The following is a 72,089-nucleotide window of genomic DNA, read 5'->3' as shown; positions in this document are numbered from 1 at the left end:
AATCTCGTCATAACTCAAGCACCTATATTAGGACTTAGATAAAAAGATCTCATGGCCAGCCAACTGACATCATACCCTTCTCTCTGCAATTCTTATAGGTTATGGTACACCACTAGTAATTAAGTGAGCTGATAAGTTGAGGGAGGAAGTTTCATGCTACAGTTATTGGGAATATTGAAAACTATGAATAACAGATTCTAACATCTTCATTTTAGCACATCCCTATCAGCTAACCCTATAGAGAAGGCAAGAATATTATGATCAACCACACCTTCAAAAAAATGTATAAGCCTCAAATAATGCCAGAGTTTCTTTCATCTCAACATCTCAGTCTTCATCTGGGTGTCCTGTCTACCCTGCTACCCATTTCAATACGATGATAAATAGATCCCATTGCTTGCTAGGCAATTGATTGGCCCTCATGTCAGATGACATCCTCCTGTAGCTTTATCATGTTAGGGCACCACCTGACCAATCGCTCTGGGGGACTATTACACAAGAGGACGAGACATCAGCAATTACTCACTGGGTAATTCTCTGTAATTAACAATGCAAGAAAGTAGGCGGTGTAAGGGGAATGTACTTTGTACCATTGCAACCATCGGGCTCCTTTTCAACGTTGGCTGGAGTTACAAGAACAGACTATTCTAAATAGTAATACATCTTGAGTATCAGAGTCCCACAAACAGAGTGCAGGGAAACCGGTTAAATGAGCTTTCTTTCATGTCAAAGTCAATCACTCTAACTTAAGAAAACTCATTCCAGCCTCAAAGAGTAATTTCCTCTGAGGGAATATTGCTAGCAAAAGTATCTAAAGAAAGATTTGTCAGCCTTGTAGACGGCCAAAGTCTTTGATAAACTATCAAGACACTCATAGCATCATACACATTGCTACCGTCTTGACAAATTATATTGACGCGTAAGACCCCACTAAAAGGTACGGGGAGATGTCAGATGCTATGAACTTCTTTTAATGAGAAGCAAAATGATTAAATGCGAGTTGGACTTACCATATAAATGGATGAAGTGCAGCAGGCTCATGAATTTTTTTTTTGGTTCTCTCAGCATCGTAGAGAAATTCTCTTCTGCAACACTGCCTCTGTTGGTCAATTCAATGTATCCTGCAGATGAAAGGCTGATGAACTTTTTTTTTTTGACCGCAGACAAATTCTCCTCCGCAACACTTACTCTGCTGGTCATTAAATATATTCTTCAGATGAAAGGCTGATTAAAGTGTTTTTTTTGTCTCAGCAAAGGAGAGAAATTCTCTTCTGCAACACTGCCTCTGTTGGTCATTCAATATATTCTGCAGATGAAAGGCTGATGAACTTTTTTTTTTGTCTCAGCAACGCAGAGAAATTCTCTTCTGCAACACTGCCTCTGTTGGTCAATTCAATGTATCCTGCAGATGAAAGGCTGATGAACGTTTTTTTTTTTGGAACGCAGACAAATTCTCCTCTGCAACACTTTCTCTGCTGGTCATTCAATATATTCTTCAGATGAAAGGCTGATTAAAATGTTTTTTTTGTCTCGGCAAAGGAGAGAAAATCTCTTCTGCAACACTGCCTCTGTTGATCATTCAATATATTCTGCAGATGAAAGGCTGATTAAAATGTTTTTTTTGTCTCGGCAAAGGAGAGAAAATCTCTTCTGCAACACTGCCTCTGTTGGTCATTCAATATATTCTGCAGATGAAAGGCTGATTAAAATGTTTTTTTTGTCTCAGCAACGCAGAAAAATTATATTCCGCAACACTGCCTCTGCTGGTCATTCAGTATATTCTGCAGATGGAAAAGTCCACTGTTAGTACATTATAAGAACTTGAATATTTCCAAAATAATGCAACAAAATAAAAAACTTATTTTTACCAAGCATTATTAATTAGGACTATGGAGTCTATAATATTGTGAAAGTTTACAGCTCAAAAAAAATTCAAATCTCAATTTTTTTTCAACCTAGCATACTTCTCTCAATCCGGTCTTATTTGCTACCAATCTCGACACAACTCAAGCACCTATATTAGGACTTAGATAAAAAGATCTCATGGCCAGCAAACTGACATCATACCCTTCTCTCTGCAATTCTTATAGGTTATGGTACACCACTAGCAATTAAGTAAGCTGAAAAGTTGAGGGAGGAAGTTTCATGCTACAGTTATTGGGAATATTGAAAACTATGAATAACAGATTCTAACATCTTCATATTAGCACATCCCTATCAGCTAACCCTATAGAGAAGGCAAGAATATTATGATCAACCACACCTTCAAAAAAATGTATAAGCCTCAAATAATGCCAGAGTTTCTTTCATCTCAACATCTCAGTCTTCATCTGGGTGTCCTGTCTACCCTGCTACCCATTTCAATACGATGATAAATAGATCCCATTGCTTGCTAGGCAATTGATTGGCCCTCATGTCAGATGACATCCTCCTGTAGCTTTATCATGTTAGGGCACCACCTGACCAATCGCTCTGGGGAACTATTACACAAGAGGACGAGACATCAGCAATTACTCACTGGGTAATTCTCTGTAATTAACAATGCAAGAAAGTAGGCGGTGTAAGGGGAATGTACTTTGTACCATTGCAACCATCGGGCTCCTTTTCAACGTTGGCTGGAGTTACAAGAACAGACTATTCTAAATAGTAATACATCTTGAGTATCAGAGTCCCACAAACAGAGTGCAGGGAAACCGGTTAAATGAGCTTTCTTTCATGTCAAAGTCAATCACTCTAACTTAAGAAAACTCATTCCAGCCTCAAAGAGTAATTTCCTCTGAGGGAATATTGCTAGCAAAAGTATCTAAAGAAAGATTTGTCAGCCTTGTAGACGGCCAAAGTCTTTGATAAACTATCAAGACACTCATAGCATCATACACATTGCTACCGTCTTGACAAATTATATTGACGCGTAAGACCCCACTAAAAGGTACGGGGAGATGTCAGATGCTATGAACTTCTTTTAATGAGAAGCAAAATGATTAAATGCGAGTTGGACTTACCATATAAATGGATGAAGTGCAGCAGGCTCATGAATTTTTTTTTTGTTTCTCTCAGCATCGTAGAGAAATTCTCTTCTGCAACACTGCCTCTGTTGGTCAATTCAATGTATCCTGCAGATGAAAGGCTGATGAACTTTTTTTTTTTTGAACGCAGACAAATTCTCCTCCGCAACACTTACTCTGCTGGTCATTCAATATATTCTTCAGATGAAAGGCTGATTAAAGAACAAGTTACTAACCTTCGGTAACGATGTATCTGTAAGAAACATTAGTTAGTTAGATTCCTCACCTTAGAATATCCCCAGGCGTCAGGCTGGATCCGGAAGATTTTTCGTCAGCAATACCCCTTGCGCGTCGCTAGGCGTCGTCTGCGGCTCCGCGTCCGTCGTCGGCGTCGTGCGCCGGGATGACGTCGTCGGAGTACTTAGACGCCGCCCTCGCGCGCTGACGTCAGTTCTTGTACATAGCCTTCCGCGCCAGGAACGCAGAGCCATGCAAAGACCGACACTGGTGCCAAAAATAAAATCTAGGGGCCTGAAAGGACAACCTTAACCCTAGATGTCAGTTCGCAGAACGGGGAGGATGGGTGGGTCGGTGAGGAATCTAACTAACTAATGTTTCTTACAGATACATCGTTACCGAAGGTTAGTAACTTGTTCATCTGAAAGAAACACGTTAGTTAGATTCCTCACCTTAGAATAGATACCCAAGCAATACCATCCCCGGTGGTGGGTCTGCGAACCAAGATCACACCAGAAAGTCCTGGAGGACAGAACGGCCAAAGAAGCCATCCCTCCGGACTTGGCTGTCAAGGCAATAATGCCTGGCAAACGTGTGTAGAGAAGCCCACGTCGCCGCCTGACAGATGTCCTGCAAAGGGACTCCCCGTCCCAAGGCAGTAGTAGCCGCCGTGGCCCGAGTAGAATGGGCGCGCAGCCCAACAGGAGGGTCCTTTTTAGCCAAGGAATAGCAGATTTTTATACACAAAACGACCCACCGAGAGATGGTTCGTTTGTGCACAGCTTTCCCCTTCTTAGCGCCCACGTACCCAACAAAAAGCTGGTCGTCCACCCGGAACTGTTTTGTGCGGTCCAGATAGAAGGAGAGCGCACGCTTTGGGTCCAGACGGTGGAGCCTCTCTTCCTCTTTGGAAGGATGCGGAGGCGGAAAGAAGGTGGGCAAGGTGACAGACTGCCCAAGGTGAAATGGAGTCACCACTTTAGGAAGAAAAGAGGGACGAGGCCGAAGGACAACCTTGTCCGGATGAACAGATAGAAAAGGAGGCTTTGAAGATAAAGCCTGGAGCTCACTCACCCGTCTAGCCGAGGTGATGGCTACCAGAAAAGCAGTCTTTAGAGTTAGAAGACGAAGAGGGCAATTGTGAAGAGGCTCGAAGGGAGCGCACATCAGGAATGTCAAAACCAGATTCAAGTCCCACTGAGGCATTACAAAAGGGACAGGAGGGAACGTGTGTGTAATGCCTTTGAGAAAGCGTGTAACCACAGGGGACTTGAAAAGAGAAGGCTGATCAGGAAGCCGCAAGAAGGCGGAGATGGCAGCAAGATAACCTTTCAGGGTGCCCAGGGCAGAGCCCTGCCGGGCCAGAGAAAGAAGGAAGAGGAGAACCTCAGAAAGAGGGGCGGAAAGGGGATCCACAGCCTTTGCTGTGCACCATGCCACAAATTTGTTCCACCGGCAGGCGTATACCGACTTTGTGGAGGGACGCCTGGCTGCCAGAATGATATCACAGACTTCAGGAGGCAAGTCAAATGGCATCAACTGCCGCCGCTCAATCTCCACGCATGGAGGTGGAGGCTGGACAGGTTCGGGTGGAGGACCGTCCCCTGCTGCTGCGACAGAAGATCCTCCCGAAGGGGCAGACGTATCGGGGGATCGGTCAACAGACTGAGTAGCTCGGGATACCAGTATCTTCGTGCCCAATCCGGAGCCACCAAGATGACTTGGGCCCGGTCGCGCCTGATCTTCTTCAGCACTCTGGGCAGAAGTGGTATAGGCGGAAAGGCGTACAACAGACCGCAACTCCACTCGTGACGAAAAGCGTCGCCGAGCGAGTGCCGCCTTGGAAATTCCAACGCGCAGAACTGCTGACATTGCGCGTTCTCTTCGGTGGCGAATAGATCTAACCAAGGCTCTCCCCACTGCTGAAAGAGGCCTTGCACCACTTCGGAGTTCAGACGCCATTCGTGATCCATCATGCACCGGCGGCTGAGTTCGTCTGCTCTGGCGTTCAGAGAGCCCGCCAGATGTTGAACCACCAGGGTGACGCCCTGGTGTTCCAGCCATGTCCAGAGGCGCAGAGCCTCCTGACAAAGGGTCCACGACCCCACCCCGCCCTGTTTGTTGCAGTACCACATGGCGGTGGTGTTGTCCGTGAACACCTGCACGACACTTCCCCTGACAGAGGGAAGGAAGGCTTTCAGTGCAAGCCGGATCGCTCTCAACTCCAACAGGTTGATGTGGAGACGAGACTCCGCCGGAGACCAGAGGCCTCTGATCTCCGCCTCTCCCATATGGCCACCCCAACCCAGGAGGGACGCATCCGTCACTACGACATGCTCCGGTTGGGGAAGGGAGAGGCTCTTGCCCTTGACCCACTCGCGGTCCGTGAGCCACCACTGCAACTGCTGTGCAGTGCCCTCCGAGATCAAGACATGGTCGGACAGGTTGCCGTGATGCTGGGCCCACTGAAACTTCAGGTCCCACTGCAGAGCCCGCATGCGCCGCCTGGCGTGATGCACTAGTAGGATGCAGGAGGCCATCAGCCCCAGAAGCCGCAACACTAGCCTGACCGAAACCCGGGATAGAGGCCGAAAGATGGGAATCAGGGCCTGTATATCCCGGACCCGCTGTTCCGGTGGATGGACCCGGAACTGCGCCGAATCGAGAACCGCTCCGATGAAGAGGAGCTTCTGAGAGGGACTCAAGAGTGACTTCGGCACGTTGATGGAAAACCCCAGCAAATGCAGGAGATCCGCCGTAGTCTGGAGGTGGGAGACGACTGCCTGGGGCGAGCCCGCCTTCAACAACCAGTCGTCGAGATAGGGGAAGACTGGGACCCCTGATCTGCGCAGATGAGCTGCGACCACCGCCATCACTTTCGTGAACACCCGAGGGGCACTGGTGAGGCCGAAGGGGAGCACGGTAAACTGAAAGTGCTCTTGGCCCACCGTGAACCGCAGGTAACGCCGGTGGGCCGGCAGGACGGGGATGTGGAAATATGCGTCCTGTAAGTCCAACGCTACCATCCAGTCTCCAGGGTCTAGGGCAGCTAAAACCTGAGCCAACGTTAGCATCTTGAACCTTTCCTTTCGGAGGAAGGCATTGACGTTCCGGAGGTCCAAGATAGGGCGCAGGCCCCCCTTGCCCTTCTTGGGAACCAGAAAGTAGTGGGAATAACAACCACGACCTACTTCTGGACTCGGAACGCGCTCGACGGCCCCCTTGGCCAAGAGAGCCGAAACTTCCTCGCGGAGAAGATCCAAATGATCCCCCGAGATACGGTGGTGCTGTGGTGGCATGGCTGGAGGGGTCGTCTCGAAGGGGAGGGAGTAGCCCCTTCGGACGATTTGCAGCACCCACCTGTCCGATGTTATGGACCGCCAGTGGAGCAGGTGATGGCGAACTCTGCCGCCCACTGGCGTGGTATGGGCCTGAAAGCTCGGACTAGGAAGGCTTTGAGGCGGATGCTGCCGGGGTGGATGTGGGCTGACCACGTCGGCCTCCATTTCCGCCACGGCGGAAGCCACGTCCGCGACCGCGCGCAGGTTGGTTCTGCGGCTGGTGGCTCTGCGGACGTGAGGAGGCGCCCCTTCCTTGGCCACGAAAGGGGCGAAAAGCGGAGGTGTGCGCCCGCGGAGCCGAGAGGCCCAAGGACTTGGCCGTAGCCCGGGAGTCCTTAAAGCGGTTCAGCGCACTGTCCGCCTTCTCACCAAACAGGCGAGTGCCATCAAAGGGCATGTCCATGAGGGTGTTCTGGACATCCCCGGAAAATGACGTGGACCGCATCCAGGCGTGGCGGCGGAGCGCCACCGTGGTGGAAATCGCCCGACCTAGCGAGTCCGTGGTGTCAAGCCCACATCTTATGGCGTGCCGTGCTGCATCCCTCCCATCGGCCAGAGCCTGGGAAAGACGTGGCCGGACCTCCTCCGGACACAGGGGCAGCACGTCCTCCACCGTATCCCACAGGGAATGGGAATAACGGTCCAAGAGACAGGCGGTATTTAAGGACCGCAGGCCCAAACTAAGGGACGAGAACAGTTTCTTGCCAAACTGCTCGAGTCTCTTGGAATCCCGGTCCGGCGGAGCGGTCAGGAAGGAGGATTGGGAAGTAGAGGCCTGGATAACCAGACTCTCGGGGGTGGGGTGTTGGGACAGGAAGCTGGGGTCGCCCGGAGCAGGGCGGTGGCGCCTGGCAACGTTCCTATCCACAGGAGGAACTGTGGAGGGCTTGGACCAGGTGCCCTGCAGAACGTCAGTGAGGGCCTCGTTAAACGGCAGCAGAGGCTCAGTGGAGCTTGCTGAGGTTTGAAGCACCTCAGTGAGGATGTTGGTCCTCACAGCCACGGCAGGCAACTCGAGCCCAAGGGCCTCAGCCGCCTTGCGCAGCACCACAGAAAATGCTGCACCCTCCTCCGAAGCCACGGTCGGAGGAGAAGTGAATCCAGCGTCTGGCGAGGTGTCCAGCCCGCTGGCCTCCCCCAGTTCATCTGCCCAGTCCTGAGAAAGCTGTGACTGAACAGCCAGAGGGTCCTCGAACCCCTCCCAGTCGCCCCCTTCTTCCGATTCCTGATAAACAGGAGGAATGATCGGAACCGGACTGTAGAGATGGTAGGTCTCTAGCGGCGTCGGATGCGGCGTCGGCGGACGCCGTGCCGGCGTCGGGTCCGGATGAGGGCTAAACTGGGGCGTCGGCGTCACAGGCGTCGGCGTCGGCGGCGCCGGTGACGGCGTCGGTGGTTCAGGCGTCGGCGCCGGTGGAGGAGTGACAAGGTCAACCGGCGTCGACTGGGGCCCAGGCATGGGCCCCGCGGGGACCTGCGGCGTCGAGACCGGAGTCGTCGACGGCGCCGGGGCCGGAGCCGCCGGCACGCGAGGTCGCCCAGTCGAGCCCGCGGGGCCCGAAGGCGCGCCAGCGGGCGTCGACGGCGGGGCCAGGCTCCTCATGGCCGAGAGGAAGGCGCTGATCTCCGCCGGCGCCGCGTCAGCCCCAGGGACCGGAAGGTATGGGGGCGGACGCGGCACCTGCGGCTCCGCCGGAGCCGCGGGGGTGGAACCACTTGGACCCTCGGCCGAGTCGCGCGACCGGCGAGGGGAGTCCGAAGAGCGATGTCGCCTCTTGGACTTCTTTGAGTGCTTGGACTTACCCGACGACTTGGAGCCCGACGAGCGATGGTGGCGTCGGCTAGGGCTCCGCGAGCGATCCTTGGACCTCCTCCTGGACCGGGATCGCGCACGACGCGGAGCCGAGTGGCGAAGCTCGAGAAGCTTGCGGGACCGCTCCCGCCTAGCCTTCGAAGTCAGGGCCTGGCAGTCGTTGCACGACTCCGCGTCGTGGTCGAGGCCTAAGCAATAGAGGCACCGGCGGTGGTGATCGGTCACCGACATCAGTCGATGACAGTCTTCACAAGCCTTGAACCCAGGCATCCTACCGGCACCAGATGTCGACAGACAGGGATCAAAAATGATCAAAAAGAGTTAGTCAAAAAAGACTAAAAGGGGTAGCTCTCCCGGATCTGCGCTTACTGGCGCGGAAAAAAGAAGAACTGACGTCAGCGCGCGAGGGCGGCGTCTAAGTACTCCGACGACGTCATCCCGGCGCACGACGCCGACGACGGACGCGGAGCCGCAGACGACGCCTAGCGACGCGCAAGGGGTATTGCTGACGAAAAATCTTCCGGATCCAGCCTGACGCCTGGGGATATTCTAAGGTGAGGAATCTAACTAACGTGTTTCTTTCAGATGTGTTTTTTTTGTCTCAGCAAAGGAGAGAAATTCTCTTCTGCAACACTGCCTCTGTTGGTTATTCAATATATTCTGCAGATGAAAGGCTGATGAACTTTTTTTTTTGTCTCAGCAACGCAGTGAAATTCTCTTCTGCAACACTGCCTCTGTTGGTCAATTCAATGTATCCTGCAGATGAAAGGCTGATGAACGGTTTTTTTTTTGGAACGCAGACAAATTCTCCTCTGCAACACTTTCTCTGCTGGTCATTCAATATATTCTTCAGATGAAAGGCTGATTAAAATGTTTTTTTTGTCTCGGCAAAGGAGAGAAAATCTCTTCTGCAACACTGCCTCTGTTGATCATTCAATATATTCTGCAGATGAAAGGCTGATTAAAATGTTTTTTTTGTCTCGGCAAAGGAGAGAAAATCTCTTCTGCAACACTGCCTCTGTTGGTCATTCAATATATTCTGCAGATGAAAGGCTGATTAAAATGTTTTTTTTGTCTCAGCAAAGGAGAGAAATTCTCTTCTGCAACACTGCCTCTGTTGGTCATTCAATATATTCTGCAGATGAAAGGCTGATGAACTTTTTTTTTTTGTCTCAGCAACGCAGAAAAATTCTATTCCGCAACACTGCCTCTGCTGGTCATTCAGTATATTCTGCAGATGGAAAAGTCCACAGTACATTATAAGAACTTGAATATTTCCAAAATAATGCAACAAAACAAAAAACTTATTTTTACCAAGCATTATTAATTAGGACTATGGAGTCTATAATATTGTGAAAATTCACAGCTGAATAAAAATTCAAATCTCAATTTTTTTTCAACCTAGCATACTTCTCTCAATCCGGTCTTATTTGCTTCCAATCTCGACACAACTCAAGCACCTATATTAGGACTTAGATAAAAAGATCTCATGGCCAGCCAACTGACATCATACCCATCTCTCTGCAATTCTTTTAGGTTATGGTACACCACTAGCAATTAAGTGAGCTGATAAGTTGAGGGAGGAAGGTTCATGCTACAGTTACTGGGAATATTGAAAACTATGAATAACAGATTCTAACATCTTCATTTTAGCACATCCCTATCAGCTAACCCTATAGAGAAGGCAAGAATATTATGATCAACCACACCTTCAAAAAAATGTATAAGCCTCAAATAATGCCAGAGTTTCTTTCATCTCAACATCTCAGTCTTCATCTGGGTGTCCTGTCTACCCTGCTACCCATTTCAATACGATGATAAATAGATCCCATTGCTTGCTAGGCAATTGATTGGCCCTCATGTCAGATGACATCCTCCTGTAGCTTTATCATGTTAGGGCACCACCTGACCAATCGCTCTGGGGGACTATTACACAAGAGGACGAGACATCAGCAATTACTCACTGGGTAATTCTCTGTAATTAACAATGCAAGAAAGTAGGCGGTGTAAGGGGAATGTACTTTGTACCATTGCAACCATCGGGCTCCTTTTCAACGTTGGCTGGAGTTACAAGAACAGACTATTCTAAATAGTAATACATCTTGAGTATCAGAGTCCCACAAACAGAGTGCAGGGAAACCGGTTAAATGAGCTTTCTTTCATGTCAAAGTCAATCACTCTAACTTAAGAAAACTCATTCCAGCCTCAAAGAGTAATTTCCTCTGAGGGAATATTGCTAGCAAAAGTATCTAAAGAAAGATTTGTCAGCCTTGTAGACGGCCAAAGTCTTTGATAAACTATCAAGACACTCATAGCATCATACACATTGCTACCGTCTTGACAAATTATATTGACGCGTAAGACCCCACTAAAAGGTACGGGGAGATGTCAGATGCTATGAACTTCTTTTAATGAGAAGCAAAATGATTAAATGCGAGTTGGACTTACCATATAAATGGATGAAGTGCAGCAGGCTCATGAATTTTTTTTTTTGTTTCTCTCAGCATCGTAGAGAAATTCTCTTCTGCAACACTGCCTCTGTTGGTCAATTCAATGTATCCTGCAGATGAAAGGCTGATGAACTTTTTTTTTTTTGAACGCAGACAAATTCTCCTCCGCAACACTTACTCTGCTGGTCATTCAATATATTCTTCAGATGAAAGGCTGATTAAAGTGTTTTTTTTGTCTCAGCAAAGGAGAGAAATTCTCTTCTGCAACACTGCCTCTGTTGGTCATTCAATATATTCTGCAGATGAAAGGCTGATGAACTTTTTTTTTTGTCTCAGCAACGCAGAGAAATTCTCTTCTGCAACACTGCCTCTGTTGGTCAATTCAATGTATCCTGCAGATGAAAGGCTGATGAACGGTTTTTTTTTTGGAACGCAGACAAATTCTCCTCTGTAACACTTTCTCTGCTGGTCATTCAATATATTCTTCAGATGAAAGGCTGATTAAAATGTTTTTTTTGTCTCGGCAAAGGAGAGAAAATCTCTTCTGCAACACTGCCTCTGTTGATCATTCAATATATTCTGCAGATGAAAGGCTGATTAAAATGTTTTTTTTGTCTCGGCAAAGGAGAGAAAATCTCTTCTGCAACACTGCCTCTGTTGGTCATTCAATATATTCTGCAGATGAAAGGCTGATTAAAATGTTTTTTTTGTCTCAGCAACGCAGAAAAATTCTATTCCGCAACACTGCCTCTGCTGGTCATTCAGTATATTCTGCAGATGGAAAAGTCCACTGTTAGTACATTATAAGAACTTGAATATTTCCAAAATAATGCAACAAAATAAAAAACTTATTTTTACCAAGCATTATTAATTAGGACTATGGAGTCTATAATATTGTGAAAGTTTACAGCTCAAAAAAAATTTAAATCTCATTTTTTTTTCAACCTAGCATACTTCTCTCAATCCGGTCTTATTTGCTACCAATCTCGTCATAACTCAAGCACCTATATTAGGACTTAGATAAAAAGATCTCATGGCCAGCCAACTGACATCATACCCTTCTCTCTGCAATTCTTATAGGTTATGGTACACCACTAGTAATTATGTGAGCTGATAAGTTGAGGGAGGAAGTTTCATGCTACAGTTATTGGGAATATTGAAAACTATGAATAACAGATTCTAACATCTTCATTTTAGCACATCCCTATCAGCTAACCCTATAGAGAAGGCAAGAATATTATGATCAACCACACCTTCAAAAAAATGTATAAGCCTCAAATAATGCCAGAGTTTCTTTCATCTCAACATCTCAGTCTTCATCTGGGTGTCCTGTCTACCCTGCTACCCATTTCAATACGATGATAAATAGATCCCATTGCTTGCTAGGCAATTGATTGGCCCTCATGTCAGATGACATCCTCCTGTAGCTTTATCATGTTAGGGCACCACCTGACCAATCGCTCTGGGGGATTATTACACAAGAGGACGAGACATCAGCAATTACTCACTGGGTAATTCTCTGTAATTAACAATGCAAGAAAGTAGGCGGTGTAAGGGGAATGTACTTTGTACCATTGCAACCATCGGGCTGCTTTTCAACGTTGGCTGGAGTTACAAGAACAGACTATTCTAAATAGTAATACATCTTGAGTATCAGAGTCCCACAAACAGAGTGCAGGGAAACCGGTTAAATGAGCTTTCTTTCATGTCAAAGTCAATCACTCTAACTTAAGAAAACTCATTCCAGCCTCAAAGAGTAATTTCCTCTGAGGGAATATTGCTAGCAAAAGTATCTAAAGAAAGATTTGTCAGCCTTGTAGACGGCCAAAGTCTTTGATAAACTATCAAGACACTCATAGCATCATACACATTGCTACCATCTTGACAAATTATATTGACGCGTAAGACCCCACTAAAAGGTACGGGGAGATGTCAGATGCTATGAACTTCTTTTAATGAGAAGCAAAATGATTAAATGCGAGTTGGACTTACCATATAAATGGATGAAGTGCAGCAGGCTCATGAATTTTTTTTTTTGTTTCTCTCAGCATCGTAGAGAAATTCTCTTCTGCAACACTGCCTCTGTTGGTCAATTCAATGTATCCTGCAGATGAAAGGCTGATGAACTTTTTTTTTTTTTTTTTTTTGAACGCAGACAAATTCTCCTCCGCAACACTTACTCTGCTGGTCATTCAATATATTCTTCAGATGAAAGGCTGATTAAAGTGTTTTTTTTGTCTCAGCAAAGGAGAGAAATTCTCTTCTGCAACACTGCCTCTGTTGGTCATTCAATATATTCTGCAGATGAAAGGCTGATGAACTTTTTTTTTTTGTCTCAGCAACGCAGAGAAATTCTCTTCTGCAACACTGCCTCTGTTGGTCAATTTAATGTATCCTGCAGATGAAAGGCTGATGAACTTTTTTTTTTTGAACGCAGACAAATTCTCCTCCGCAACACTTACTCTGCTGGTCATTCAATATATTCTTCAGATGAAAGGCTGATTAAAGTGTTTTTTTTGTCTCAGCAAAGGAGAGAAATTCTCTTCTGCAACACTGCCTCTGTTGGTCATTCAATATATTCTGCAGATGAAAGGCTGATGAACTTTTTTTTTTGTCTCAGCAACGCAGAGAAATTCTCTTCTGCAACACTGCCTCTGTTGGTCAATTCAATGTATCCTGCAGATGAAAGGCTGATGAACGGTTTTTTTTTTGGAACGCAGACAAATTCTCCTCTGCAACACTTTCTCTGCTGGTCATTCCATATATTCTTCAGATGAAAGGCTGATTAAAATGTTTTTTTTGTCTCGGCAAAGGAGAGAAAATCTCTTCTGCAACACTGCCTCTGTTGATCATTCAATATATTCTGCAGATGAAAGGCTGATTAAAATGTTTTTTTTGTCTCGGCAAAGGAGAGAAAATCTCTTCTGCAACACTGCCTCTGTTGGTCATTCAATATATTCTGCAGATGAAAGGCTGATTAAAATGTTTTTTTTGTCTCAGCAACGCAGAAAAATTCTCTTCCGCAACACTGCCTCTGCTGGTCATTCAGTATATTCTGCAGACGGAAAAGTCCACTGTTAGTACATTATAAGAACTTGAATATTTCCAAAATAATGCAACAAAATAAAAAACTTATTTTTACCAAGCATTATTAATTAGGACTATGGAGTCTATAATATTGTGAAAGTTTACAGCTCAAAAAAAATTCAAATCTCAATTTTTTTTCAACCTAGCATACTTCTCTCAATCCGGTCTTATTTGCTACCAATCTCGACACAACTCAAGCACCTATATTAGGACTTAGATAAAAATATCTCATGGCCAGCCAACTGACATCATACCCTTCTCTCTGCAATTCTTATAGGTTATGGTACACCACTAGCAATTAAGTAAGCTGAAAAGTTGAGGGAGGAAGTTTCATGCTACAGTTATTGGGAATATTGAAAACTATGAATAACAGATTCTAACATCTTCATTTTAGCACATCCCTATCAGCTAACCCTATAGAGAAGGCAAGAATATTATGATCAACCACACCTTCAAAAAAATGTATAAGCCTCAAATAATGCCAGAGTTTCTTTCATCTCAACATCTCAGTCTTCATCTGGGTGTCCTGTCTACCCTGCTACCCATTTCAATACGATGATAAATAGATCCCATTGCTTGCTAGGCAATTGATTGGCCCTCATGTCAGATGACATCCTCCTGTAGCTTTATCATGTTAGGGCACCACCTGACCAATCGCTCTGGGGGACTATTACACAAGAGGACGAGACATCAGCAATTACTCACTGGGTAATTCTCTGTAATTAACAATGCAAGAAAGTAGGCGGTGTAAGGGGAATGTACTTTGTACCATTGCAACCATCGGGCTCCTTTTCAACGTTGGCTGGAGTTACAAGAACAGACTATTCTAAATAGTAATACATCTTGAGTATCAGAGTCCCACAAACAGAGTGCAGGGAAACCGGTTAAATGAGCTTTCTTTCATGTCAAAGTCAATCACTCTAACTTAAGAAAACTCATTCCAGCCTCAAAGAGTAATTTCCTCTGAGGGAATATTGCTAGCAAAAGTATCTAAAGAAAGATTTGTCAGCCTTGTAGACGGCCAAAGTCTTTGATAAACTATCAAGACACTCATAGCATCATACACATTGCTACCATCTTGACAAATTATATTGACGCGTAAGACCCCACTAAAAGGTACGGGGAGATGTCAGATGCTATGAACTTCTTTTAATGAGAAGCAAAATGATTAAATGCGAGTTGGACTTACCATATAAATGGATGAAGTGCAGCAGGCTCATGAATTTTTTTTTTTGTTTCTCTCAGCATCGTAGAGAAATTCTCTTCTGCAACACTGCCTCTGTTGGTCAATTCAATGTAACCTGCAGATGAAAGGCTGATGAACTTTTTTTTTTTTTTTTTTTTTTTTTGAACGCAGACAAATTCTCCTCCGCAACACTTACTCTGCTGGTCATTCAATATATTCTTCAGATGAAAGGCTGATTAAAGTGTTTTTTTTTGTCTCAGCAAAGGAGAGAAATTCTCTTCTGCAACACTGCCTCTGTTGGTCATTCAATATATTCTGCAGATGAAAGGCTGATGAACTTTTTTTTTTGTCTCAGCAACGCAGAGAAATTCTCTTCTGCAACACTGCCTCTGTTGGTCAATTTAATGTATCCTGCAGATGAAAGGCTGATGAACTTTTTTTTTTTGAACGCAGACAAATTCTCCTCCGCAACACTTACTCTGCTGGTCATTCAATATATTCTTCAGATGAAAGGCTGATTAAAGTGTTTTTTTTGTCTCAGCAAAGGAGAGAAATTCTCTTCTGCAACACTGCCTCTGTTGGTCATTCAATATATTCTGCAGATGAAAGGCTGATGAAAGTTTTTTTTTTTTTTGGACCGTAGACAAATTCTCCTCTGCAACACTTTCTCTGCTGGTCATTCAATATATTCTTCAGATGAAAGGCTGATTAAAGTGGTTTTTTTGTCTCAGCAAAGGAGAGAAATTCTCTTCTGCAACACTGCCTCTGTTGGTCATTCAATATATTCTGCAGATGAAAGGCTGATGAACTTTTTTTTTTGTCTCAGCAACGCAGAAAAATTCTATTCCGCAACACTGCCTCTGCTGGTCATTCAGTATATTCTGCAGATGGAAAAGTCCACTGTTAGTACATTATAAGAACTTGAATATTTCCAAAATAATGCAACAAAATAAAAAACGTATTTTTACCAAGCATTATTAATTAGGACTATGGAGTCTATAATATTGTTAAAGTTTACAGCTCAAAAAAAATTCAAATCTCATTTTTTTTTCAACCTAGCATACTTCTCTCAATCCGGTCTTATTTGCTACCAATCTCGACACAACTCAAGCACCTATATTAGGACTTAGATAAAAAGATCTCATGGCCAGCCAACTGACATCATACCCTTCTCTCTGCAATTCTTATAGGTTATGGTACACCACTAGCAATTAAGTAAGCTGAAAAGTTGAGGGAGGAAGTTTCATGCTACAGTTATTGGGAATATTGAAAACTATGAATAACAGATTCTAACATCTTCATTTTAGCACATCCCTATCAGCTAACCCTATAGAGAAGGCAAGAATATTATGATCAACCACACCTTCAAAAAAATGTATAAGCCTCAAATAATGCCAGAGTTTCTTTCATCTCAACATCTCAGTCTTCATCTGGGTGTCCTGTCTACCCTGCTACCCATTTCAATACGATGATAAATAGATCCCATTGCTTGCTAGGCAATTGATTGGCCCTCATGTCAGATGACATCCTCCTGTAGCTTTATCATGTTAGGGCACCACCTGACCAATCGCTCTGGGGGACCTATTACACAAGAGGACGAGACATCAGCAATTACTCACTGGGTAATTCTCTGTAATTAACAATGCAAGAAAGTAGGCGGTGTAAGGGGAATGTACTTTGTACCATTGCAACCATCGGGCTCCTTTTCAACGTTGGCTGGAGTTACAAGAACAGACTATTCTAAATAGTAATACATCTTGAGTATCAGAGTCCCACAAACAGAGTGCAGGGAAACCGGTTAAATGAGCTTTCTTTCATGTCAAAGTCAATCACTCTAACTTAAGAAAACTCATTCCAGCCTCAAAGAGTAATTTCCTCTGAGGGAATATTGCTAGCAAAAGTATCTAAAGAAAGATTTGTCAGCCTTGTAGACGGCCAAAGTCTTTGATAAACTATCAAGACACTCATAGCATCATACACATTGCTACCATCTTGACAAATTATATTGACGCGTAAGACCCCACTAAAAGGTACGGGGAGATGTCAGATGCTATGAACTTCTTTTAATGAGAAGCAAAATGATTAAATGCGAGTTGGACTTACCATATAAATGGATGAAGTGCAGCAGGCTCATGAATTTTTTTTTTGTTTCTCTCAGCATCGTAGAGAAATTCTCTTCTGCAACACTGCCTCTGTTGGTCAATTCAATGTATCCTGCAGATGAAAGGCTGATGAACTTTTTTTTTTTTTTTTTTTGAACGCAGACAAATTCTCCTCCGCAACACTTACTCTGCTGGTCATTCAATATATTCTTCAGATGAAAGGCTGTTAAAGTGTTTTTTTTGTCTCAGCAAAGGAGAGAAATTCTCTTCTGCAACACTGCCTCTGTTGGTCATTCAATATATTCTGCAGATGAAAGGCTGATGAACTTTTTTTTTTTGTCTCAGCAACGCAGAGAAATTCTCTTCTGCAACACTGCCTCTGTTGGTCAATTTAATGTATCCTGCAGATGAAAGGCTGATGAACTTTTTTTTTTTGAACGCAGACAAATTCTCCTCCGCAACACTTACTCTGCTGGTCATTCAATATATTCTTCAGATGAAAGGCTGATTAAAGTGTTTTTTTTGTCTCAGCAAAGGAGAGAAATTCTGTTCTGCAACACTGCCTCTGTTGGTCATTCAATATATTCTGCAGATGAAAGGCTGATGAACTTTTTTTTTTGTCTCAGCAATGCAGAGAAATTCTCTTCTGCAACACTGCCTCTGTTGGTCAATTCAATGTATCCTGCAGATGAAAGGCTGATGAACGGTTTTTTTTTTGGAACGCAGACAAATTCTCCTCTGCAACACTTTCTCTGCTGGTCATTCCATATATTCTTCAGATGAAAGGCTGATTAAAATGTTTTTTTTGTCTCGGCAAAGGAGAGAAAATCTCTTCTGCAACACTGCCTCTGTTGATCATTCAATATATTCTGCAGATGAAAGGCTGATTAAAATGTTTTTTTTGTCTCGGCAAAGGAGAGAAAATCTCTTCTGCAACACTGCCTCTGTTGGTCATTCAATATATTCTGCAGATGAAAGGCTGATTAAAATGTTTTTTTTGTCTCAGCAACGCAGAAAAATTCTATTCCGCAACACTGCCTCTGCTGGTCATTCAGTATATTCTGCAGATGGAAAAGTCCACTGTTAGTACATTATAAGAACTTGAATATTTCCAAAATAATGCAACAAAATAAAAAACTTATTTTTACCAAGCATTATTAATTAGGACTATGGAGTCTATAATATTGTGAAAGTTTACAGCTCAAAAAAAATTCAAATCTCATTTTTTTTTCAACCTAGCATACTTCTCTCAATCCGGTCTTATTTGCTACCAATCTCGACACAACTCAAGCACCTATATTAGGACTTAGATAAAAAGATCTCATGGCCAGCCAACTGACATCATACCCTTCTCTCTGCAATTCTTATAGGTTATGGTACACCACTAGCAATTAAGTAAGCTGAAAAGTTGAGGGAGGAAGTTTCATGCTACAGTTATTGGGAATATTGAAAACTATGAATAACAGATTCTAACATCTTCATTTTAGCACATCCCTATCAGCTAACCCTATAGAGAAGGCAAGAATATTATGATCAACCACACCTTCAAAAAAATGTATAAGCCTCAAATAATGCCAGAGTTTCTTTCATCTCAACATCTCAGTCTTCATCTGGGTGTCCTGTCTACCCTGCTACCCATTTCAATACGATGATAAATAGATCCCATTGCTTGCTAGGCAATTGATTGTCCCTCATGTCAGATGACATCCTCCTGTAGCTTTATCATGTTAGGGCACCACCTGACCAATCGCTCTGGGGGACTATTACACAAGAGGACAAGACATCAGCAATTACTCACTGGTAATTCTCTGTAATTAACAATGCAAGAAAGTAGGCGGTGTAAGGGGAATGTACTTTGTACCATTGCAACCATCGGGCTCCTTTTCAACGTTGGCTGGAGTTACAAGAACAGACTATTCTAAATAGTAATACATCTTGAGTATCAGAGTCCCACAAACAGAGTGCAGGGAAACCGGTTAAATTAGCTTTCTTTCATGTCAAAGTCAATCACTCTAACTTAAGAAAACTCATTCCAGCCTCAAAGAGTAATTTCCTCTGAGGGAATATTGCTAGCAAAAGTATCTAAAGAAAGATTTGTCAGCCTTGTAGACGGCCAAAGTCTTTGATAAACTATCAAGACACTCATAGCATCATACACATTGCTACCATCTTGACAAATTATATTGACGCGTAAGACCCCACTAAAAGGTACGGGGAGATGTCAGATGCTATGAACTTCTTTTAATGAGAAGCAAAATGATTAAATGCAAGTTGGACTTACCATATAAATGGATGAAGTGCAGCAGGCTCATGAATTTTTTTTTTTGTTTCTCTCAGCATCGTAGAGAAATTCTCTTCTGCAACACTGCCTCTGTTGGTCAATTCAATGTATCCTGCAGATGAAAGGCTGATGAACTTTTTTTTTTTTTTTTTTGGAACGCAGACAAATTCTCCTCCGCAACACTTACTCTGCTGGTCATTCAATATATTCTTCAGATGAAAGGCTGATTAAAGTGTTTTTTTTGTCTCAGCAAAGGAGAGAAATTCTCTTCTGCAACACTGCCTCTGTTGGTCATTCAATATATTCTGCAGATGAAAGGCTGATGAACTTTTTTTTTTTGTCTCAGCAACGCAGAGAAATTCTCTTCTGCAACACTGCCTCTGTTGGTCAATTCAATGTATCCTGCAGATGAAAGGCTGATGAACTTTTTTTTTTTGAACGCAGACAAATTCTCCTCTGCAACACTTTCTCTGCTGGTCATTCAATATATTCTTCAGATGAAAGGCTGATTAAAGTGTTTTTTTTGTCTCAGCAAAGGAGAGAAATTCTCTTCTGCAACACTGCCTCTGTTGGTCATTCAATATATTCTGCAGATGAAAGGCTGATGAACTTTTTTTTTTGTCTCAGCAACACAGAGAAATTCTCTTCTGCAACACTGCCTCTGTTGGTCAATTCAATGTATCCTGCAGATGAAAGGCTGATGAATGTTTTTTTTTTTGGAACGCAGACAAATTCTCCTCTGCAACACTTTCTCTGCTGGTCATTCAATATATTCTTCAGATGAAAGGCTGATTAAAATGTTTTTTTTGTCTCGGCAAAGGAGAGAAAATCTCTTCTGCAACACTGCCTCTGTTGATCATTCAATATATTCTGCAGATGAAAGGCTGATTAAAATGTTATTTTTGTCTCGGCAAAGGAGAGAAAATCTCTTCTGCAACACTGCCTCTGTTGGTCATTCAATATATTCTGCAGATGAAAGGCTGATTAAAATGTTTTTTTTGTCTCAGCAACGCAGAAAAATTCTCTTCCGCAACACTGCCTCTGCTGGTCATTCAGTATATTCTGCAGATGGAAAAGTCCACTGTTAGTACATTATAAGAACTTGAATATTTCCAAAATAATGCAACAATAAAAAAAACTTATTTTTACCAAGCATTATTAATTAGGACTATGGAGTCTATAATATTGTGAAAATTCACAGCTCAATAAAAATTCAAATCTCAATTTTTTTTCAACCTAGCATACTTCTCTCAATCCGGTTTTATTTGCTACCAATCTCGACACAACTCAAGCACCTATATTAGGACTTAGATAAAAAGATCTCATGGCCAGCCAACTGACATCATACCCGTCTCTCTGCAATTCTTATAGGTTATGGTACACCACTAGTAATTAAGTGAGCTGATAAGTTGAGGGAGGAAGTTTCATGCTACAGTTATTGGGAATATTGAAAACTATAAATAACAGATTCTAACATCTTCATTTTAGCACATCCCTATCAGCTAACCCTATAGAGAAGGCAAGAATATTATGATCAACCACACCTTCAAAAAAATGTATAATCCTCAAATAATGCCAGAGTTTCTTTCATCTCAACATCTCAGTCTTCATCTGGGTGTCCTGTCTACCCTGCTACCCATTTCAATACGATGATAAATAGATCCCATTGCTTGCTAGGCAATTGATTGGCCCTCATGTCAGATGACATCCTCCTGTAGCTTTATCATGTTAGGGCACCACCTGACCAATCGCTCTGGGGGACTATTACACAAGAGGACGAGACATCAGCAATTACTCACTGGGTAATTCTCTGTAATTAACAATGCAAGAAAGTAGGCGGTGTAAGGGGAATGTACTTTGTACCATTGCAACCATCGGGCTCCTTTTCAACGTTGGCTGGAGTTACAAAAACAGACTATTCTAAATAGTAATACATCTTGAGTATCAGAGTCCCACAAACAGAGTGCAGGGAAACCGGTTAAATGAGCTTCCTTTCATGTCAAAGTCAATCACTCTAACTTAAGAAAACTCATTCCAGCCTCAAAGAGTAATTTCCTCTGAGGGAATATTGCTAGCAAAAGTATCTAAAGAAAGATTTGTCAGCCTTGTAGACGGCCAAAGTCTTTGATAAACTATCAAGACACTCATAGCATCATACACATTGCTACCGTCTTGACAAATTATATTGACGCGTAAGACCCCACTAAAAGGTACGGGGAGATGTCAGATGCTATGAACTTCTTTGAATGAGAAGCAAAATGATTAAATGCGAGTTGGACTTACCATATAAATGGATGAAGTGCAGCAGGCTCATGAAATTTTTTTTTTGTTTCTCTCAGCATCGTAGAGAAATTCTCTTCTGCAACACTGCCTCTGTTGGTCAATTCAATGTATCCTGCAGATGAAAGGCTGATGAACTTTTTTTTTTTCGAACACAGACAAATTCTCCTCCGCAACACTTCCTCTGCTGGTCATTCAATATATTCCTCAGATGAAAGGCTGATTAAAGTGGGTTTTTTGTCTCAGCAAAGGAGAGAAATTCTCTTCTGCAACACTGCCTCTGTTGGTCATTCAATATATTCTGCAGATGAAAGGCTGATTAATGTTTTTTTTTTGTCTCAGCAACGCAGAGAAATACTCTTCCGCAAAACTGCCTCTGTTGGTCAATTCAATGTATCCTGCAGATGAAAGGCTGATGAACGTTTTTTTTTTTTTTTTGGAACGCAGACAAATTCTCCTCTGCAACACTTTCTCTGCTGGTCATTCAATATATTCTTCAGATGAAAGGCTGATTAAAATGTTTTTTTTGTCTCAGCAAAGGAGAGAAAATCTCTTCTGCAACACTGCCTCTGTTGATGATTCAATATATTCTGCAGATGAAAGGCTGATTAAAATGTTTTTTTTGTCTCAGCAACGCAGAAAAATTCTCTTCCGCAACACTGCCTCTGCTGGTCATTCAGTATATTCTGCAGACGGAAAAGTCCACTGTTAGTACATTATAAGAACTTGAATATTTCCAAAATAATGCAACAATAAAAAAAACTTATTTTTACCAAGCATTATTAATTAGGACTATGGAGTCTATAATATTGTGAAAGTTTACAGCTCAAAAAAAATTCAAATCTCAATTTTTTTTCAACCTAGCATACTTCTCTCAATCCGGTCTTATTTGCTACCAATCTCGTCATAACTCAAGCACCTATATTAGGACTTAGATAAAAAGATCTCATGGCCAGCCAACTGACATCATACCCGTCTCTCTGCAATTCTTATAGGTTATGGTACACCACTAGTAATTAAGTGAGCTGATAAGTTGAGGGAGGAAGTTTCATGCTACAGTTATTGGGAATATTGAAAACTATAAATAACAGATTCTAACATCTTCATTTTAGCACATCCCTATCAGCTAACCCTATAGAGAAGGCAAGAATATTATGATCAACCACAACTTCAAAAAAATGTATAAGCCTCAAATAATGCCAGAGTTTCTTTCATCTCAACATCTCAGTCTTCATCTGGGTGTCCTGTCTACCCTGCTACCCATTTCAATACGATGATAAATAGATCCCATTGCTTGCTAGGCAATTGATTGGCCCTCATGTCAGATGACATCCTCCTGTAGCTTTATCATGTTAGGGCACCACCTGACCAATCGCTCTGGGGGACTATTACACAAGAGGACGAGACATCAGCAATTACTCACTGGGTAATTCTCTGTAATTAACAATGCAAGAAAGTAGGCGGTGTAAGGGGAATGTACTTTGTACCATTGCAACCATCGGGCTCCTTTTCAACGTTGGCTGGAGTTACAAAAACAGACTATTCTAAATAGTAATACATCTTGAGTATCAGAGTCCCACAACCAGAGTGCAGGGAAACCGGTTAAATGAGCTTTCTTTCATGTCAAAGTCAATCACTCTAACTTAAGAAAACTCATTCCAGCCTCAAAGAGTAATTTCCTCTGAGGGAATATTGCTAGCAAAAGTATCTAAAGAAAGATTTGTCAGCCTTGTAGACGGCCAAAGTCTTTGATAAACTATCAAGACACTCATAGCATCATACACATTGCTACCGTCTTGACAAATTATATTGACGCGTAAGACCCCACTAAAAGGTACGGGGAGATGTCAGATGCTATGAACTTCTTTTAATGAGAAGCAAAATGATTAAATGCGAGTTGGACTTACCATATAAATGGATGAAGTGCAGCAGGCTCATGAAATTTTTTTTTTGTTTCTCTCAGCATCGTAGAAAAATTCTCTTCTGCAACACTGCCTCTGTTGGTCAATTCAATGTATCCTGCAGATGAAAGGCTGATGAACTTTTTTTTTTTCGAACACAGACAAATTCTCCTCCGCAACACTTCCTCTGCTGGTCATTCAATATATTCCTCAGATGAAAGGCTGATTAAAGTGGGTTTTTTGTCTCAGCAAAGGAGAGAAATTCTCTTCTGCAACACTGCCTCTGTTGGTCATTCAATATATTCTGCAGATGAAAGGCTGATTAATGTTTTTTTTTTGTCTCAGCAATGCAGAGAAATACTCTTCCTCAAAACTGCCTCTGTTGGTCAATTCAATGTATCCTGCAGATGAAAGGCTGATGAACGTTTTTTTTTTTTTTTTGGAACGCAGACAAATTCTCCTCTGCAACACTTTCTCTGCTGGTCATTCAATATATTCTTCAGATGAAAGGCTGATTAAAATGTTTTTTTTGTCTCAGCAAAGGAGAGAAAATCTCTTCTGCAACACTGCCTCTGTTGATGATTCAATATATTCTGCAGATGAAAGGCTGATTAAAATGTTTTTTTTTGTCTCAGCAACGCAGAAAAATTCTCTTCCGCAACACTGCCTCTGCTGGTCATTCAGTATATTCTGCAGACGGAAAAGTCCACTGTTAGTACATTATAAGAACTTGAATATTTCCAAAATAATGCAACAATAAAAAAAACTTATTTTTACCAAGCATTATTAATTAGGACTATGGAGTCTATAATATTGTGAAAGTTTACAGCTCAAAAAAAATTCAAATCTCAATTTTTTTTCAACCTAGCATACTTCTCTTAATCCGGTCTTATTTGCTACCAATCTCGTCATAACTCAAGCACCTATATTAGGACTTAGATAAAAAGATCTCATGGCCAGCCAACTGACATCATACCCTTCTCTCTGCAATTCTTATAGGTTATGGTACACCACTAGTAATTAAGTGAGCTGATAAGTTGAGGGAGGAAGTTTCATGCTACAGTTATTGGGAATATTGAAAACTATGAATAACAGATTCTAACATCTTCATTTTAGCACATCCCTATCAGCTAACCCTATAGAGAAGGCAAGAATATTATGATCAACCACACCTTCAAAAAAATGTATAAGCCTCAAATAATGCCAGAGTTTCTTTCATCTCAACATCTCAGTCTTCATCTGGGTGTCCTGTCTACCCTGCTACCCATTTCAATACGATGATAAATAGATCCCTTTGCTTGCTAGGCAATTGATTGGCCCTCATGTCAGATGACATCCTCCTGTAGCTTTATCATGTTAGGGCACCACCTGACCAATCGCTCTGGGGGACTATTACACAAGAGGACGAGACATCAGCAATTACTCACTGGGTAATTCTCTGTAATTAACAATGCAAGAAAGTAGGCGGTGTAAGGGGAATGTACTTTGTACCATTGCAACCATCGGGCTCCTTTTCAACGTTGGCTGGAGTTACAAGAACAGACTATTCTAAATAGTAATACATCTTGAGTATCAGAGTCCCACAAACAGAGTGCAGGGAAACCGGTTAAATGAGCTTTCTTTCATGTCAAAGTCAATCACTCTAACTTAAGAAAACTCATTCCAGCCTCAAAGAGTAATTTCCTCTGAGGGAATATTGCTAGCAAAAGTATCTAAAGAAAGATTTGTCAGCCTTGTAGACGGCCAAAGTCTTTGATAAACTATCAAGACACTCATAGCATCATACACATTGCTACCGTCTTGACAAATTATATTGACGCGTAAGACCCCACTAAAAGGTACGGGGAGATGTCAGATGCTATGAACTTCTTTTAATGAGAAGCAAAATGATTAAATGCGAGTTGGACTTACCATATAAATGGATGAAGTGCAGCAGGCTCATGAATTTTTTTTTTGGTTCTCTCAGCATCGTAGAGAAATTCTCTTCTGCAACACTGCCTCTGTTGGTCAATTCAATGTATCCTGCAGATGAAAGGCTGATGAACTTTTTTTTTTTGAACGCAGACAAATTCTCCTCCGCAACACTTACTCTGCTGGTCATTCAATATATTCTTCAGATGAAAGGCTGATTAAAGTGTTTTTTTTGTCTCAGCAAAGGAGAGAAATTCTCTTCTGCAACACTGCCTCTGTTGGTCATTCAATATATTCTGCAGATGAAAGGCTGATGAACTTTTTTTTTTGTCTCAGCAACGCAGAGAAATTCTCTTCTGCAACACTGCCTCTGTTGGTCAATTCAATGTATCCTGCAGATGAAAGGCTGATGAACGGTTTTTTTTTTGGAACGCAGACAAATTCTCCTCTGCAACACTTTCTCTGCTGGTCATTCAATATATTCTTCAGATGAAAGGCTGATTAAAATGTTTTTTTTGTCTCGGCAAAGGAGAGAAAATCTCTTCTGCAACACTGCCTCTGTTGATCATTCAATATATTCTGCAGATGAAAGGCTGATTAAAATGTTTTTTTTGTCTCGGCAAAGGAGAGAAAATCTCTTCTGCAACACTGCCTCTGTTGGTCATTCAATATATTCTGCAGATGAAAGGCTGATTAAAATGTTTTTTTTGTCTCAGCAACGCAGAAAAATTCTATTCCGCAACACTGCCTCTGCTGGTCATTCAGTATATTCTGCAGATGGAAAAGTCCACTGTTAGTACATTATAAGAACTTGAATATTTCCAAAATAATGCAACAAAATAAAAAACTTATTTTTACCAAGCATTATTAATTAGGACTATGGAGTCTATAATATTGTGAAAGTTTACAGCTCAAAAAAAATTCAAATCTCAATTTTTTTTCAACCTAGCATACTTCTCTCAATCCGGTCTTATTTGCTACCAATCTCGACACAACTCAAGCACCTATATTAGGACTTAGATAAAAAGATCTCATGGCCAGCCAACTGACATCATACCCTTCTCTCTGCAATTCTTATAGGTTATGGTACACCACTAGCAATTAAGTAAGCTGAAAAGTTGAGGGAGGAAGTTTCATGCTACAGTTATTGGGAATATTGAAAACTATGAATAACAGATTCTAACATCTTCATATTAGCACATCCCTATCAGCTAACCCTATAGAGAAGGCAAGAATATTATGATCAACCACACCTTCAAAAAAATGTATAAGCCTCAAATAATGCCAGAGTTTCTTTCATCTCAACATCTCAGTCTTCATCTGGGTGTCCTGTCTACCCTGCTACCCATTTCAATACGATGATAAATAGATCCCATTGCTTGCTAGGCAATTGATTGGCCCTCATGTCAGATGACATCCTCCTGTAGCTTTATCATGTTAGGGCACCACCTGACCAATCGCTCTGGGGGACTATTACACAAGAGGACGAGACATCAGCAATTACTCACTGGGTAATTCTCTGTAATTAACAATGCAAGAAAGTAGGCGGTGTAAGGGGAATGTACTTTGTACCATTGCAACCATCGGGCTCCTTTTCAACGTTGGCTGGAGTTACAAGAACAGACTATTCTAAATAGTAATACATCTTGAGTATCAGAGTCCCACAAACAGAGTGCAGGGAAACCGGTTAAATGAGCTTTCTTTCATGTCAAAGTCAATCACTCTAACTTAAGAAAACTCATTCCAGCCTCAAAGAGTAATTTCCTCTGAGGGAATATTGCTAGCAAAAGTATCTAAAGAAAGATTTGTCAGCCTTGTAGACGGCCAAAGTCTTTGATAAACTATCAAGACACTCATAGCATCATACACATTGCTACCGTCTTGACAAATTATATATTTACGCGTAAGACCCCACTAAAAGGTACGGGGAGATGTCAGATGCTATGAACTTCTTTTAATGAGAAGCAAAATGATTAAATGCGAGTTGGACTTACCATATAAATGGATGAAGTGCAGCAGGCTCATGAATTTTTTTTTTGTTTCTCTCAGCATCGTAGAGAAATTCTCTTCTGCAACACTGCCTCTGTTGGTCAATTCAATGTATCCTGCAGATGAAAGGCTGATGAACTTTTTTTTTTTTGAACGCAGACAAATTCTCCTCCGCAACACTTACTCTGCTGGTCATTCAATATATTCTTCAGATGAAAGGCTGATTAAAGTGTTTTTTTTGTCTCAGCAAAGGAGAGAAATTCTCTTCTGCAACACTGCCTCTGTTGGTTATTCAATATATTCTGCAGATGAAAGGCTGATGAACTTTTTTTTTTGTCTCAGCAACGCAGTGAAATTCTCTTCTGCAACACTGCCTCTGTTGGTCAATTCAATGTATCCTGCACATGAAAGGCTGATGAACGTTTTTTTTTTTGGAACGCAGACAAATTCTCCTCTGCAACACTTTCTCTGCTGGTCATTCAATATATTCTTCAGATGAAAGGCTGATTAAAATGTTTTTTTTGTCTCGGCAAAGGAGAGAAAATCTCTTCTGCAACACTGCCTCTGTTGATCATTCAATATATTCTGCAGATGAAAGGCTGATTAAAATGTTTTTTTTGTCTCGGCAAAGGAGAGAAAATCTCTTCTGCAACACTGCCTCTGTTGGTCATTCAATATATTCTGCAGATGAAAGGCTGATTAAAATGTTTTTTTTGTCTCAGCAACGCAGAAAAATTCTATTCCGCAACACTGCCTCTGCTGGTCATTCAGTATATTCTGCAGATGGAAAAGTCCACTGTTAGTACATTATAAGAACTTGAATATTTCCAAAATAATGCAACAAAACAAAAAACTTATTTTTACCAAGCATTATTAATTAGGACTATGGAGTCTATAATATTGTGAAAATTCACAGCTGAATAAAAATTCAAATCTCAATTTTTTTTCAACCTAGCATACTTCTCTCAATCCGGTCTTATTTGCTTCCAATCTCGACACAACTCAAGCACCTATATTAGGACTTAGATAAAAAGATCTCATGGCCAGCCAACTGACATCATACCCATCTCTCTGCAATTCTTTTAGGTTATGGTACACCACTAGCAATTAAGTGAGCTGATAAGTTGAGGGAGGAAGGTTCATGCTACAGTTACTGGGAATATTGAAAACTATGAATAACAGATTCTAACATCTTCATTTTAGCACATCCCTATCAGCTAACCCTATAGAGAAGGCAAGAATATTATGATCAACCACACCTTCAAAAAAATGTATAAGCCTCAAATAATGCCAGAGTTTCTTTCATCTCAACATCTCAGTCTTCATCTGGGTGTCCTGTCTACCCTGCTACCCATTTCAATACGATGATAAATAGATCCCATTGCTTGCTAGGCAATTGATTGGCCCTCATGTCAGATGACATCCTCCTGTAGCTTTATCATGTTAGGGCACCACCTGACCAATCGCTCTGGGGGACTATTACACAAGAGGACGAGACATCAGCAATTACTCACTGGGTAATTCTCTGTAATTAACAATGCAAGAAAGTAGGCGGTGTAAGGGGAATGTACTTTGTACCATTGCAACCATCGGGCTCCTTTTCAACGTTGGCTGGAGTTACAAGAACAGACTATTCTAAATAGTAATACATCTTGAGTATCAGAGTCCCACAAACAGAGTGCAGGGAAACCGGTTAAATGAGCTTTCTTTCATGTCAAAGTCAATCACTCTAACTTAAGAAAACTCATTCCAGCCTCAAAGAGTAATTTCCTCTGAGGGAATATTGCTAGCAAAAGTATCTAAAGAAAGATTTGTCAGCCTTGTAGACGGCCAAAGTCTTTGATAAACTATCAAGACACTCATAGCATCATACACATTGCTACCGTCTTGACAAATTATATTGACGCGTAAGACCCCACTAAAAGGTACGGGGAGATGTCAGATGCTATGAACTTCTTTTAATGAGAAGCAAAATGATTAAATGCGAGTTGGACTTACCATATAAATGGATGAAGTGCAGCAGGCTCATGAATTTTTTTTTTGTTTCTCTCAGCATCGTAGAGAAATTCTCTTCTGCAACACTGCCTCTGTTGGTCAATTCAATGTATCCTGCAGATGAAAGGCTGATGAACTTTTTTTTTTTTGAACGCAGACAAATTCTCCTCCGCAACACTTACTCTGCTGGTCATTCAATATATTCTTCAGATGAAAGGCTGATTAAAGTGTTTTTTTTGTCTCAGCAAAGGAGAGAAATTCTCTTCTGCAACACTGCCTCTGTTGGTCATTCAATATATTCTGCAGATGAAAGGCTGATGAACTTTTTTTTTTGTCTCAGCAACGCAGAGAAATTCTCTTCTGCAACACTGCCTCTGTTGGTCAATTCAATGTATCCTGCAGATGAAAGGCTGATGAACGGTTTTTTTTTTGGAACGCAGACAAATTCTCCTCTGCAACACTTTCTCTGCTGGTCATTCAATATATTCTTCAGATGAAAGGCTGATTAAAATGTTTTTTTTGTCTCGGCAAAGGAGAGAAAATCTCTTCTGCAACACTGCCTCTGTTGATCATTCAATATATTCTGCAGATGAAAGGCTGATTAAAATGTTTTTTTTGTCTCGGCAAAGGAGAGAAAATCTCTTCTGCAACACTGCCTCTGTTGGTCATTCAATATATTCTGCAGATGAAAGGCTGATTAAAATGTTTTTTTTGTCTCAGCAACGCAGAAAAATTCTATTCCGCAACACTGCCTCTGCTGGTCATTCAGTATATTCTGCAGATGGAAAAGTCCACTGTTAGTACATTATAAGAACTTGAATATTTCCAAAATAATGCAACAAAACAAAAAACTTATTTTTACCAAGCATTATTAATTAGGACTATGGAGTCTATAATATTGTGAAAGTTTACAGCTCAAAAAAAATTCAAATCTCATTTTTTTTTCAACCTAGCATACTTCTCTCAATCCGGTCTTATTTGCTACCAATCTCGTCATAACTCAAGCACCTATATTAGGACTTAGATAAAAAGATCTCATGGCCAGCCAACTGACATCATACCCTTCTCTCTGCAATTCTTATAGGTTATGGTACACCACTAGTAATTATGTGAGCTGATAAGTTGAGGGAGGAAGTTTCATGCTACAGTTATTGGGAATATTGAAAACTATGAATAACAGATTCTAACATCTTCATTTTAGCACATCCCTATCAGCTAACCCTATAGAGAAGGCAAGAATATTATGATCAACCACACCTTCAAAAAAATGTATAAGCCTCAAATAATGCCAGAGTTTCTTTCATCTCAACATCTCAGTCTTCATCTGGGTGTCCTGTCTACCCTGCTACCCATTTCAATACGATGATAAATAGATCCCATTGCTTGCTAGGCAATTGATTGGCCCTCATGTCAGATGACATCCTCCTGTAGCTTTATCATGTTAGGGCACCACCTGACCAATCGCTCTGGGGGACTATTACACAAGAGGACGAGACATCAGCAATTACTCACTGGGTAATTCTCTGTAATTAACAATGCAAGAAAGTAGGCGGTGTAAGGGGAATGTACTTTGTACCATTGCAACCATCGGGCTCCTTTTCAACGTTGGCTGGAGTTACAAGAACAGACTATTCTAAATAGTAATACATCTTGAGTATCAGAGTCCCACAAACAGAGTGCAGGGAAACCGGTTAAATGAGCTTTCTTTCATGTCAAAGTCAATCACTCTAACTTAAGAAAACTCATTCCAGCCTCAAAGAGTAATTTCCTCTGAGGGAATATTGCTAGCAAAAGTATCTAAAGAAAGATTTGTCAGCCTTGTAGATGGCCAAAGTCTTTGATAAACTATCAAGACACTCATAGCATCATACACATTGCTACCGTCTTGACAAATTATATTGACGCGTAAGACCCCACTAAAAGGTACGGGGAGATGTCAGATGCTATGAACTTCTTTTAATGAGAAGCAAAATGATTAAATGCGAGTTGGACTTACCATATAAATGGATGAAGTGCAGCAGGCTCATGAATTTTTTTTTTTGTTTCTCTCAGCATCGTAGAGAAATTCTCTTCTGCAACACTGCCTCTGTTGGTCAATTCAATGTATCCTGCAGATGAAAGGCTGATGAACTTTTTTTTTTTGAACGCAGACAAATTCTCCTCCGCAACACTTACTCTGCTGGTCATTCAATATATTCTTCAGATGAAAGGCTGATTAAAGTGTTTTTTTTGTCTCAGCAAAGGAGAGAAATTCTCTTCTGCAACACTGCCTCTGTTGGTCATTCAATATATTCTGCAGATGAAAGGCTGATGAACTTTTTTTTTTGTCTCAGCAACGCAGAGAAATTCTCTTCTGCAACACTGCCTCTGTTGGTCAATTCAATGTATCCTGCAGATGAAAGGCTGATGAACGGTTTTTTTTTTGGAACGCAGACAAATTCTCCTCTGCAACACTTTCTCTGCTGGTCATTCAATATATTCTTCAGATGAAAGGCTGATTAAAATGTTTTTTTTGTCTCGGCAAAGGAGAGAAAATCTCTTCTGCAACACTGCCTCTGTTGATCATTCAATATATTCTGCAGATGAAAGGCTGATTAAAATGTTTTTTTTGTCTCGGCAAAGGAGAGAAAATCTCTTCTGCAACACTGCCTCTGTTGGTCATTCAATATATTCTGCAGATGAAAGGCTGATTAAAATGTTTTTTTTGTCTCAGCAACGCAGAAAAATTCTATTCCGCAACACTGCCTCTGCTGGTCATTCAGTATATTCTGCAGATGGAAAAGTCCACTGTTAGTACATTATAAGAACTTGAATATTTCCAAAATAATGCAACAAAACAAAAAACTTATTTTTACCAAGCATTATTAATTAGGACTATGGAGTCTATAATATTGTGAAAGTTTACAGCTCAAAAAAAATTCAAATCTCATTTTTTTTTCAACCTAGCATACTTCTCTCAATCCGGTCTTATTTGCTACCAATCTCGTCATAACTCAAGCACCTATATTAGGACTTAGATAAAAAGATCTCATGGCCAGCCAACTGACATCATACCCTTCTCTCTGCAATTCTTATAGGTTATGGTACACCACTAGTAATTATGTGAGCTGATAAGTTGAGGGAGGAAGTTTCATGCTACAGTTATTGGGAATATTGAAAACTATGAATAACAGATTCTAACATCTTCATTTTAGCACATCCCTATCAGCTAACCCTATAGAGAAGGCAAGAATATTATGATCAACCACACCTTCAAAAAAATGTATAAGCCTCAAATAATGCCAGAGTTTCTTTCATCTCAACATCTCAGTCTTCATCTGGGTGTCCTGTCTACCCTGCTACCCATTTCAATACGATGATAAATAGATCCCATTGCTTGCTAGGCAATTGATTGGCCCTCATGTCAGATGACATCCTCCTGTAGCTTTATCATGTTAGGGCACCACCTGACCAATCGCTCTGGGGGACTATTACACAAGAGGACGAGACATCAGCAATTACTCACTGGGTAATTCTCTGTAATTAACAATGCAAGAAAGTAGGCGGTGTAAGGGGAATGTACTTTGTACCATTGCAACCATCGGGCTCCTTTTCAACGTTGGCTGGAGTTACAAGAACAGACTATTCTAAATAGTAATACATCTTGAGTATCAGAGTCCCACAAACAGAGTGCAGGGAAACCGGTTAAATGAGCTTTCTTTCATGTCAAAGTCAATCACTCTAACTTAAGAAAACTCATTCCAGCCTCAAAGAGTAATTTCCTCTGAGGGAATATTGCTAGCAAAAGTATCTAAAGAAAGATTTGTCAGCCTTGTAGATGGCCAAAGTCTTTGATAAACTATCAAGACACTCATAGCATCATACACATTGCTACCGTCTTGACAAATTATATTGACGCGTAAGACCCCACTAAAAGGTACGGGGAGATGTCAGATGCTATGAACTTCTTTTAATGAGAAGCAAAATGATTAAATGCGAGTTGGACTTACCATATAAATGGATGAAGTGCAGCAGGCTCATGAATTTTTTTTTTTGTTTCTCTCAGCATCGTAGAGAAATTCTCTTCTGCAACACTGCCTCTGTTGGTCAATTCAATGTATCCTGCAGATGAAAGGCTGATGAACTTTTTTTTTTTGAACGCAGACAAATTCTCCTCCGCAACACTTACTCTGCTGGTCATTCAATATATTCTTCAGATGAAAGGCTGATTAAAGTGTTTTTTTTGTCTCAGCAAAGGAGAGAAATTCTCTTCTGCAACACTGCCTCTGTTGGTCATTCAATATATTCTGCAGATGAAAGGCTGATGAACTTTTTTTTTTGTCTCAGCAACGCAGAGAAATTCTCTTCTGCAACACTGCCTCTGTTGGTCAATTCAATGTATCCTGCAGATGAAAGGCTGATGAACGGTTTTTTTTTTGGAACGCAGACAAATTCTCCTCTGCAACACTTTCTCTGCTGGTCATTCAATATATTCTTCAGATGAAAGGCTGATTAAAATGTTTTTTTTGTCTCGGCAAAGGAGAGAAAATCTCTTCTGCAACACTGCCTCTGTTGATCATTCAATATATTCTGCAGATGAAAGGCTGATTAAAATGTTTTTTTTGTCTCGGCAAAGGAGAGAAAATCTCTTCTGCAACACTGCCTCTGTTGGTCATTCAATATATTCTGCAGATGAAAGGCTGATTAAAATGTTTTTTTTGTCTCAGCAACGCAGAAAAATTCTATTCCGCAACACTGCCTCTGCTGGTCATTCAGTATATTCTGCAGATGGAAAAGTCCACTGTTAGTACATTATAAGAACTTGAATATTTCCAAAATAATGCAACAAAACAAAAAACTTATTTTTACCAAGCATTATTAATTAGGACTATGGAGTCTATAATATTGTGAAAGTTTACAGCTCAAAAAAAATTCAAATCTCATTTTTTTTTCAACCTAGCATACTTCTCTCAATCCGGTCTTATTTGCTACCAATCTCGTCATAACTCAAGCACCTATATTAGGACTTAGATAAAAAGATCTCATGGCCAGCCAACTGACATCATACCCTTCTCTCTGCAATTCTTATAGGTTATGGTACACCACTAGTAATTATGTGAGCTGATAAGTTGAGGGAGGAAGTTTCATGCTACAGTTATTGGGAATATTGAAAACTATGAATAACAGATTCTAACATCTTCATTTTAGCACATCCCTATCAGCTAACCCTATAGAGAAGGCAAGAATATTATGATCAACCACACCTTCAAAAAAATGTATAAGCCTCAAATAATGCCAGAGTTTCTTTCATCTCAACATCTCAGTCTTCATCTGGGTGTCCTGTCTACCCTGCTACCCATTTCAATACGATGATAAATAGATCCCATTGCTTGCTAGGCAATTGATTGGCTCTCATGTCAGATGACATCCTCCTGTAGCTTTATCATGTTAGGGCACCACCTGACCAATCGCTCTGGGGGACTATTACACAAGAGGACGAGACATCAGCAATTACTCACTGGGTAATTCTCTGTAATTAACAATGCAAGAAAGTAGGCGGTGTAAGGGGAATGTACTTTGTACCATTGCAACCATCGGGCTCCTTTTCAACGTTGGCTGGAGTTACAAGAACAGACTATTCTAAATAGTAATACATCTTGAGTATCAGAGTCCCACAAACAGAGTGCAGGGAAACCGGTTAAATGAGCTTTCTTTCATGTCAAAGTCAATCACTCTAACTTAAGAAAACTCATTCCAGCCTCAAAGAGTAATTTCCTCTGAGGGAATATTGCTAGCAAAAGTATCTAAAGAAAGATTTGTCAGCCTTGTAGATGGCCAAAGTCTTTGATAAACTATCAAGACACTCATAGCATCATACACATTGCTACCGTCTTGACAAATTATATTGACGCGTAAGACCCCACTAAAAGGTACGGGGAGATGTCAGATGCTATGAACTTCTTTTAATGAGAAGCAAAATGATTAAATGCGAGTTGGACTTACCATATAAATGGATGAAGTGCAGCAGGCTCATGAATTTTTTTTTTTGTTTCTCTCAGCATCGTAGAGAAATTCTCTTCTGCAACACTGCCTCTGTTGGTCAATTCAATGTATCCTGCAGATGAAAGGCTGATGAACTTTTTTTTTTTGAACGCAGACAAATTCTCCTCCGCAACACTTACTCTGCTGGTCATTCAATATATTCTTCAGATGAAAGGCTGATTAAAGTGTTTTTTTTGTCTCAGCAAAGGAGAGAAATTCTCTTCTGCAACACTGCCTCTGTTGGTCATTCAATATATTCTGCAGATGAAAGGCTGATGAACTTTTTTTTTTGTCTCAGCAACGCAGAGAAATTCTCTTCTGCAACACTGCCTCTGTTGGTCAATTCAATGTATCCTGCAGATGAAAGGCTGATGAACGGTTTTTTTTTTGGAACGCAGACAAATTCTCCTCTGCAACACTTTCTCTGCTGGTCATTCAATATATTCTTCAGATGAAAGGCTGATTAAAATGTTTTTTTTGTCTCGCCAAAGGAGAGAAAATCTCTTCTGCAACACTGCCTCTGTTGATCATTCAATATATTCTGCAGATGAAAGGCTGATTAAAATGTTTTTTTTGTCTCGGCAAAGGAGAGACAATCTCTTCTGCAACACTGCCTCTGTTGGTCATTCAATATATTCTGCAGATGAAAGGCTGATTAAAATGTTTTTTTTGTCTCAGCAACGCAGAAAAATTCTATTCCGCAACACTGCCTCTGCTGGTCATTCAGTATATTCTGCAGATGGAAAAGTCCACTGTTAGTACATTATAAGAACTTGAATATTTCCAAAATAATGCAACAAAACAAAAAACTTATTTTTACCAAGCATTATTAATTAGGACTATGGAGTCTATAATATTGTGAAAGTTTACAGCTCAAAAAAAATTCAAATCTCATTTTTTTTTCAACCTAGCATACTTCTCTCAATCCGGTCTTATTTGCTACCAATCTCGTCATAACTCAAGCACCTATATTAGGACTTAGATAAAAAGATCTCATGGCCAGCCAACTGACATCATACCCTTCTCTCTGCAATTCTTATAGGTTATGGTACACCACTAGTAATTATGTGAGCTGATAAGTTGAGGGAGGAAGTTTCATGCTACAGTTATTGGGAATATTGAAAACTATGAATAACAGATTCTAACATCTTCATTTTAGCACATCCCTATCAGCTAACCCTATAGAGAAGGCAAGAATATTATGATCAACCACACCTTCAAAAAAATGTATAAGCCTCAAATAATGCCAGAGTTTCTTTCATCTCAACATCTCAGTCTTCATCTGGGTGTCCTGTCTACCCTGCTACCCATTTCAATACGATGATAAATAGATCCCATTGCTTGCTAGGCAATTGATTGGCCCTCATGTCAGATGACATCCTCCTGTAGCTTTATCATGTTAGGGCACCACCTGACCAATCGCTCTGGGGGACTATTACACAAGAGGACGAGACATCAGCAATTACTCACTGGGTAATTCTCTGTAATTAACAATGCAAGAAAGTAGGCGGTGTAAGGGGAATGTACTTTGTACCATTGCAACCATCGGGCTCCTTTTCAACGTTGGCTGGAGTTACAAGAACAGACTATTCTAAATAGTAATACATCTTGAGTATCAGAGTCCCACAAACAGAGTGCAGGGAAACCGGTTAAATGAGCTTTCTTTCATGTCAAAGTCAATCACTCTAACTTAAGAAAACTCATTCCAGCCTCAAAGAGTAATTTCCTCTGAGGGAATATTGCTAGCAAAAGTATCTAAAGAAAGATTTGTCAGCCTTGTAGATGGCCAAAGTCTTTGATAAACTATCAAGACACTCATAGCATCATACACATTGCTACCGTCTTGACAAATTATATTGACGCGTAAGACCCCACTAAAAGGTACGGGGAGATGTCAGATGCTATGAACTTCTTTTAATGAGAAGCAAAATGATTAAATGCGAGTTGGACTTACCATATAAATGGATGAAGTGCAGCAGGCTCATGAATTTTTTTTTTTGTTTCTCTCAGCATCGTAGAGAAATTCTCTTCTGCAACACTGCCTCTGTTGGTCAATTCAATGTATCCTGCAGATGAAAGGCTGATGAACTTTTTTTTTTTGAACGCAGACAAATTCTCCTCCGCAACACTTACTCTGCTGGTCATTCAATATATTCTTCAGATGAAAGGCTGATTAAAGTGTTTTTTTTGTCTCAGCAAAGGAGAGAAATTCTCTTCTGCAACACTGCCTCTGTTGGTCATTCAATATATTCTGCAGATGAAAGGCTGATGAACTTTTTTTTTTGTCTCAGCAACGCAGAGAAATTCTCTTCTGCAACACTGCCTCTGTTGGTCAATTCAATGTATCCTGCAGATGAAAGGCTGATGAACGGTTTTTTTTTTGGAACGCAGACAAATTCTCCTCTGCAACACTTTCTCTGCTGGTCATTCAATATATTCTTCAGATGAAAGGCTGATTAAAATGTTTTTTTTGTCTCGCCAAAGGAGAGAAAATCTCTTCTGCAACACTGCCTCTGTTGATCATTCAATATATTCTGCAGATGAAAGGCTGATTAAAATGTTTTTTTTGTCTCGGCAAAGGAGAGAAAATCTCTTCTGCAACACTGCCTCTGTTGGTCATTCAATATATTCTGCAGATGAAAGGCTGATTAAAATGTTTTTTTTGTCTCAGCAACGCAGAAAAATTCTATTCCGCAACACTGCCTCTGCTGGTCATTCAGTATATTCTGCAGATGGAAAAGTCCACTGTTAGTACATTATAAGAAATTGAATATTTCCAAAATAATGCAACAAAATAAAAAACTTATTTTTACCAAGCATTATTAATTAGGACTATGGAGTCTATAATATTGTGAAAGTTTACAGCTCAAAAAAAATTCAAATCTCATTTTTTTTTCAACCTAGCATACTTCTCTCAATCCGGTCTTATTTGCTACCAATCTCGTCATAACTCAAGCACCTATATTAGGACTTAGATAAAAAGATCTCATGGCCAGCCAACTGACATCATACCCTTCTCTCTGCAATTCTTATAGGTTATGGTACACCACTAGTAATTATGTGAGCTGATAAGTTGAGGGAGGAAGTTTCATGCTACAGTTATTGGGAATATTGAAAACTATGAATAACAGATTCTAACATCTTCATTTTAGCACATCCCTATCAGCTAACCCTATAGAGAAGGCAAGAATATTATGATCAACCACACCTTCAAAAAAATGTATAAGCCTCAAATAATGCCAGAGTTTCTTTCATCTCAACATCTCAGTCTTCATCTGGGTGTCCTGTCTACCCTGCTACCCATTTCAATACGATGATAAATAGATCCCATTGCTTGCTAGGCAATTGATTGGCCCTCATGTCAGATGACATCCTCCTGTAGCTTTATCATGTTAGGGCACCACCTGACCAATCGCTCTGGGGGACTATTACACAAGAGGACGAGACATCAGCAATTACTCACTGGGTAATTCTCTGTAATTAACAATGCAAGAAAGTAGGCGGTGTAAGGGGAATGTACTTTGTACCATTGCAACCATCGGGCTCCTTTTCAACGTTGGCTGGAGTTACAAGAACAGACTATTCTAAATAGTAATACATCTTGAGTATCAGAGTCCCACAAACAGAGTGCAGGGAAACCGGTTAAATGAGCTTTCTTTCATGTCAAAGTCAATCACTCTAACTTAAGAAAACTCATTCCAGCCTCAAAGAGTAATTTCCTCTGAGGGAATATTGCTAGCAAAAGTATCTAAAGAAAGATTTGTCAGCCTTGTAGACGGCCAAAGTCTTTGATAAACTATCAAGACACTCATAGCATCATACACATTGCTACCGTCTTGACAAATTATATTGACGCGTAAGACCCCACTAAAAGGTACGGGGAGATGTCAGATGCTATGAACTTCTTTTAATGAGAAGCAAAATGATTAAATGCGAGTTGGACTTACCATATAAATGGATGAAGTGCAGCAGGCTCATGAATTTTTTTTTTTGTTTCTCTCAGCATCGTAGAGAAATTCTCTTCTGCAACACTGCCTCTGTTGGTCAATTCAATGTATCCTGCAGATGAAAGGCTGATGAACTTTTTTTTTTTTGAACGCAGACAAATTCTCCTCCGCAACACTTACTCTGCTGGTCATTCAATATATTCTTCAGATGAAAGGCTGATTAAAGTGTTTTTTTTGTCTCAGCAAAGGAGAGAAATTCTCTTCTGCAACACTGCCTCTGTTGGTCATTCAATATATTCTGCAGATGAAAGGCTGATGAACTTTTTTTTTTTGTCTCAGCAACGCAGAGAAATTCTCTTCTGCAACACTGCCTCTGTTGGTCAATTTAATGTATCCTGCAGATGAAAGGCTGATGAACTTTTTTTTTTTTAACGCAGACAAATTCTCCTCCGCAACACTTACTCTGCTGGTCATTCAATATATTCTTCAGATGAAAGGCTGATTAAAGTGTTTTTTTTGTCTCAGCAAAGGAGAGAAATTCTCTTCTGCAACACTGCCTCTGTTGGTCATTCAATATATTCTGCAGATGAAAGGCTGATGAACGTTTTTTTTTTTTTTGGACCGTAGACAAATTCTCCTCTGCAACACTTTCTCTGCTGGTCATTCAATATATTCTTCAGATGAAAGGCTGATTAAAGTGTTTTTTTTGTCTCAGCAAAGGAGAGAAATTCTCTTCTGCAACACTGCCTCTGTTGGTCAATTCAATGTATCCTGCAGATGAAAGGCTGATGAACTTTTTTTTTTTCGAACACAGACAAATTCTCCTCCGCAACACTTCCTCTGCTGGTCATTCAATATATTCTTCAGATGAAAGGCTGATTAAAGTGGTTTTTTTGTCTCAGCAAAGGAGAGAAATTCTCTTCTGCAACACTGCCTCTGTTGGTCATTCAATATATTCTGCAGATGAAAGGCTGATGAACTTTTTTTTTTGTCTCAGCAACGCAGAAAAATTCTATTCCGCAACACTGCCTCTGCTGGTCATTAAGTATATTCTGCAGATGGAAAAGTCCACTGTTAGTACATTATAAGAACTTGAATATTTCCAAAATAATGCAACAAAATAAAAAACTTATTTTTACCAAGCATTATTAATTAGGACTATGGAGTCTATAATATTGTGAAAGTTTACAGCTCAAAAAAAATTCAAATCTCATTTTTTTTTCAACCTAGCATACTTCTCTCAATCCGGTCTTATTTGCTACCAATCTCGACACAACTCAAGCACCTATATTAGGACTTAGATAAAAAGATCTCATGGCCAGCCAACTGACATCATACCCTTCTCTCTGCAATTCTTATAGGTTATGGTACACCACTAGCAATTAAGTAAGCTGAAAAGTTGAGGGAGGAAGTTTCATGCTACAGTTATTGGGAATATTGAAAACTATGAATAACAGATTCTAACATCTTCATTTTAGCACATCCCTATCAGCTAACCCTATAGAGAAGGCAAGAATATTATGATCAACCACACCTTCAAAAAAATGTATAAGCCTCAAATAATGCCAGAGTTTCTTTCATCTCAACATCTCAGTCTTCATCTGGGTGTCCTGTCTACCCTGCTACCCATTTCAATACGATGATAAATAGATCCCATTGCTTGCTAGGCAATTGATTGGCCCTCATGTCAGATGACATCCTCCTGTAGCTTTATCATGTTAGGGCACCACCTGACCAATCGCTCTGGGGGACTATTACACAAGAGGACGAGACATCAGCAATTACTCACTGGGTAATTCTCTGTAATTAACAATGCAAGAAAGTAGGCGGTGTAAGGGGAATGTACTTTGTACCATTGCAACCATCGGGCTCCTTTTCAACGTTGGCTGGAGTTACAAGAACAGACTATTCTAAATAGTAATACATCTTGAGTATCAGAGTCCCACAAACAGAGTGCAGGGAAACCGGTTAAATGAGCTTTCTTTCATGTCAAAGTCAATCACTCTAACTTAAGAAAACTCATTCCAGCCTCAAAGAGTAATTTCCTCTGAGGGAATATTGCTAGCAAAAGTATCTAAAGAAAGATTTGTCAGCCTTGTAGACGGCCAAAGTCTTTGATAAACTATCAAGACACTCATAGCATCATACACATTGCTACCGTCTTGACAAATTATATTGACGCGTAAGACCCCACTAAAAGGTACGGGGAGATGTCAGATGCTATGAACTTCTTTTAATGAGAAGCAAAATGATTAAATGCGAGTTGGACTTACCATATAAATGGATGAAGTGCAGCAGGCTCATGAATTTTTTTTTTTGTTTCTCTCAGCATCGTAGAGAAATTCTCTTCTGCAACACTGCCTCTGTTGGTCAATTCAATGTATCCTGCAGATGAAAGGCTGATGAACTTTTTTTTTTTTGAACGCAGACAAATTCTCCTCCGCAACACTTACTCTGCTGGTCATTCAATATATTCTTCAGATGAAAGGCTGATTAAAGTGTTTTTTTTGTCTCAGCAAAGGAGAGAAATTCTCTTCTGCAACACTGCCTCTGTTGGTCATTCAATATATTCTGCAGATGAAAGGCTGATGAACTTTTTTTTTTTGTCTCAGCAACGCAGAGAAATTCTCTTCTGCAACACTGCCTCTGTTGGTCAATTTAATGTATCCTGCAGATGAAAGGCTGATGAACTTTTTTTTTTTTAACGCAGACAAATTCTCCTCCGCAACACTTACTCTGCTGGTCATTCAATATATTCTTCAGATGAAAGGCTGATTAAAGTGTTTTTTTTGTCTCAGCAAAGGAGAGAAATTCTCTTCTGCAACACTGCCTCTGTTGGTCATTCAATATATTCTGCAGATGAAAGGCTGATGAACGTTTTTTTTTTTTTTGGACCGTAGACAAATTCTCCTCTGCAACACTTTCTCTGCTGGTCATTCAATATATTCTTCAGATGAAAGGCTGATTAAAGTGTTTTTTTTGTCTCAGCAAAGGAGAGAAATTCTCTTCTGCAACACTGCCTCTGTTGGTCAATTCAATGTATCCTGCAGATGAAAGGCTGATGAACTTTTTTTTTTTCGAACACAGACAAATTCTCCTCCGCAACACTTCCTCTGCTGGTCATTCAATATATTCTTCAGATGAAAGGCTGATTAAAGTGGTTTTTTTGTCTCAGCAAAGGAGAGAAATTCTCTTCTGCAACACTGCCTCTGTTGGTCATTCAATATATTCTGCAGATGAAAGGCTGATGAACTTTTTTTTTTGTCTCAGCAACGCAGAAAAATTCTATTCCGCAACACTGCCTCTGCTGGTCATTAAGTATATTCTGCAGATGGAAAAGTCCACTGTTAGTACATTATAAGAACTTGAATATTTCCAAAATAATGCAACAAAATAAAAAACTTATTTTTACCAAGCATTATTAATTAGGACTATGGAGTCTATAATATTGTGAAAGTTTACAGCTCAAAAAAAATTCAAATCTCATTTTTTTTTCAACCTAGCATACTTCTCTCAATCCGGTCTTATTTGCTACCAATCTCGACACAACTCAAGCACCTATATTAGGACTTAGATAAAAAGATCTCATGGCCAGCCAACTGACATCATACCCTTCTCTCTGCAATTCTTATAGGTTATGGTACACCACTAGCAATTAAGTAAGCTGAAAAGTTGAGGGAGGAAGTTTCATGCTACAGTTATTGGGAATATTGAAAACTATGAATAACAGATTCTAACATCTTCATTTTAGCACATCCCTATCAGCTAACCCTATAGAGAAGGCAAGAATATTATGATCAACCACACCTTCAAAAAAATGTATAAGCCTCAAATAATGCCAGAGTTTCTTTCATCTCAACATCTCAGTCTTCATCTGGGTGTCCTGTCTACCCTGCTACCCATTTCAATACGATGATAAATAGATCCCATTGCTTGCTAGGCAATTGATTGGCCCTCATGTCAGATGACATCCTCCTGTAGCTTTATCATGTTAGGGCACCACCTGACCAATCGCTCTGGGGGACTATTACACAAGAGGACGAGACATCAGCAATTACTCACTGGGTAATTCTCTGTAATTAACAATGCAAGAAAGTAGGCGGTGTAAGGGGAATGTACTTTGTACCATTGCAACCATCGGGCTCCTTTTCAACGTTGGCTGGAGTTACAAGAACAGACTATTCTAAATAGTAATACATCTTGAGTATCAGAGTCCCACAAACAGAGTGCAGGGAAACCGGTTAAATGAGCTTTCTTTCATGTCAAAGTCAATCACTCTAACTTAAGAAAACTCATTCCAGCCTCAAAGAGTAATTTCCTCTGAGGGAATATTGCAGCAAAAGTATCTAAAGAAAGATTTGTCAGCCTTGTAGACGGCCAAAGTCTTTGATAAACTATCAACACACTCATAGCATCATACACATTGCTACCATCTTGACAAATTATATTGACGCGTAAGACCCCACTAAAAGGTACGGGGAGATGTCAGATGCTATGAACTTCTTTTAATGAGAAGCAAAATGATTAAATGCGAGTTGGACTTACCATATAAATGGATGAAGTGCAGCAGGCTCATGAATTTTTTTTTTTGTTTCTCTCAGCATCGTAGAGAAATTCTCTTCTGCAACACTGCCTCTGTTGGTCAATTCAATGTAACCTGCAGATGAAAGGCTGATGAACTTTTTTTTTTTTTTTTTTTGAACGCAGACAAATTCTCCTCCGCAACACTTACTCTGCTGGTCATTCAATATATTCTTCAGATGAAAGGCTGATTAAAGTGTTTTTTTTGTCTCAGCAAAGGAGAGAAATTCTCTTCTGCAACACTGCCTCTGTTGGTCATTCAATATATTCTGCAGATGAAAGGCTGATGAACTTTTTTTTTTTGTCTCAGCAACGCAGAGAAATTCTCTTCTGCAACACTGCCTCTGTTGGTCAATTTAATGTATCCTGCAGATGAAAGGCTGATGAACTTTTTTTTTTGAACGCAGACAAATTCTCCTCCGCAACATTTACTCTGCTGGTCATTCAATATATTCTTCAGATGAAAGGCTGATTAAAGTGTTTTTTTTGTCTCAGCAAAGGAGAGAAATTCTCTTCTGCAACACTGCCTCTGTTGGTCATTCAATATATTCTGCAGATGAAAGGCTGATGAACTTTTTTTTTTGTCTCAGCAACGCAGAGAAATTCTCTTCTGCAACACTGCCTCTGTTGGTCAATTCAATGTATCCTGCAGATGAAAGGCTGATGAACGGTTTTTTTTTTGGAACGCAGACAAATTCTCCTCTGCAACACTTTCTCTGCTGGTCATTCCATATATTCTTCAGATGAAAGGCTGATTAAAATGTTTTTTTTGTCTCGGCAAAGGAGAGAAAATCTCTTCTGCAACACTGCCTCTGTTGGTCATTCAATATATTCTGCAGATGAAAGGCTGATTAAAATGTTTTTTTTGTCTCAGCAACGCAGAAAAATTCTATTCCGCAACACTGCCTCTGCTGGTCATTCAGTATATTCTGCAGATGGAAAAGTCCACTGTTAGTACATTATAAGAACTTGAATATTTCCAAAATAATGCAACAAAATAAAAAACTTATTTTTACCAAGAATTATTAATTAGGACTATGGAGTCTATAATATTGTGAAAGTTTACAGCTCAAAAAAAATTCAAATCTCATTTTTTTTTCAACCTAGCATACTTCTCTCAATCCGGTCTTATTTGCTACCAATCTCGACACAACTCAAGCACCTATATTAGGACTTAGATAAAAAGATCTCATGGCCAGCCAACTGACATCATACCCTTCTCTCTGCTATTCTTATAGGTTATGGTACACCACTAGCAATTAAGTAAGCTGAAAAGTTGAGGGAGGAAGTTTCATGCTACAGTTATTGGGAATATTGAAAACTATGAATAACAGATTCTAACATCTTCATTTTAGCACATCCCTATCAGCTAACCCTATAGAGAAGGCAAGAATATTATGATCAACCACACCTTCAAAAAAATGTATAAGCCTCAAATAATGCCAGAGTTTCTTTCATCTCAACATCTCAGTCTTCATCTGGGTGTCCTGTCTACCCTGCTACCCATTTCAATACGATGATAAATAGATCCCATTGCTTGCTAGGCAATTGATTGGCCCTCATGTCAGATGACATCCTCCTGTAGCTTTATCATGTTAGGGCACCACCTGACCAATCGCTCTGGGGGACTATTACACAAGAGGACGAGACATCAGCAATTACTCACTGGGTAATTCTCTGTAATTAACAATGCAAGAAAGTAGGCGGTGTAAGGGGAATGTACTTTGTACCATTGCAACCATCGGGCTCCTTTTCAACGTTGGCTGGAGTTACAAGAACAGACTATTCTAAATAGTAATACATCTTGAGTATCGGAGTCCCACAAACAGAGTGCAGGGAAACCGGTTAAATGAGCTTTCTTTCATGTCAAAGTCAATCACTCTAACTTAAGAAAACTCATTCCAGCCTCAAAGAGTAATTTCCTCTGAGGGAATATTGCTAGCAAAAGTATCTAAAGAAAGATTTGTCAGCCTTGTAGACGGCCAAAGTCTTTGATAAACTATCAAGACACTCATAGCATCATACACATTGCTACCATCTTGACAAATTATATTGACGCGTAAGACCCCACTAAAAGGTACGGGGAGATGTCAGATGCTATGAACTTCTTTTAATGAGAAGCAAAATGATTAAATGCGAGTTGGACTTACCATATAAATGGATGAAGTGCAGCAGGCTCATGAATTTTTTTTTTTGTTTCTCTCAGCATCGTAGAGAAATTCTCTTCTGCAACACTGCCTCTGTTGGTCAATTCAATGTATCCTGCAGATGAAAGGCTGATGAACTTTTTTTTTTTTTTTTTTTGAACGCAGACAAATTCTCCTCCGCAACACTTACTCTGCTGGTCATTCAATATATTCTTCAGATGAAAGGCTGATTAAAGTGTTTTTTTTGTCTCAGCAAAGGAGAGAAATTCTCTTCTGCAACACTGCCTCTGTTGGTCATTCAATATATTCTGCAGATGAAAGGCTGATGAACTTTTTTTTTTTGTCTCAGCAACGCAGAGAAATTCTCTTCTGCAACACTGCCTCTGTTGGTCAATTCAATGTATCCTGCAGATGAAAGGCTGATGAACTTTTTTTTTTTGAACGCAGACAAATTCTCCTCCGCAACACTTACTCTGCTGGTCATTCAATATATTCTTCAGATGAAAGGCTGATTAAAGTGTTTTTTTTGTCTCAGCAAAGGAGAGAAATTCTCTTCTGCAACACTGCCTCTGTTGGTCATTCAATATATTCTGCAGATGAAAGGCTGATGAACGTTTTTTTTTTTTTTGGACCGTAGACAAATTCTCCTCTGCAACACTTTCTCTGCTGGTCATTCAATATATTCTTCAGATGAAAGGCTGATTAAAGTGTTTTTTTTGTCTCAGCAAAGGAGAGAAATTCTCTTCTGCAACACTGCCTCTGTTGGTCAATTCAATGTATCCTGCAGATGAAAGGCTGATGAACTTTTTTTTTTTCGAACACAGACAAATTCTCCTCCGCAACACTTCCTCTGCTGGTCATTCAATATATTCTTCAGATGAAAGGCTGATTAAAGTGGTTTTTTTGTCTCAGCAAAGGAGAGAAATTCTCTTCTGCAACACTGCCTCTGTTGGTCATTCAATATATTCTGCAGATGAAAGGCTGATGAACTTTTTTTTTTGTCTCAGCAACGCAGAAAAATTCTATTCCGCAACACTGCCTCTGCTGGTCATTCAGTATATTCTGCAGATGGAAAAGTCCACTGTTAGTACATTATAAGAACTTGAATATTTCCAAAATAATGCAACAAAATAAAAAACTTATTTTTACCAAGCATTATTAATTAGGACTTTGGAGTCTATAATATTGTGAAAGTTTACAGCTCAAAAAAAATTCAAATCTCATTTTTTTTTCAACCTAGCATACTTCTCTCAATCCGGTCTTATTTGCTACCAATCTCGTCATAACTCAAGCACCTATATTAGGACTTAGATAAAAAGATCTCATGGCCAGCCAACTGACATCATACCCTTCTCTCTGCAATTCTTATAGGTTATGGTACACCACTAGTAATTATGTGAGCTGATAAGTTGAGGGAGGAAGTTTCATGCTACAGTTATTGGGAATATTGAAAACTATGAATAACAGATTCTAACATCTTCATTTTAGCACATCCCTATCAGCTAACCCTATAGAGAAGGCAAGAATATTATGATCAACCACACCTTCAAAAAAATGTATAAGCCTCAAATAATGCCAGAGTTTCTTTCATCTCAACATCTCAGTCTTCATCTGGGTGTCCTGTCTACCCTGCTACCCATTTCAATACGATGATAAATAGATCCCATTGCTTGCTAGGCAATTGATTGGCCCTCATGTCAGATGACATCCTCCTGTAGCTTTATCATGTTAGGGCACCACCTGACCAATCGCTCTGGGGGACTATTACACAAGAGGACGAGACATCAGCAATTACTCACTGGGTAATTCTCTGTAATTAACAATGCAAGAAAGTAGGCGGTGTAAGGGGAATGTACTTTGTACCATTGCAACCATCGGGCTCCTTTTCAACGTTGGCTGGAGTTACAAGAACAGACTATTCTAAATAGTAATACATCTTGAGTATCAGAGTCCCACAAACAGAGTGCAGGGAAACCGGTTAAATGAGCTTTCTTTCATGTCAAAGTCAATCACTCTAACTTAAGAAAACTCATTCCAGCCTCAAAGAGTAATTTCCTCTGAGGGAATATTGCTAGCAAAAGTATCTAAAGAAAGATTTGTCAGCCTTGTAGATGGCCAAAGTCTTTGATAAACTATCAAGACACTCATAGCATCATACACATTGCTACCGTCTTGACAAATTATATTGACGCGTAAGACCCCACTAAAAGGTACGGGGAGATGTCAGATGCTATGAACTTCTTTTAATGAGAAGCAAAATGATTAAATGCGAGTTGGACTTACCATATAAATGGATGAAGTGCAGCAGGCTCATGAATTTTTTTTTTTGTTTCTCTCAGCATCGTAGAGAAATTCTCTTCTGCAACACTGCCTCTGTTGGTCAATTCAATGTATCCTGCAGATGAAAGGCTGATGAACTTTTTTTTTTTGAACGCAGACAAATTCTCCTCCGCAACACTTACTCTGCTGGTCATTCAATATATTCTTCAGATGAAAGGCTGATTAAAGTGTTTTTTTTGTCTCAGCAAAGGAGAGAAATTCTCTTCTGCAACACTGCCTCTGTTGGTCATTCAATATATTCTGCAGATGAAAGGCTGATGAACTTTTTTTTTTGTCTCAGCAACGCAGAGAAATTCTCTTCTGCAACACTGCCTCTGTTGGTCAATTCAATGTATCCTGCAGATGAAAGGCTGATGAACGGTTTTTTTTTTGGAACGCAGACAAATTCTCCTCTGCAACACTTTCTCTGCTGGTCATTCAATATATTCTTCAGATGAAAGGCTGATTAAAATGTTTTTTTTGTCTCGCCAAAGGAGAGAAAATCTCTTCTGCAACACTGCCTCTGTTGATCATTCAATATATTCTGCAGATGAAAGGCTGATTAAAATGTTTTTTTTGTCTCGGCAAAGGAGAGAAAATCTCTTCTGCAACACTGCCTCTGTTGGTCATTCAATATATTCTGCAGATGAAAGGCTGATTAAAATGTTTTTTTTGTCTCAGCAACGCAGAAAAATTCTATTCCGCAACACTGCCTCTGCTGGTCATTCAGTATATTCTGCAGATGGAAAAGTCCACTGTTAGTACATTATAAGAAATTGAATATTTCCAAAATAATGCAACAAAATAAAAAACTTATTTTTACCAAGCATTATTAATTAGGACTATGGAGTCTATAATATTGTGAAAGTTTACAGCTCAAAAAAAATTCAAATCTCATTTTTTTTTCAACCTAGCATACTTCTCTCAATCCGGTCTTATTTGCTACCAATCTCGTCATAACTCAAGCACCTATATTAGGACTTAGATAAAAAGATCTCATGGCCAGCCAACTGACATCATACCCTTCTCTCTGCAATTCTTATAGGTTATGGTACACCACTAGTAATTATGTGAGCTGATAAGTTGAGGGAGGAAGTTTCATGCTACAGTTATTGGGAATATTGAAAACTATGAATAACAGATTCTAACATCTTCATTTTAGCACATCCCTATCAGCTAACCCTATAGAGAAGGCAAGAATATTATGATCAACCACACCTTCAAAAAAATGTATAAGCCTCAAATAATGCCAGAGTTTCTTTCATCTCAACATCTCAGTCTTCATCTGGGTGTCCTGTCTACCCTGCTACCCATTTCAATACGATGATAAATAGATCCCATTGCTTGCTAGGCAATTGATTGGCCCTCATGTCAGATGACATCCTCCTGTAGCTTTATCATGTTAGGGCACCACCTGACCAATCGCTCTGGGGGACTATTACACAAGAGGACGAGACATCAGCAATTACTCACTGGGTAATTCTCTGTAATTAACAATGCAAGAAAGTAGGCGGTGTAAGGGGAATGTACTTTGTACCATTGCAACCATCGGGCTCCTTTTCAACGTTGGCTGGAGTTACAAGAACAGACTATTCTAAATAGTAATACATCTTGAGTATCAGAGTCCCACAAACAGAGTGCAGGGAAACCGGTTAAATGAGCTTTCTTTCATGTCAAAGTCAATCACTCTAACTTAAGAAAACTCATTCCAGCCTCAAAGAGTAATTTCCTCTGAGGGAATATTGCTAGCAAAAGTATCTAAAGAAAGATTTGTCAGCCTTGTAGACGGCCAAAGTCTTTGATAAACTATCAAGACACTCATAGCATCATACACATTGCTACCGTCTTGACAAATTATATTGACGCGTAAGACCCCACTAAAAGGTACGGGGAGATGTCAGATGCTATGAACTTCTTTTAATGAGAAGCAAAATGATTAAATGCGAGTTGGACTTACCATATAAATGGATGAAGTGCAGCAGGCTCATGAATTTTTTTTTTTGTTTCTCTCAGCATCGTAGAGAAATTCTCTTCTGCAACACTGCCTCTGTTGGTCAATTCAATGTATCCTGCAGATGAAAGGCTGATGAACTTTTTTTTTTTTGAACGCAGACAAATTCTCCTCCGCAACACTTACTCTGCTGGTCATTCAATATATTCTTCAGATGAAAGGCTGATTAAAGTGTTTTTTTTGTCTCAGCAAAGGAGAGAAATTCTCTTCTGCAACACTGCCTCTGTTGGTCATTCAATATATTCTGCAGATGAAAGGCTGATGAACTTTTTTTTTTTGTCTCAGCAACGCAGAGAAATTCTCTTCTGCAACACTGCCTCTGTTGGTCAATTTAATGTATCCTGCAGATGAAAGGCTGATGAACTTTTTTTTTTTTAACGCAGACAAATTCTCCTCCGCAACACTTACTCTGCTGGTCATTCAATATATTCTTCAGATGAAAGGCTGATTAAAGTGTTTTTTTTGTCTCAGCAAAGGAGAGAAATTCTCTTCTGCAACACTGCCTCTGTTGGTCATTCAATATATTCTGCAGATGAAAGGCTGATGAACGTTTTTTTTTTTTTTGGACCGTAGACAAATTCTCCTCTGCAACACTTTCTCTGCTGGTCATTCAATATATTCTTCAGATGAAAGGCTGATTAAAGTGTTTTTTTTGTCTCAGCAAAGGAGAGAAATTCTCTTCTGCAACACTGCCTCTGTTGGTCAATTCAATGTATCCTGCAGATGAAAGGCTGATGAACTTTTTTTTTTTCGAACACAGACAAATTCTCCTCCGCAACACTTCCTCTGCTGGTCATTCAATATATTCTTCAGATGAAAGGCTGATTAAAGTGGTTTTTTTGTCTCAGCAAAGGAGAGAAATTCTCTTCTGCAACACTGCCTCTGTTGGTCATTCAATATATTCTGCAGATGAAAGGCTGATGAACTTTTTTTTTTGTCTCAGCAACGCAGAAAAATTCTATTCCGCAACACTGCCTCTGCTGGTCATTAAGTATATTCTGCAGATGGAAAAGTCCACTGTTAGTACATTATAAGAACTTGAATATTTCCAAAATAATGCAACAAAATAAAAAACTTATTTTTACCAAGCATTATTAATTAGGACTATGGAGTCTATAATATTGTGAAAGTTTACAGCTCAAAAAAAATTCAAATCTCATTTTTTTTTCAACCTAGCATACTTCTCTCAATCCGGTCTTATTTGCTACCAATCTCGACACAACTCAAGCACCTATATTAGGACTTAGATAAAAAGATCTCATGGCCAGCCAACTGACATCATACCCTTCTCTCTGCAATTCTTATAGGTTATGGTACACCACTAGCAATTAAGTAAGCTGAAAAGTTGAGGGAGGAAGTTTCATGCTACAGTTATTGGGAATATTGAAAACTATGAATAACAGATTCTAACATCTTCATTTTAGCACATCCCTATCAGCTAACCCTATAGAGAAGGCAAGAATATTATGATCAACCACACCTTCAAAAAAATGTATAAGCCTCAAATAATGCCAGAGTTTCTTTCATCTCAACATCTCAGTCTTCATCTGGGTGTCCTGTCTACCCTGCTACCCATTTCAATACGATGATAAATAGATCCCATTGCTTGCTAGGCAATTGATTGGCCCTCATGTCAGATGACATCCTCCTGTAGCTTTATCATGTTAGGGCACCACCTGACCAATCGCTCTGGGGGACTATTACACAAGAGGACGAGACATCAGCAATTACTCACTGGGTAATTCTCTGTAATTAACAATGCAAGAAAGTAGGCGGTGTAAGGGGAATGTACTTTGTACCATTGCAACCATCGGGCTCCTTTTCAACGTTGGCTGGAGTTACAAGAACAGACTATTCTAAATAGTAATACATCTTGAGTATCAGAGTCCCACAAACAGAGTGCAGGGAAACCGGTTAAATGAGCTTTCTTTCATGTCAAAGTCAATCACTCTAACTTAAGAAAACTCATTCCAGCCTCAAAGAGTAATTTCCTCTGAGGGAATATTGCAGCAAAAGTATCTAAAGAAAGATTTGTCAGCCTTGTAGACGGCCAAAGTCTTTGATAAACTATCAACACACTCATAGCATCATACACATTGCTACCATCTTGACAAATTATATTGACGCGTAAGACCCCACTAAAAGGTACGGGGAGATGTCAGATGCTATGAACTTCTTTTAATGAGAAGCAAAATGATTAAATGCGAGTTGGACTTACCATATAAATGGATGAAGTGCAGCAGGCTCATGAATTTTTTTTTTTGTTTCTCTCAGCATCGTAGAGAAATTCTCTTCTGCAACACTGCCTCTGTTGGTCAATTCAATGTAACCTGCAGATGAAAGGCTGATGAACTTTTTTTTTTTTTTTTTTTTGAACGCAGACAAATTCTCCTCCGCAACACTTACTCTGCTGGTCATTCAATATATTCTTCAGATGAAAGGCTGATTAAAGTGTTTTTTTTGTCTCAGCAAAGGAGAGAAATTCTCTTCTGCAACACTGCCTCTGTTGGTCATTCAATATATTCTGCAGATGAAAGGCTGATGAACTTTTTTTTTTTGTCTCAGCAACGCAGAGAAATTCTCTTCTGCAACACTGCCTCTGTTGGTCAATTTAATGTATCCTGCAGATGAAAGGCTGATGAACTTTTTTTTTTGAACGCAGACAAATTCTCCTCCGCAACATTTACTCTGCTGGTCATTCAATATATTCTTCAGATGAAAGGCTGATTAAAGTGTTTTTTTTGTCTCAGCAAAGGAGAGAAATTCTCTTCTGCAACACTGCCTCTGTTGGTCATTCAATATATTCTGCAGATGAAAGGCTGATGAACTTTTTTTTTTGTCTCAGCAACGCAGAGAAATTCTCTTCTGCAACACTGCCTCTGTTGGTCAATTCAATGTATCCTGCAGATGAAAGGCTGATGAACGGTTTTTTTTTTGGAACGCAGACAAATTCTCCTCTGCAACACTTTCTCTGCTGGTCATTCCATATATTCTTCAGATGAAAGGCTGATTAAAATGTTTTTTTTGTCTCGGCAAAGGAGAGAAAATCTCTTCTGCAACACTGCCTCTGTTGGTCATTCAATATATTCTGCAGATGAAAGGCTGATTAAAATGTTTTTTTTGTCTCAGCAACGCAGAAAAATTCTATTCCGCAACACTGCCTCTGCTGGTCATTCAGTATATTCTGCAGATGGAAAAGTCCACTGTTAGTACATTATAAGAACTTGAATATTTCCAAAATAATGCAACAAAATAAAAAACTTATTTTTACCAAGAATTATTAATTAGGACTATGGAGTCTATAATATTGTGAAAGTTTACAGCTCAAAAAAAATTCAAATCTCATTTTTTTTTCAACCTAGCATACTTCTCTCAATCCGGTCTTATTTGCTACCAATCTCGACACAACTCAAGCACCTATATTAGGACTTAGATAAAAAGATCTCATGGCCAGCCAACTGACATCATACCCTTCTCTCTGCTATTCTTATAGGTTATGGTACACCACTAGCAATTAAGTAAGCTGAAAAGTTGAGGGAGGAAGTTTCATGCTACAGTTATTGGGAATATTGAAAACTATGAATAACAGATTCTAACATCTTCATTTTAGCACATCCCTATCAGCTAACCCTATAGAGAAGGCAAGAATATTATGATCAACCACACCTTCAAAAAAATGTATAAGCCTCAAATAATGCCAGAGTTTCTTTCATCTCAACATCTCAGTCTTCATCTGGGTGTCCTGTCTACCCTGCTACCCATTTCAATACGATGATAAATAGATCCCATTGCTTGCTAGGCAATTGATTGGCCCTCATGTCAGATGACATCCTCCTGTAGCTTTATCATGTTAGGGCACCACCTGACCAATCGCTCTGGGGGACTATTACACAAGAGGACGAGACATCAGCAATTACTCACTGGGTAATTCTCTGTAATTAACAATGCAAGAAAGTAGGCGGTGTAAGGGGAATGTACTTTGTACCATTGCAACCATCGGGCTCCTTTTCAACGTTGGCTGGAGTTACAAGAACAGACTATTCTAAATAGTAATACATCTTGAGTATCGGAGTCCCACAAACAGAGTGCAGGGAAACCGGTTAAATGAGCTTTCTTTCATGTCAAAGTCAATCACTCTAACTTAAGAAAACTCATTCCAGCCTCAAAGAGTAATTTCCTCTGAGGGAATATTGCTAGCAAAAGTATCTAAAGAAAGATTTGTCAGCCTTGTAGACGGCCAAAGTCTTTGATAAACTATCAAGACACTCATAGCATCATACACATTGCTACCATCTTGACAAATTATATTGACGCGTAAGACCCCACTAAAAGGTACGGGGAGATGTCAGATGCTATGAACTTCTTTTAATGAGAAGCAAAATGATTAAATGCGAGTTGGACTTACCATATAAATGGATGAAGTGCAGCAGGCTCATGAATTTTTTTTTTTGTTTCTCTCAGCATCGTAGAGAAATTCTCTTCTGCAACACTGCCTCTGTTGGTCAATTCAATGTATCCTGCAGATGAAAGGCTGATGAACTTTTTTTTTTTTTTTTTTTGAACGCAGACAAATTCTCCTCCGCAACACTTACTCTGCTGGTCATTCAATATATTCTTCAGATGAAAGGCTGATTAAAGTGTTTTTTTTGTCTCAGCAAAGGAGAGAAATTCTCTTCTGCAACACTGCCTCTGTTGGTCATTCAATATATTCTGCAGATGAAAGGCTGATGAACTTTTTTTTTTTGTCTCAGCAACGCAGAGAAATTCTCTTCTGCAACACTGCCTCTGTTGGTCAATTCAATGTATCCTGCAGATGAAAGGCTGATGAACTTTTTTTTTTTGAACGCAGACAAATTCTCCTCCGCAACACTTACTCTGCTGGTCATTCAATATATTCTTCAGATGAAAGGCTGATTAAAGTGTTTTTTTTGTCTCAGCAAAGGAGAGAAATTCTCTTCTGCAACACTGCCTCTGTTGGTCATTCAATATATTCTGCAGATGAAAGGCTGATGAACGTTTTTTTTTTTTTTGGACCGTAGACAAATTCTCCTCTGCAACACTTTCTCTGCTGGTCATTCAATATATTCTTCAGATGAAAGGCTGATTAAAGTGTTTTTTTTGTCTCAGCAAAGGAGAGAAATTCTCTTCTGCAACACTGCCTCTGTTGGTCAATTCAATGTATCCTGCAGATGAAAGGCTGATGAACTTTTTTTTTTTCGAACACAGACAAATTCTCCTCCGCAACACTTCCTCTGCTGGTCATTCAATATATTCTTCAGATGAAAGGCTGATTAAAGTGGTTTTTTTGTCTCAGCAAAGGAGAGAAATTCTCTTCTGCAACACTGCCTCTGTTGGTCATTCAATATATTCTGCAGATGAAAGGCTGATGAACTTTTTTTTTTGTCTCAGCAACGCAGAAAAATTCTATTCCGCAACACTGCCTCTGCTGGTCATTCAGTATATTCTGCAGATGGAAAAGTCCACTGTTAGTACATTATAAGAACTTGAATATTTCCAAAATAATGCAACAAAATAAAAAACTTATTTTTACCAAGCATTATTAATTAGGACTTTGGAGTCTATAATATTGTGAAAGTTTACAGCTCAAAAAAAATTCAAATCTCAATTTTTTTTCAACCTAGCATACTTCTCTCAATCCGGTCTTATTTGCTACCAATCTCGTCATAACTCAAGCACCTATATTAGGACTTAGATAAAAAGATCTCATGGCCAGCCAACTGACATCATACCCTTCTCTCTGCAATTCTTATAGGTTATGGTACACCACTAGTAATTATGTGAGCTGATAAGTTGAGGGAGGAAGTTTCATGCTACAGTTATTGGGAATATTGAAAACTATGAATAACAGATTCTAACATCTTCATTTTAGCACATCCCTATCAGCTAACCCTATAGAGAAGGCAAGAATATTATGATCAACCACACCTTCAAAAAAATGTATAAGCCTCAAATAATGCCAGAGTTTCTTTCATCTCAACATCTCAGTCTTCATCTGGGTGTCCTGTCTACCCTGCTACCCATTTCAATACGATGATAAATAGATCCCATTGCTTGCTAGGCAATTGATTGGCCCTCATGTCAGATGACATCCTCCTGTAGCTTTATCATGTTAGGGCACCACCTGACCAATCGCTCTGGGGGACTATTACACAAGAGGACGAGACATCAGCAATTACTCACTGGGTAATTCTCTGTAATTAACAATGCAAGAAAGTAGGCGGTGTAAGGGGAATGTACTTTGTACCATTGCAACCATCGAGCTCCTTTTCAACGTTGGCTGGAGTTACAAGAACAGACTATTCTAAATAGTAATACATCTTGAGTATCAGAGTCCCACAAACAGAGTGCAGGGAAACCGGTTAAATTAGCTTTCTTTCATGTCAAAGTCAATCACTCTAACTTAAGAAAACTCATTCCAGCCTCAAAGAGTAATTTCCTCTGAGGGAATATTGCTAGCAAAAGTATCTAAAGAAAGATTTGTCAGCCTTGTAGACGGCCAAAGTCTTTGATAAACTATCAAGACACTCATAGCATCATACACATTGCTACCATCTTGACAAATTATATTGACGCGTAAGACCCCACTAAAAGGTACGGGGAGATGTCAGATGCTATGAACTTCTTTTAATGAGAAGCAAAATGATTAAATGCGAGTTGGACTTACCATATAAATGGATGAAGTGCAGCAGGCTCATGAATTTTTTTTTTGTTTCTCTCAGCATCGTAGAGAAATTCTCTTCTGCAACACTGCCTCTGTTGGTCAATTCAATGTATCCTGCAGATGAAAGGCTGATGAACTTTTTTTTTTTTTTTTTTTTGAACGCAGACAAATTCTCCTCCGCAACACTTACTCTGCTGGTCATTCAATATATTCTTCAGATGAAAGGCTGATTAAAGTGTTTTTTTTGTCTCAGCAAAGGAGAGAAATTCTCTTCTGCAACACTGCCTCTGTTGGTCATTCAATATATTCTGCAGATGAAAGGCTGATGAACTTTTTTTTTTTGTCTCAGCAACGCAGAGAAATTCTCTTCTGCAACACTGCCTCTGTTGGTCAATTCAATGTATCCTGCAGATGAAAGGCTGATGAACTTTTTTTTTTTGAACGCAGACAAATTCTCCTCCGCAACACTTACTCTGCTGGTCATTCAATATATTCTTCAGATGAAAGGCTGATTAAAGTGTTTTTTTTTGTCTCAGCAAAGGAGAGAAATTCTCTTCTGCAACACTGCCTCTGTTGGTCATTCAATATATTCTGCAGATGAAAGGCTGATGAACGTTTTTTTTTTTTTTGGACCGTAGACAAATTCTCCTCTGCAACACTTTCTCTGCTGGTCATTCAATATATTCTTCAGATGAAAGGCTGATTAAAGTGTTTTTTTTGTCTCAGCAAAGGAGAGAAATTCTCTTCTGCAACACTGCCTCTGTTGGTCAATTCAATGTATCCTGCAGATGAAAGGCTGATGAACTTTTTTTTTTTCGAACACAGACAAATTCTCCTCCGCAACACTTCCTCTGCTGGTCATTCAATATATTCTTCAGATGAAAGGCTGATTAAAGTGGTTTTTTTGTCTCAGCAAAGGAGAGAAATTCTCTTCTGCAACACTGCCTCTGTTGGTCATTCAATATATTCTGCAGATGAAAGGCTGATGAACTTTTTTTTTTTGTCTCAGCAACGCAGAAAAATTCTATTCCGCAACACTGCCTCTGCTGGTCATTCAGTATATTCTGCAGATGGAAAAGTCCACTGTTAGTACATTATAAGAACTTGAATATTTCCAAAATAATGCAACAAAATAAAAAACTTATTTTTACCAAGCATTATTAATTAGGACTATGGAGTCTATAATATTGTGAAAGTTTACAGCTCAAAAAAAATTCAAATCTCAATTTTTTTTCAACCTAGCATACTTCTCTCAATCCGGTCTTATTTGCTACCAATCTCGACACAACTCAAGCACCTATATTAGGACTTAGATAAAAAGATCTCATGGCCAGCCAACTGACATCATACCCTTCTCTCTGCAATTCTTATAGTTTATGGTACACCACTAGGAATTAAGTGAGCTGATAAGTTGAGGGAGGAAGTTTCATGCTACAGTTATTGGGAATATTGAAAACTATGAATAACAGATTCTAACATCTTCATTTTAGCACATCCCTATCAGCTAACCCTATAGAGAAGGCAAGAATATTATGATCAACCACACCTTCAAAAAAATGTATAAGCCTCAAATAATGCCAGAGTTTCTTTCATCTCAACATCTCAGTCTTCATCTGGGTGTCCTGTCTACCCTGCTACCCATTTCAATACGATGATAAATAGATCCCATTGCTTGCTAGGCAATTGATTGGCCCTCATGTCTGATGACATCCTCCTGTAGCTTTATCATGTTAGGGCACCACCTGACCAATCGCTCTGGGGGACTATTACACAAGAGGACGAGACATCAGCAATTACTCACTGGTAATTCTCTGTAATTAACAATGCAAGAAAGTAGGCGGTGTAAGGGGAATGTACTTTGTACCATTGCAACCATCGGGCTCCTTTTCAACGTTGGCTGGAGTTACAAGAACAGACTATTCTAAATAGTAATACATCTTGAGTATCAGAGTCCCACAAACAGAGTGCAGGGAAACCGGTTAAATTAGCTTTCTTTCATGTCAAAGTCAATCACTCTAACTTAAGAAAACTCATTCCAGCCTCAAAGAGTAATTTCCTCCGAGGGAATATTGCTAGCAAAAGTATCTAAAGAAAGATTTGTCAGCCTTGTAGACGGCCAAAGTCTTTGATAAACTATCAAGACACTCATAGCATCATACACATTGCTACCATCTTGACAAATTATATTGACGCGTAAGACCCCACTAAAAGGTACGGGGAGATGTCAGATGCTATGAACTTCTTTTAATGAGAAGCAAAATGATTAAATGCGAGTTGGACTTACCATATAAATGGATGAAGTGCAGCAGGCTCATGAATTTTTTTTTTTGTTTCTCTCAGCATCGTAGAGAAATTCTCTTCTGCAACACTGCCTCTGTTGGTCAATTCAATGTATCCTGCAGATGAAAGGCTGATGAACTTTTTTTTTTTTTTTTTTTGGAACGCAGACAAATTCTCCTCCGCAACACTTACTCTGCTGGTCATTCAATATATTCTTCAGATGAAAGGCTGATTAAAGTGTTTTTTTTGTCTCAGCAAAGGAGAGAAATTCTCTTCTGCAACACTGCCTCTGTTGGTCATTCAATATATTCTGCAGATGAAAGGCTGATGAACTTTTTTTTTTTGTCTCAGCAACGCAGAGAAATTCTCTTCTGCAACACTGCCTCTGTTGGTCAATTCAATGTATCCTGCAGATGAAAGGCTGATGAACTTTTTTTTTTTGAACGCAGACAAATTCTCCTCCGCAACACTTACTCTGCTGGTCATTCAATATATTCTTCAGATGAAAGGCTGATTAAAGTGTTTTTTTTGTCTCAGCAAAGGAGAGAAATTCTCTTCTGCAACACTGCCTCTGTTGGTCATTCAATATATTCTGCAGATGAAAGGCTGATGAACTTTTTTTTTTGTCTCAGCAACGCAGAGAAATTCTCTTCTGCAACACTGCCTCTGTTGGTCAATTCAATGTATCCTGCAGATGAAAGGCTGATGAATGTTTTTTTTTTTGGAACGCAGACAAATTCTCCTCTGCAACACTTTCTCTGCTGGTCATTCAATATATTCTTCAGATGAAAGGCTGATTAAAATGTTTTTTTTGTCTCGGCAAAGGAGAGAAAATCTCTTCTGCAACACTGCCTCTGTTGATCATTCAATATATTCTGCAGATGAAAGGCTGATTAAAATGTTATTTTTGTCTCGGCAAAGGAGAGAAAATCTCTTCTGCAACACTGCCTCTGTTGGTCATTCAATATATTCTGCAGATGAAAGGCTGATTAAAATGTTTTTTTTGTCTCAGCAACGCAGAAAAATTCTATTCCGCAACACTGCCTCTGCTGGTCATTCAGTATATTCTGCAGATGGAAAAGTCCACTGTTAGTACATTATAAGAACTTGAATATTTCCAAAATAATGCAACAAAATAAAAAACTTATTTTTACCAAGCATTATTAATTAGGACTATGGAGTCTATAATATTGTGAAAGTTTACAGCTCAAAAAAAATTCAAATCTCAATTTTTTTTCAACCTAGCATACTTCTCTCAATCCGGTCTTATTTGCTACCAATCTCGACACAACTCAAGCACCTATATTAGGACTTAGATAAAAAGATCTCATGGCCAGCCAACTGACATCATACCCTTCTCTCTGCAATTCTTATAGTTTATGGTACACCACTAGTAATTAAGTGAGCTGATAAGTTGAGGGAGGAAGTTTCATGCTACAGTTATTGGGAATATTGAAAACTATGAATAACAGATTCTAACATCTTCATTTTAGCACATCCCTATCAGCTAACCCTATAGAGAAGGCAAGAATATTATGATCAACCACACCTTCAAAAAAATGTATAAGCCTCAAATAATGCCAGAGTTTCTTTCATCTCAACATCTCAGTCTTCATCTGGGTGTCCTGTCTACCCTGCTACCCATTTCAATACGATGATAAATAGATCCCATTGCTTGCTAGGCAATTGATTGGCCCTCATGTCAGATGACATCCTCCTGTAGCTTTATCATGTTAGGGCACCACCTGACCAATCGCTCTGGGGGACTATTACACAAGAGGACGAGACATCAGCAATTACTCACTGGTAATTCTCTGTAATTAACAATGCAAGAAAGTAGGCGGTGTAAGGGGAATGTACTTTGTACCATTGCAACCATCGGGCTCCTTTTCAACGTTGGCTGGAGTTACAAGAACAGACTATTCTAAATAGTAATACATCTTGAGTATCAGAGTCCCACAAACAGAGTGCAGGGAAACCGGTTAAATTAGCTTTCTTTCATGTCAAAGTCAATCACTCTAACTTAAGAAAACTCATTCCAGCCTCAAAGAGTAATTTCCTCTGAGGGAATATTGCTAGCAAAAGTATCTAAAGAAAGATTTGTCAGCCTTGTAGACGGCCAAAGTCTTTGATAAACTATCAAGACACTCATAGCATCATACACATTGCTACCATCTTGACAAATTATATTGACGCGTAAGACCCCACTAAAAGGTACGGGGAGATGTCAGATGCTATGAACTTCTTTTAATGAGAAGCAAAATGATTAAATGCGAGTTGGACTTACCATATAAATGGATGAAGTGCAGCAGGCTCATGAATTTTTTTTTTTGTTTCTCTCAGCATCGTAGAGAAATTCTCTTCTGCAACACTGCCTCTGTTGGTCAATTCAATGTATCCTGCAGATGAAAGGCTGATGAACTTTTTTTTTTTTTTTTTTTGAACGCAGACAAATTCTCCTCCACAACACTTACTCTGCTGGTCATTCAATATATTCTTCAGATGAAAGGCTGATTAAAGTGTTTTTTTTGTCTCAGCAAAGGAGAGAAATTCTCTTCTGCAACACTGCCTCTGTTGGTCATTCAATATATTCTGCAGATGAAAGGCTGATGAACTTTTTTTTTTGTCTCAGCAACGCAGAGAAATTCTCTTCTGCAACACTGCCTCTGTTGGTCAATTCAATGTATCCTGCAGATGAAAGGCTGATGAACTTTTTTTTTTTGAACGCAGACAAATTCTCCTCCGCAACACTTACTCTGCTGGTCATTCAATATATTCTTCAGATGAAAGGCTGATTAAAGTGTTTTTTTTGTCTCAGCAAAGGAGAGAAATTCTCTTCTGCAACACTGCCTCTGTTGGTCATTCAATATATTCTGCAGATGAAAGGCTGATGAACTTTTTTTTTTGTCTCAGCAACGCAGAGAAATTCTCTTCTGCAACACTGCCTCTGTTGGTCAATTCAATGTATCCTGCAGATGAAAGGCTGATGAATGTTTTTTTTTTTTGGAACGCAGACAAATTCTCCTCTGCAACACTTTCTCTGCTGGTCATTCAATATATTCTTCAGATGAAAGGCTGATTAAAATGTTTTTTTTGTCTCGGCAAAGGAGAGAAAATCTCTTCTGCAACACTGCCTCTGTTGATCATTCAATATATTCTGCAGATGAAAGGCTGATTAAAATGTTATTTTTGTCTCGGCAAAGGAGAGAAAATCTCTTCTGCAACACTGCCTCTGTTGGTCATTCAATATATTCTGCAGATGAAAGGCTGATGAACTTTTTTTTTTTGTCTCAGCAACGCAGAAAAATTCTATTCCGCAACACTGCCTCTGCTGGTCATTCAGTATATTCTGCAGATGGAAAAGTCCACTGTTAGTACATTATAAGAACTTGAATATTTCCAAAATAATGCAACAAAATAAAAAACTTATTTTTACCAAGCATTATTAATTAGGACTTTGGAGTCTATAATATTGTGAAAGTTTACAGCTCAAAAAAAATTCAAATCTCATTTTTTTTTCAACCTAGCATACTTCTCTCAATCCGGTCTTATTTGCTACCAATCTCGTCATAACTCAAGCACCTATATTAGGACTTAGATAAAAAGATCTCATGGCCAGCCAACTGACATCATACCCTTCTCTCTGCAATTCTTATAGGTTATGGTACACCACTAGTAATTATGTGAGCTGATAAGTTGAGGGAGGAAGTTTCATGCTACAGTTATTGGGAATATTGAAAACTATGAATAACAGATTCTAACATCTTCATTTTAGCACATCCCTATCAGCTAACCCTATAGAGAAGGCAAGAATATTATGATCAACCACACCTTCAAAAAAATGTATAAGCCTCAAATAATGCCAGAGTTTCTTTCATCTCAACATCTCAGTCTTCATCTGGGTGTCCTGTCTACCCTGCTACCCATTTCAATACGATGATAAATAGATCCCATTGCTTGCTAGGCAATTGATTGGCCCTCATGTCAGATGACATCCTCCTGTAGCTTTATCATGTTAGGGCACCACCTGACCAATCGCTCTGGGGGACTATTACACAAGAGGACGAGACATCAGCAATTACTCACTGGGTAATTCTCTGTAATTAACAATGCAAGAAAGTAGGCGGTGTAAGGGGAATGTACTTTGTACCATTGCAACCATCGGGCTCCTTTTCAACGTTGGCTGGAGTTACAAGAACAGACTATTCTAAATAGTAATACATCTTGAGTATCAGAGTCCCACAAACAGAGTGCAGGGAAACCGGTTAAATGAGCTTTCTTTCATGTCAAAGTCAATCACTCTAACTTAAGAAAACTCATTCCAGCCTCAAAGAGTAATTTCCTCTGAGGGAATATTGCTAGCAAAAGTATCTAAAGAAAGATTTGTCAGCCTTGTAGACGGCCAAAGTCTTTGATAAACTATCAAGACACTCATAGCATCATACACATTGCTACCATCTTGACAAATTATATTGACGCGTAAGACCCCACTAAAAGGTACGGGGAGATGTCAGATGCTATGAACTTCTTTTAATGAGAAGCAAAATGATTAAATGCGAGTTGGACTTACCATATAAATGGATGAAGTGCAGCAGGCTCATGAATTTTTTTTTTTGTTTCTCTCAGCATCGTAGAGAAATTCTCTTCTGCAACACTGCCTCTGTTGGTCAATTCAATGTATCCTGCAGATGAAAGGCTGATGAACTTTTTTTTTTTTTTTTTGAACGCAGACAAATTCTCCTCCGCAACACTTACTCTGCTGGTCATTCAATATATTCTTCAGATGAAAGGCTGATTAAAGTGTTTTTTTTGTCTCAGCAAAGGAGAGAAATTCTCTTCTGCAACACTGCCTCTGTTGATCATTCAATATATTCTGCAGATGAAAGGCTGATGAACTTTTTTTTTTGTCTCAGCAACGCAGAGAAATTCTCTTCTGCAACACTGCCTCTGTTGGTCAATTCAATGTATCCTGCAGATGAAAGGCTGATTAACTTTTTTTTTTTCGAACACAGACAAATTCTCCTCCGCAACACTTCCTCTGCTGGTCATTCAATATATTCTTCAGATGAAAGGCTGATTAAAGTGGTTTTTTTGTCTCAGCAAAGGAGAGAAATTCTCTTCTGCAACACTGCCTCTGTTGGTCATTCAATATATTCTGCAGATGAAAGGCTGATTAACTTTTTTTTTTTGTCTCAGCAACGCAGAAAAATTCTATTCCGCAACACTGCCTCTGCTGGTCATTCAGTATATTCTGCAGATGGAAAAGTCCACTGTTAGTACATTATAAGAACTTGAATATTTCCAAAATAATGCAACAAAATAAAAAACTTATTTTTACCAAGCATTATTAATTAGGACTTTGGAGTCTATAATATTGTGAAAGTTTACAGCTCAAAAAAAATTCAAATCTCAATTTTTTTTCAACCTAGCATACTTCTCTCAATCCGGTCTTATTTGCTACCAATCTCGTCATAACTCAAGCACCTATATTAGGACTTAGATAAAAAGATCTCATGGCCAGCCAACTGACATCATACCCTTCTCTCTGCAATTCTTATAGGTTATGGTACACCACTAGTAATTATGTGAGCTGATAAGTTGAGGGAGGAAGTTTCATGCTACAGTTATTGGGAATATTGAAAACTATGAATAACAGATTCTAACATCTTCATTTTAGCACATCCCTATCAGCTAACCCTATAGAGAAGGCAAGAATATTATGATCAACCACACCTTCAAAAAAATGTATAAGCCTCAAATAATGCCAGAGTTTCTTTCATCTCAACATCTCAGTCTTCATCTGGGTGTCCTGTCTACCCTGCTACCCATTTCAATACGATGATAAATAGATCCCATTGCTTGCTAGGCAATTGATTGGCCCTCATGTCAGATGACATCCTCCTGTAGCTTTATCATGTTAGGGCACCACCTGACCAATCGCTCTGGGGGACTATTACACAAGAGGACGAGACATCAGCAATTACTCACTGGGTAATTCTCTGTAATTAACAATGCAAGAAAGTAGGCGGTGTAAGGGGAATGTACTTTGTACCATTGCAACCATCGGGCTCCTTTTCAACGTTGGCTGGAGTTACAAGAACAGACTATTCTAAATAGTAATACATCTTGAGTATCAGAGTCCCACAAACAGAGTGCAGGGAAACCGGTTAAATTAGCTTTCTTTCATGTCAAAGTCAATCACTCTAACTTAAGAAAACTCATTCCAGCCTCAAAGAGTAATTTCCTCTGAGGGAATATTGCTAGCAAAAGTATCTAAAGAAAGATTTGTCAGCCTTGTAGACGGCCAAAGTCTTTGATAAACTATCAAGACACTCATAGCATCATACACATTGCTACCATCTTGACAAATTATATTGACGCGTAAGACCCCACTAAAAGGTACGGGGAGATGTCAGATGCTATGAACTTCTTTTAATGAGAAGCAAAATGATTAAATGCGAGTTGGACTTACCATATAAATGGATGAAGTGCAGCAGGCTCATGAATTTTTTTTTTTGTTTCTCTCAGCATCGTAGAGAAATTCTCTTCTGCAACACTGCCTCTGTTGGTCAATTCAATGTATCCTGCAGATGAAAGGCTGATGAACTTTTTTTTTTTTTTTTTTTGAACGCAGACAAATTCTCCTCCGCAACACTTACTCTGCTGGTCATTCAATATATTCTTCAGATGAAAGGCTGATTAAAGTGTTTTTTTTGTCTCAGCAAAGGAGAGAAATTCTCTTCTGCAACACTGCCTCTGTTGGTCATTCAATATATTCTGCAGATGAAAGGCTGATGAACTTTTTTTTTTGTCTCAGCAACGCAGAGAAATTCTCTTCTGCAACACTGCCTCTGTTGGTCAATTCAATGTATCCTGCAGATGAAAGGCTGATGAACTTTTTTTTTTTGAACGCAGACAAATTCTCCTCCGCAACACTTACTCTGCTGGTCATTCAATATATTCTTCAGATGAAAGGCTGATTAAAGTGTTTTTTTTGTCTCAGCAAAGGAGAGAAATTCTCTTCTGCAACACTGCCTCTGTTGGTCATTCAATATATTCTGCAGATGAAAGGCTGATGAACTTTTTTTTTTGTCTCAGCAACGCAGAGAAATTCTCTTCTGCAACACTGCCTCTGTTGGTCAATTCAATGTATCCTGCAGATGAAAGGCTGATGAATGTTTTTTTTTTTTGGAACGCAGACAAATTCTCCTCTGCAACACTTTCTCTGCTGGTCATTCAATATATTCTTCAGATGAAAGGCTGATTAAAATGTTTTTTTTGTCTCGGCAAAGGAGAGAAAATCTCTTCTGCAACACTGCCTCTGTTGATCATTCAATATATTCTGCAGATGAAAGGCTGATTAAAATGTTATTTTTGTCTCGGCAAAGGAGAGAAAATCTCTTCTGCAACACTGCCTCTGTTGGTCATTCAATATATTCTGCAGATGAAAGGCTGATGAACTTTTTTTTTTGTCTCAGCAACGCAGAAAAATTCTATTCCGCAACACTGCCTCTGCTGGTCATTCAGTATATTCTGCAGATGGAAAAGTCCACTGTTAGTACATTATAAGAACTTGAATATTTCCAAAATAATGCAACAAAATAAAAAACTTATTTTTACCAAGCATTATTAATTAGGACTTTGGAGTCTATAATATTGTGAAAGTTTACAGCTCAAAAAAAATTCAAATCTCATTTTTTTTTCAACCTAGCATACTTCTCTCAATCCGGTCTTATTTGCTACCAATCTCGTCATAACTCAAGCACCTATATTAGGACTTAGATAAAAAGATCTCATGGCCAGCCAACTGACATCATACCCTTCTCTCTGCAATTCTTATAGGTTATGGTACACCACTAGTAATTATGTGAGCTGATAAGTTGAGGGAGGAAGTTTCATGCTACAGTTATTGGGAATATTGAAAACTATGAATAACAGATTCTAACATCTTCATTTTAGCACATCCCTATCAGCTAACCCTATAGAGAAGGCAAGAATATTATGATCAACCACACCTTCAAAAAAATGTATAAGCCTCAAATAATGCCAGAGTTTCTTTCATCTCAACATCTCAGTCTTCATCTGGGTGTCCTGTCTACCCTGCTACCCATTTCAATACGATGATAAATAGATCCCATTGCTTGCTAGGCAATTGATTGGCCCTCATGTCAGATGACATCCTCCTGTAGCTTTATCATGTTAGGGCACCACCTGACCAATCGCTCTGGGGGACTATTACACAAGAGGACGAGACATCAGCAATTACTCACTGGGTAATTCTCTGTAATTAACAATGCAAGAAAGTAGGCGGTGTAAGGGGAATGTACTTTGTACCATTGCAACCATCGGGCTCCTTTTCAACGTTGGCTGGAGTTACAAGAACAGACTATTCTAAATAGTAATACATCTTGAGTATCAGAGTCCCACAAACAGAGTGCAGGGAAACCGGTTAAATGAGCTTTCTTTCATGTCAAAGTCAATCACTCTAACTTAAGAAAACTCATTCCAGCCTCAAAGAGTAATTTCCTCTGAGGGAATATTGCTAGCAAAAGTATCTAAAGAAAGATTTGTCAGCCTTGTAGACGGCCAAAGTCTTTGATAAACTATCAAGACACTCATAGCATCATACACATTGCTACCATCTTGACAAATTATATTGACGCGTAAGACCCCACTAAAAGGTACGGGGAGATGTCAGATGCTATGAACTTCTTTTAATGAGAAGCAAAATGATTAAATGCGAGTTGGACTTACCATATAAATGGATGAAGTGCAGCAGGCTCATGAATTTTTTTTTTTGTTTCTCTCAGCATCGTAGAGAAATTCTCTTCTGCAACACTGCCTCTGTTGGTCAATTCAATGTATCCTGCAGATGAAAGGCTGATGAACTTTTTTTTTTTTTTTTTGAACGCAGACAAATTCTCCTCCGCAACACTTACTCTGCTGGTCATTCAATATATTCTTCAGATGAAAGGCTGATTAAAGTGTTTTTTTTGTCTCAGCAAAGGAGAGAAATTCTCTTCTGCAACACTGCCTCTGTTGATCATTCAATATATTCTGCAGATGAAAGGCTGATGAACTTTTTTTTTTGTCTCAGCAACGCAGAGAAATTCTCTTCTGCAACACTGCCTCTGTTGGTCAATTCAATGTATCCTGCAGATGAAAGGCTGATTAACTTTTTTTTTTTCGAACACAGACAAATTCTCCTCCGCAACACTTCCTCTGCTGGTCATTCAATATATTCTTCAGATGAAAGGCTGATTAAAGTGGTTTTTTTGTCTCAGCAAAGGAGAGAAATTCTCTTCTGCAACACTGCCTCTGTTGGTCATTCAATATATTCTGCAGATGAAAGGCTGATTAACTTTTTTTTTTTGTCTCAGCAACGCAGAAAAATTCTATTCCGCAACACTGCCTCTGCTGGTCATTCAGTATATTCTGCAGATGGAAAAGTCCACTGTTAGTACATTATAAGAACTTGAATATTTCCAAAATAATGCAACAAAATAAAAAACTTATTTTTACCAAGCATTATTAATTAGGACTTTGGAGTCTATAATATTGTGAAAGTTTACAGCTCAAAAAAAATTCAAATCTCAATTTTTTTTCAACCTAGCATACTTCTCTCAATCCGGTCTTATTTGCTACCAATCTCGTCATAACTCAAGCACCTATATTAGGACTTAGATAAAAAGATCTCATGGCCAGCCAACTGACATCATACCCTTCTCTCTGCAATTCTTATAGGTTATGGTACACCACTAGTAATTATGTGAGCTGATAAGTTGAGGGAGGAAGTTTCATGCTACAGTTATTGGGAATATTGAAAACTATGAATAACAGATTCTAACATCTTCATTTTAGCACATCCCTATCAGCTAACCCTATAGAGAAGGCAAGAATATTATGATCAACCACACCTTCAAAAAAATGTATAAGCCTCAAATAATGCCAGAGTTTCTTTCATCTCAACATCTCAGTCTTCATCTGGGTGTCCTGTCTACCCTGCTACCCATTTCAATACGATGATAAATAGATCCCATTGCTTGCTAGGCAATTGATTGGCCCTCATGTCAGATGACATCCTCCTGTAGCTTTATCATGTTAGGGCACCACCTGACCAATCGCTCTGGGGGACTATTACACAAGAGGACGAGACATCAGCAATTACTCACTGGGTAATTCTCTGTAATTAACAATGCAAGAAAGTAGGCGGTGTAAGGGGAATGTACTTTGTACCATTGCAACCATCGGGCTCCTTTTCAACGCTGGCTGGAGTTACAAGAACAGACTATTCTAAATAGTAATACATCTTGAGTATCAGAGTCCCACAAACAGAGTGCAGGGAAACCGGTTAAATTAGCTTTCTTTCATGTCAAAGTCAATCACTCTAACTTAAGAAAACTCATTCCAGCCTCAAAGAGTAATTTCCTCTGAGGGAATATTGCTAGCAAAAGTATCTAAAGAAAGATTTGTCAGCCTTGTAGACGGCCAAAGTCTTTGATAAACTATCAAGACACTCATAGCATCATACACATTGCTACCATCTTGACAAATTATATTGACGCGTAAGACCCCACTAAAAGGTACGGGGAGATGTCAGATGCTATGAACTTCTTTTAATGAGAAGCAAAATGATTAAATGCGAGTTGGACTTACCATATAAATGGATGAAGTGCAGCAGGCTCATGAATTTTTTTTTTTGTTTCTCTCAGCATCGTAGAGAAATTCTCTTCTGCAACACTGCCTCTGTTGGTCAATTCAATGTATCCTGCAGATGAAAGGCTGATGAACTTTTTTTTTTTTTTTTTTTGAACGCAGACAAATTCTCCTCCGCAACACTTACTCTGCTGGTCATTCAATATATTCTTCAGATGAAAGGCTGATTAAAGTGTTTTTTTTGTCTCAGCAAAGGAGAGAAATTCTCTTCTGCAACACTGCCTCTGTTGGTCATTCAATATATTCTGCAGATGAAAGGCTGATGAACTTTTTTTTTTGTCTCAGCAACGCAGAGAAATTCTCTTCTGCAACACTGCCTCTGTTGGTCAATTCAATGTATCCTGCAAATGAAAGGCTGATGAACTTTTTTTTTTTGAACGCAGACAAATTCTCCTCCGCAACACTTACTCTGCTGGTCATTCAATATATTCTTCAGATGAAAGGCTGATTAAAGTGTTTTTTTTGTCTCAGCAAAGGAGAGAAATTCTCTTCTGCAACACTGCCTCTGTTGGTCATTCAATATATTCTGCAGATGAAAGGCTGATGAACGTTTTTTTTTTTTTGGACCGTAGACAAATTCTCCTCTGCAACACTTTCTCTGCTGGTCATTTAATATATTCTTCAGATGAAAGGCTGATTAAAGTGTTTTTTTTGTCTCAGCAAAGGAGAGAAATTCTCTTCTGCAACACTGCCTCTGTTGGTCAATTCAATGTATCCTGCAGATGAAAGGCTGATGAACTTTTTTTTTTTCGAACACAGACAAATTCTCCTCCGCAACACTTCCTCTGCTGGTCATTCAATATATTCTTCAGATGAAAGGCTGATTAAAGTGGTTTTTTTGTCTCAGCAAAGGAGAGAAATTCTCTTCTGCAACACTGCCTCTGTTGGTCATTCAATATATTCTGCAGATGAAAGGCTGATGAACTTTTTTTTTTTGTCTCAGCAACGCAGAAAAATTCTATTCCGCAACACTGCCTCTGCTGGTCATTCAGTATATTCTGCAGATGGAAAAGTCCACTGTTAGTACATTATAAGAACTGGAATATTTCCAAAATAATGCAACAAAATAAAAAACTTATTTTTACCAAGCATTATTAATTAGGACTTTGGAGTCTATAATATTGTGAAAGTTTACAGCTCAAAAAAAATTCAAATCTCAATTTTTTTTCAACCTAGCATACTTCTCTCAATCCGGTCTTATTTGCTACCAATCTCGACACAACTCAAGCACCTATATTAGGACTTAGATAAAAAGATCTCATGGCCAGCCAACTGACATCATACCCTTCTCTCTGCAATTCTTATAGGTTATGGTACACCACTAGCATTTAAGTAAGCTGAAAAGTTGAGGGAGGAAGTTTCATGCTACAGTTATTGGGAATATTGAAAACTATGAATAACAGATTCTAACATCTTCATTTTAGCACATCCCTATCAGCTAACCCTATAGAGAAGGCAAGAATATTATGATCAACCACACCTTCAAAAAAATGTATAAGCCTCAAATAATGCCAGAGTTTCTTTCATCTCAACATCTCAGTCTTCATCTGGGTGTCCTGTCTACCCTGCTACCCATTTCAATACGATGATAAATAGATCCCATTGCTTGCTAGGCAATTGATTGGCCCTCATGTCAGATGACATCCTCCTGTAGCTTTATCATGTTAGGGCACCACCTGACCAATCGCTCTGGGGGACTATTACACAAGAGGACGAGACATCAGCAATTACTCACTGGGTAATTCTCTGTAATTAACAATGCAAGAAAGTAGGCGGTGTAAGGGGAATGTACTTTGTACCATTGCAA

The sequence above is a fragment of the Triturus cristatus genome, chromosome 10 (genome assembly GCF_964204655.1).
Source record: "Triturus cristatus chromosome 10, aTriCri1.1, whole genome shotgun sequence".
Lineage (NCBI taxonomy): Eukaryota > Metazoa > Chordata > Amphibia > Caudata > Salamandridae > Triturus > Triturus cristatus.
Note: the sequence above shows the minus strand (reverse complement) of the source record.